This window comes from Dipodomys merriami, unplaced genomic scaffold (assembly GCF_024711535.1).
Source record: "Dipodomys merriami isolate MVZ:Mamm:240054 unplaced genomic scaffold, mDipMer1.0.p SCAF_968, whole genome shotgun sequence".
Classification (NCBI taxonomy): domain Eukaryota; kingdom Metazoa; phylum Chordata; class Mammalia; order Rodentia; family Heteromyidae; genus Dipodomys; species Dipodomys merriami.
The window spans coordinates 196998-269086 of NW_027206588.1; positions in this window are offsets into that span (position 1 = coordinate 196998).

Below are 72089 nucleotides of genomic sequence, written 5' to 3' on the forward strand. Positions count from 1 at the left end.
AAGCCAGACCCTGAAAAGCCTCACTCTCATTTTTCCACATTCCTGTCAGCCTCTTGCCTCCATTTCCTGCCCTGTCTGATGGGAAACCTCACCCTACATATCCCACAAGGGCTCACAGTGCTCTACCTGCACCCCTCCTCTAACTAACCTCCTCATTTGTAGCCTTGTTCTTTCTTCTCAAAGCTCTGCCCCAAACAGCCTCCTCCCCAGTGACCAGTCCTTCTTCCACTGAAAATCAGTCCACCTGGCAGGGCTCCACCAGAAACCCCACTCCTCTTTCATCCATGAAGGTCCAATCTAGTAACTTTTATTACAAATGTGATTTTATACTGGCCATACAATTCATACTAATCAATATGATAGGAAAGCAGTATTGCAAAAAGGCAACAACAATTGGATAGCTCTTAGATGCCTTAGTCTAGTTTGGGGTTCTGTTACCCGGCAGATACATATTGTGTGAAAATATGTGAAGGTGATTCCCCTTATTGGAAAGCATTATTTGAAATATCAGTAAGGTTTCATGAGTGATCATTTTATTTCTAGAAAATTCGTGCACATTTGTGCCCATTAACTCTAAAAAATATTAGTTATTTTAAATCCTCTGGTTTTGTTGAGGAAAGAGTATTAGTGTGTAAAAAGATGAGTTATAACTCATCTCTCTAATGAATGATTTTGGAGTTTCTTACCTTACTATGTACCAGAGATTTTAGTAACAAATTCTCTACCAGAATCCACTTTAAATTTCCTCCTTCGACTAAAGTGCCCTTTGGAAAAGTTTAAAGTGAGATTATACAGGTGAAAATGCCTGAAATAAAAACGTATTTGAGATCATAACAAAATTATGATGAAGACCTCTCCCAATATGCTTTTTTATTTTCTAACAAAAGGAACGTAACCCTATTTAACTGCAGACTTTCTGAAGACTAGAAGACAAAAATATAAGAAATGGCCTGTTATATCATGGTTCTGAAAACAAAACCAAAACAAAGATAACATAATGAGACAGAAGGGAATGAGGAACTTGTACATGAGATATATAGTGTAAAAAATACAGTGATTCAGGAAAAAAATAATTTTGGTTGCGGTGTCTTGTTGTTCAATGTATTTCATTGTAACTATTGTTCTTTGTTAAGCTGTGATTTAATATAGGTCTCAGCAGGTATCTGTCCAGGTAATTCTGTAGTTAGTCTATTTCATCATTTCAAGATCATCAGGATGAAAAACTCCACAAACCTTAAGACACACCTGCAACAGCACTAGACATACCCTCCTATTGGTCCAACAGTGTAAACCAGACCTGTGTTTTACCGAGCTTTGTATATGGTATGGTATGGTTTATTCAGGCTGAAGAGCTAAAGTAACTCCAATTTGAGATTAACCCCACTATCTTTTGCTAGGCTGCCCTCAGAGTAACCCCAAGAGAGAGACAAAAAACATAGGCTGCCACCAGCCCTGCCCACCCTTAAGAAAGCAGAGCAGTTGCCCAAGTGTTCGATGAACAAAACATACTAATAGTTCCGAAAAAGGGCAGAGTGGTTATTGTGGACTCACAATAATCATGTAACTATTTGTGTGGAAATTCCTTAAACTTGTTTGTTTAATACTATAAAAGCTGTGCTGATTTTGTGCTCGGGGACTCTTAGAATCACCGGTTTCCTGGTGTGTGGGGGACCAAGCTAAAGCTTGCAAATAAACGACTCTTTTGCTGTTCGCATTGGTAATGGTCTCCAGTGGTTTTTGGGGGTCCCAAGTCCATACAACATTTCTGGGGGCTCATCTGGAACCTGCCTCATAGGACCCTCTAGACGGCCCACCAAAGAATCCCAAAAAACCCAGCTCTTAAGTCAAGGCATTGCTGTTCTGTATATTTGGTTGCCAGCAAGTTCTGTATCTGTAGTTCTGGTTTCCCGAGGGGTCTATACACTGGTTGGCAAGGTGGCTTGGTAGACACACTATAAGACTGCCAATGGGGTCTGTGAGTAGACGTCCCCAGACCCCTCTGGGTAGATTGCTGTTTAGGACGGACATTTTTGGGAAACCATAAGTCTGTAGACTGGCACTTTTTGGTTGGCAATTTACAAAGCTGCAGTGTGCCTTTGTAAGTTGTGCCTTTGTGTTGAGTGCTCTGTTTGTCATTTGAGGTTTATCTTAGCCTTAGGCCTTGGCCCAGGGAGGTTGGAGTATAGGGGAGAATCTGCAAGTCCGAGGGGATGGCCTCTAGGGACTGATTTCCCTAGCCCCAAAGTGACTTGGACTTCTCTTCCCCCTTGGAAGGCCCCTGGGTCAACAAAGGTTGATGAGATGTCACCCCATTCACTGAGACCTTATTGTTTTCTGTTGTATGTTTCTGGAGATAGGGAAGTTCTGGTTGAGAGTGGTAGGCTCACTCAGCAGACTCTGGATTCAGGTTGCTGAGTGAGAATGACACAGAGTTCTGGTAGGGATAAACTCAGCCTTTGGTTATTGTCTTCTCTAGTTCTGTTTTAGAATTTGTACCAGTTTTAAATGTGGGTTTTTGGTTTTAGTGTTTTTGTTATTTATTTGAAAATCTCTGGGGAAATAAAAATTCCAGCCTCCAGCTGAGCTCAGTCACATAGAAAGATGTGTGCCTGTTTTGATTTTTCAGCTAGTCCTGAAAAGTGGATGAACAAGTTTACACACCCACCAACAATGCAGTAAGGTTCCCTTCTGTTCACATCCCCTCCAGCAGCTGTTGTTATTAGAGTTCTTGATTACAGCCATTCTTACTGGGGTGAGGCGCTATCTCAATGTTGTTTTGATTTGCATTTCTTTTATGGCTAGGGAGTTTGAGCATTTCTTCATGTGTCTTTTGGGCATCCTTCTTTCCTCTTCAAAGAAGTTTCTCTTTAAGTCTTTAGCAGAATTATTTATTGGGCAGTTGTTTCTTTGAAGGTTTGTTGTTGGGGAATTTAATCTTTTGAGTTCCAGGTATATTTTAGATATGAAACCCTTGTCTGTTTTAAGGCTAGTGAAGATCTTCTCCCAATACATGGGCTTTCTGTTGATCTTGCTAGCTATGTCCTTTGCCATACAGAAGCTCAGAAATTTTATGCAATCCCGTTTGTCCAACCTTTCTTTGATTTGTTGTGTTTCTAGATCTCTATTAAGAAAATTTCCTCCTGTACGAAGGAGACCTAGGGTTTTTCCTACATAATCCTATAATGATTTCAGAGTGTCTGCTTTGACTCCGAGGTCTTTGATCCATTTGGAGTTGATTCTACAAGTATTTAACCAATTTTGGCACCACCATTTACTGAAAAGGCTCTTTCTTCCATCTATTTTTTTAGCTCCCTTATTGAAGATTAGATGGCTAACGGTCTGTGGGTTCATTTCTGGGTTTTTGGTTCAATTCCATTGGTCCTGAGGTCTGTTCTTGTGCCAGTACCAAGCTGTGTTAATTACTATGGCTTTGTAGTAGAGTTTGGAACTTGGTATTGATATTCCTCCAGCACTGTTCTTTCTGTTGAGAATTGTTTTAGGTATTGAGGGTCTTTTATTGTTCCATATGAATTTTTTGATTGCCTCTTCTATTTCCTTGAAGAATGAGGTTGGAATGTTGATAGGTATCGCATTGAATTTGTAGATAGCCTTGGGAAGTATTGACATTTTCACGAGGTTGATCTGTCCAATCCAAGAACATGGGAGTTTTTGCCACTTTCTTAGTTCTGTTTTAAATTCCTTTTTCAGGTTTTAAAGTTTTCATCACAGAGGTCCTTCACTTTTTTGGTTTAGTTAATTCCTAGGTATCTTATTTTTTGTGGAGCTATTCTGAATGGAGTTTCTTTCCTAATTTCAGCCACACTTTTCTCATTGTTGGAATACAGAAAAGCCATTGATTTTTGAGCGTTAATTTTATACCCTGCTACTTCGCCAAAGTTTTGAACCAGCTTGAGCTCCCCTATGACCCAGCAATCCCACTTTTGGACATTTACCCAAATGTTCACAAACAAGACCACACTAAAGCTACCAGCATAACTACGTTTACTGCAGCATAATTTACCATAGCTAAGATATGGAACCAACCCAGATGCCCACCAGTAGATGAATGGATCAAGAAAATGTAGTATATACACACAATGGAATGCTAAGCCTCCATTAGAAAGAATGACATTGCCCCATTTGTTAGGAATAGGAAAGACTTGGAAAAAATTTTGTAAAGTGAAGTAAGCCAGGCCCAAAGAAACATAAGTCCAATGGTTTCACTTATTTGCACTAACAAGTATATGTCTGTGTCAAGCAGAAAAAGTCAGATAATTTGAATACATATTCAAATATTTTTTTTTCTTTCATGGGATTGTTTCTAACACATTTATAAGATTATTTCTTCATTGCTTTGTATGTCCCTCCCCCACGGTATAACCCCTGCTTTCACTGTATTTGATGTCAGTATTATTTGTGGAGGGCAAGGGAGAAAAACAAATCGTTTAAATAGGGATACAGGTGGACCTATTTGAATAATGAGATATATAAGTTGTTATGTCAAAAATGCACTTTACAACTTTGGTGGTGAGGGGGAGAGGGGGAGGAGGATTGGGTTGGGGGGTGGAGAGAGGATGGGAAGGGATGGGAAGGCGAATCCAAGGAGGAACCTACAATGCTTGATAAGAAATGTACTCATTATCTTGCCCATTTTAACTCCTCTGTACAGTACTTTCTCAATTAAAAAAAGCACATTAAGAAGAAAAATAAATAAATAAAAATAAAATTGGATAAAAAAGAAAACAGTTTAGTTTCAGGTGACCCCTCCACCCCCCGAGACTTCCTCCAACAGAAGTGAGTCAAAGATCAATTGGTGAAATGACTCACTAAACAATCAGGCCCTGAGAAAATGAAGCTCTACAAAATTACTTAGTTTAAAAGAAATATTGTCTTAAATTTTTGTTAGAAAACTTTAGAAAATATATGTAAAACTGATTTTGATTTTTGGGTGCTTAAAGATCTGAGTGTGTTTTGTATGTGTTTGTGAACATATTCATGATAGAAATTGTCAGCATGATGTAACAATTGGGTGAGATTAAGTTTAAAATTCAAAAGATTATGAGGTTTGGCCATTACTGAAACATTTTTAAAGCATCTTCACATGGTTTTAAATAGCTTTTTAAGGATATTTTAACTTTAAAATTAGAAAATCTGGTATTTCAGAATGCATAAGGCTGTTTATACTGTAATCCAGATATCTGGCTTAACAAAAAGGAGAAACTTAGAAGCTAACAAAAAACCTATCTTTAGGAGTGAACAGTGAACAGGCAGAAGTGCAGTTCAGCTGGTCATGCATGGTGGAACAGGCCATGGGAAGTCCACCCATGGTGAAAGAGGGCAACCTGGCTCAATAGCAGTTCATCTAACCCTAAAGAGTCGGATTGTGTGTGTGCACATTCCACAGGAAGGGCCAAGTGGCCCCTCTTTATTCTGTCCCTTTTCCCTTCACATAGACACCGGAAACATGATGGTAAAAATGAGTGATGTAAAGATCTGATTAGCATTGCTAAAACTGCCCCTTGGATGTGTTAAAATTAAAATTGAGAAGGCCTTAAAAAGATGGTTAAAATTTTATTTGTATAATGTGATTTGCTCTCAATAACATTCTGCCATTGTGTATGTTTTTTTAAAGACATAAAGGTGTTAAGTCTAGCTCCTTGGTACAGTGATGGTGATTGTAATTTTTGCATTAAGAAAAAATATTATTTGAGTTTAAAAGTTTTCATGTGTATCTGTTTTAAAACAAGCAGCCAAGAGGAAATTAGTGACACACTTAGCCTTGAAAGTTCAAAGGATTTTTCAAAATGTAACTAAAAACTAAAGTATAGAATATTAAAACAGAGATTAATAGGAGGCTTATAAATTAGGAATGGGTTTCTGTATATAAAGTTTAAATGTATAATAGTTCTAAACATTTCCTCAAAGTGCAGAAAGGAAAAATTAGGATTACCAAAATAATTGCTTAATTCCTATTTCAGTTTGATCTCATGGTTTTTTTGTAACAGTTCTCATCAGGCCCAAAAAAAGGAGTGAGGATTTTTGTCAGTTTGTCAGACGTAACTTTGGCTCTTAATATGTTTCAGGTAAGAATATACTTAAAACTACTTCTATGTTGATGCCCCCCCCCACCCCTGTTGCTTTTAATTGGAGTAAAGTGGCCTTTTATGAGACTCATTGATGTGTAACTGGTTTGAATCCAGCCCGGGCAGAAAAAGTCCGTGTGAGACTGTCACCTCTACTCAGCCACCAGAAGGCTGAAAGAGCAAGCAGACCTACTTTAGGATTCAATGTGACAGAGTGCTAGCCTTGATCTGTAGAGCTGAGGGACAGCACTCAGGCTCCGAGTTCAAGTCCAGCAACCAACTAAGAGAAATGCCAATGAGGCATTTTTCCCAGTGTGTAGAAGACACTACTTGGATGAAAGCAATTCAGGAGCATCTGCTGGGATGGCAGAAATAATGTCAGATCCTAGAATCATTTGTGTGTGGACCTTCAAAAATTGGTCAGAGTCAGGAGGTCATGGGAAGATAGGTTGTAAGCATGCATAATGTCTATGACTATCTACCTTGTAAGTGACAGGAACTTGTCAGTCATCTGTGATAGTACTAAAAGGCTAAGGTTGTAAAATGTGGAGGATAGTTTAGATCCCAACCCCTGTTACTGCCAAAAGCTCTAATTGGCAGTAACTTTTGAGCTGACACGAGCTTCATGAAATTCATCTGCTCAGGAAAAGTTTGTATCCCGGAGAGTTTTTTCTATTGATATATGTCTGAATGCCTGCATAAGTAACTCAGACATTGTTAGGATTACAAGAGATCACATTCCTAAGCCATCCTGAAAGATCTTTTTGCAAAGCAGAAGGCTAAATAAGCAGCACTGCTATAGCCAGAAAAAAAGGTCTGTGCATTTGTCAAAAGTTAAAATGTTGTTCTTAATGACATCTAACTTTGGTAACCTCTTTGTAAAATAGGCTAAGATTATAGGTTCCTGGTTAGGTAGGATCAGCACCCCTGAGTCAGCTTGAAGAAGTGACAAAAGATGAATCTTTGCCCATCATCCCCATTTAAGAACAAGGGACCAGAGTATCTTTTTCAAAAATGTGACAAAATAGACTGAATAGATAGAAGGAAAAGGCATGGGAAATAATAGTACAGGCCTGAGCCCTCTATATCTGCCTAGAAAATCCTAATCTTATTAAAATTACAATCTAGTTTAAAAAATTGTCATCTTGGTAAATTGTCTTGGGCTACTGTGTAAATAGTCTTAAAAAATTAGTTGAGTCATAGCCTGCCAAGCCTATGCAATGAATCATTAACCAGTATTTGTAGGAATTCGCAGCCCAAAACCAGGTGTGACAGTCCCTTGAAGCCACAGAGAGTCCCTGCTGCTGCTGCTGCTGCTGCACACACTAATGAGTAAATTTCAACGACAGCTTGACAGTCACCTGGAAGAAATCTACATCATCACCCAGACCATCTCCACTCTGGTAAAAGTAGACTGAACTCCTGCCTGATTCCATCACCTGAGAATGCTTCCTGGTTGAAAGCTGCTAAAACTAATATCATGTGGGACATTCTTTTGGTGATATCCAGTAACCTCTCTACTCCCACAGTGGATATTTGGGACAAGGATATCACTGCCTTGCCTTAGGCACTTCAGGGTCACAACCTATTTTGGCTCTGGTATGGTAATTATCTGCTTCCGCCTGGATGTGTTTGAAAGATAGAGGAGAGAATTTTTTTTTAAATATATGGTGGTAAGAGGAGGAATGAGACCCAGCCCTAATCTTAGCCTTAAAGTCTCGCAAGATTTTCATCCCACTGGTACTTTAAGGCTTTCTAAGATAACTTGGTTCCACAAATCAAAGGAAAAATTTACGGGTTTAAACTGTAGTCACAAAAGAGCTCAAGGAACTGTAAAGAATAGGAGTGTAGTAAAGAAAGTCTTAGGAAGGAATTGGGGAAAAATTGGTATCCTTTAGATAAGAAAGATTTAAAAATAAGGATGGTCTTAAAATGTTTGTAAAGAAGACAAACCTCAGAAAGTTTAAGTATGTAGCAAATTGTATGAGTATGTCTTAAAATTGGAGCTTACGAGTTCAGCTGGTATAAAGGTAAGTTAGCTGTGGTATACGGAGTCACATTGCTGGAAGAAAATGTAAGGTCCTTGGTACTGTTAATTTTTGTTACTCACAATTGGACCTTGTAGACCCTGTAGATCAGCACAGTCCATCTATTATTTCTGAGATCCCAATACCAAACTGTAAATATAGAAGACTGTGCCAATTAAGGGACCATGATTGGTCCCTGATGTTCTAGAAGAGGAGAGAATGAAGAGCCACAGTAACTCCAATTTGAGATTACCCCCACCAACTTGTGCTAGGCTGCCCTCAGAGTAACCCCAAGAGAGAGAAAAAAACCACAGGTTGCCTCCAACCCTGCCCAAACTTAAGAAAGCAGAACAGTTGCCCAAGTGTTCCAGGAACAGAACATACCAATAGTTCAGAAAAAGGGCAATGTGTTTACCGTGGACTCAAAACAATCATGTAAGTGCTTGTGTGGAAGTTTCCTAAACTTGTTTGTTCAATAATATAAAAGCTGTGCTGATTTTGTGCTCGGGGACTCTTAGTGTCACCGGTTACGCGATGTGCAAAGAATCAAGCTTAAGCTTGCAAATATATGACTCTTTTGCTGTTTGCAATGGTCATGGTCTCTGGTGGCCTTTCAGGGATTCCAAGTCCATACAATAGGGCTTGATACAAAATGTTTCTTCCCAGGGAATTAAATGATGGCATTTATAACTAAAATGATTTGGTGTCATTATTAACATCTAACACATGCTGAGGTTTTTATTTATACCTCTCATTCTCCCTCCCATTCTTTATTCCAACATTTCTTTCTTTTCTTTTCTTTTCCTTGCTTCCTTCCTTCCTTCCTTCCTTGCTTGCTTGCTTCCTTCCTTCCTTCCTTCCTTCCTTCCCTCCTTCCTATCTTCCTACCTTCCTTGCTTCCTTCCTTCCCTTCTCTCCTCCTCCTTCTCTACTCTCTTTTCTTTCTCTTTCTTTCCTCTTTCTTCCCCTTTTTCCTCTTTTAGGAAGTGAGTATGAATTTAGATATTTTGTTGGCTGAACAAGTATTCTACCATTAGAACAATCTTTTTTCAATTTAGTTATTTGCTCATAGACTTACCAGTTTTGCTGAGGGCTGAACAGAGGCTAAGTTCCTCGCCTCTGTCTGCCAAGTAACTCGATCACAAATGCATTGCAGAATGCCAGGCTTAGTATGATATGAGAATCTTATTACGTTCTTTGCACACTGGTTCTGAACTGTGATCTTCTCAAATTCTAGTTAGTGATGTGAGCTCCAATAGCATGCCCTCAGTATAGATTGTTTAAATGAATGGTTGAAGGCAATTTCATTTTAATCTTTTTTTTTTGCCAGTTCAGGGGCTGTTATAATTTTATTTCTAGACAATTTTTGCTTTAAAATGTTGCTTTACCGCCTTTTTTTCCCTTTTTACTTTTCTTGGTCATGGGGCTTGAACTCCAGAGTCCTTACATTTTCCACCTTACCTTACAAATAAAGAAAGAGTCAAATTCAGTTTGTTGGTATAAAGTCACAAATTGTTTCCTGCAGAAATAAAAATAAATTTCACCTCATGTCTCTAGAGTGTATGCCTTTTTAAGGTAACTACAGATATGTAAGTGGTATTATGTAAATTGTGTCATATGTTTACAGCTGTATTGAAGAACATACTCTTAATATATCATTGGAAAACAGGGTTATAGAATAGTGTCTATATGATAATGTTATTTGAACTAATCACACTAAGTTGAAAACTACATCTTAGTCCATCAAAATGTGCAAATTAACGATTTTATTTATAAGAAAATAATACCACCAGGAAAAATGAGTATAAATTAGAGAGACTGCGGGAATAACATTAGGGTTTTACTGTCTCTACCTGTTTAATATGGTTCTATTTTTTGATATTGAAACTCTCCTCTTGTTATTCATACTGTATGTAATCGAACGCTGTTTATTACCATGTATTCAATGTGGGAACTCTAGCTTCAAAAATGTGTAAAGTCTTTTCCTTTTCAATCACAATATTGTAATTATCAGGGTACACTGTTGTCATCATCATCTTCACCAAAATTATTACTAGCATCATAAGTGCTAAGTATTGAAAGTCTGATATGTATTTGTGATTTTGCAATTATTTGTCTGTTGATTAATAATTTTCATGTTACCACTGTGATGCATCCATATTAAAATTTAGAACAAAAAAAGAAATAAAAAACTAAACCATAACAGGTAGCTTGACTATATGCTTATAACAAATTGTAGAATAGATTTTTGAAGTATTGCAAATTCCTAACCAGTATGAATTAACTTCCTCTCTCCCTACCAACTACACAAAAATATTTAAGAGTTTGAACAGAATTATTTCAAGTAATAAACTGTAAATGCTACTACAATATCATGGGAATATTGAAAATTCCCTTAAAAATAATAAACTCTACATTCTATTTAAATATTAGTTATTTTATTCTAGGAAACTTTAGGAAAAATAGACTCCATATCTTTGAAATTAAAAAAGATCAAAAATAGTAGCATAAAGTTTTATAGGGAGTCTGTCTTCCGAAATATATATATATATATATATATATATATATATATATATATATATATATATATATAAAATATGTAGAAAGACATACATTTTTGGAGATTGTCATCAGAAATATATACATATATCCAAATTTTTGTGTAGAACGATGTACATTATAGTGAAAAAATCTTAAGACATAATTAAAATTAAATAAATACATCAAAACAAGTTCCAGTGACTCAAGCCTATAATTCGAGCTATTCTGTGTAATTAGATCTTAGAATTGTGTTCAAAACTAGTCCACACAGAAAAGTACTTGTTAGATTTTTATCTCCAATTAACCACTAAAAACAGGAATTAGCTCTGTTCCTCAAGTTGTATAGTGCTAGCTTTGATCATAAAAAGGCTTAGAGACAATGGTCAGGCCTTGCAAACAACAACAATATATATCACATTAATTTCACATTAATTTCACAAAAGCATCTTTTAACTGTTGTGAACATTTCTTAGAAACATGAATACATGCCCCGGAAAAATGTTAAGTAAAAATTATAGAATATTTACATCTATGTTAAAGACATGACTATTTAGATTGAGATATCTAGGTAATGATTAAAAATTAAGAAGAAGAAGAATATATTTGGACTGGCCTTTTATTCTACTTTATAATAGTAATAAAATGATATTTGTAATGATTATATAAAATTACTCTTGTTTGGTTTTTGAATTATAATAAGTGATAAACATTTTAAATGATTTCTATAGGAAATGATCATTTCCTCAATGGTATCAATTCTTTTGTGATTTCAAAACAATTAAGAAAATTATTCCAAGGCTGGTTTGCTTTAAGACTATATTTGTTTTCGTGTTCTAGTTTTCATATGTTAGTAGAAATTAAAACTCAAAAAAAAATCAATGTCTGTTGGCATTCAGGAACATCTTCATACATACTAACATTGGAGTTGCTTAACTGGAATTGTTTTATTTCATTTGTTATTTTCACAAATAAATCAACATGATTGTGTATTTTGTTTCTTTTCACTGCTGTTGGCTCTTATCTTGAGAATACTTTTTTCCTAGCAAAGTAGAGAAAAGCATTTGGATTGAGCAAGTAGCATATAGGTTTCATAAAATGCAAATACATAGATTTGTGTATTTTGTCATTTGCTAAAAGTTCCTTCCAGAAAAGGTTATCAATTACTTATAAGTGATGCATAATTCCTAGATATTCCAGTTATCACATGCACTTTTTGATTGAGTTATCTCTGCATAAACTCAAAAAAGTGGACCAAAAAAAACTCAAAATAAACAGAAATCACATCTTCATTGTAAAAGCTGTAGTTTACAAAGAATTTTTAGCTAACACCGAAAACATATTTTCAGGTATTCTGCAATTTGTGTGAAGTATTTTTAACAATGTTTTTTTTGCTGACATGAAATTCACATGCAATATATTATCTCCGTTTATTGTATACATTTTAGTGCTTTGTAAGTGAATTGTACAATCATAGGTTTTCCAAGCCTAAGTTTCACAAACTTACATTTCTTCAAATAGAAATGCTGTAAATTTTAGAACAGACATTAAAATAGATATAAAATTCAGTTACAGGAATTTGTCCAGCATATATCCTCTATAGTGTGTCTTTTCAAATTTGTTTTCAGGGATTATTTCCAGGGTCTCACACATACTATTCAAGTGCACTGTAAATGAACTACATTCTCTGTCCAAACATTTTTTTTTACTTCTCTTTAATACATACATAGAAGTGTAATGGCTGAATAATATACAATTCTCTTTAACCTTATGAAGACTGGAAAACTTGCTTGCTAAAATGATTGCGGTATTATACAAATCATTGTGCTATGTGGAATGTATCAATTTCTCCACAAATGCATTATTATATTTTGTGTCATCTTTTTATATTATGGTCATACTAGTGAATTTTCTTTTTTCTTTTTTCTTAGATACTAAATTATTTCATATGCTCCTCCTATTAACTACTAATTTACATATGTTCTTTAAGAAGTCTCCTGTTCAGGAAAAATTTTATATAGAATTAGAAGATATGAATTTACTTAAGACTCAGGATCATTGTAACATTAACATTGTAGCATTAACAAATATGTGTGCTCTATCTGTTGGATATGTTTTCATTACTTTCATAGAATTATGAAAGGTTATCATTTGATACTAACCAGTTAATTTTTGATTATCTTTAGCCTCTAATGCTTTACATGTCAAATTTTTAGAAACCTTTACTGAGCCAATGTCATGAATTTGTATATTTATGTTTTATAGGTTTTAACATCTCACATTTAGTTTGATAGTCATTTTTTATTTTAAATTTTTGTATAAGGTTTGAGGTAGTAGTCTAAGATCATTTTAAATCTAGAGAAGCAATGGTGCCAATACACCCATTTAAGATTCTATTTTTATTTCATGAAGTCGTGGCATCCTCTTCAAAATCTATTGACCATAAAACTAAGAATTTATTTTTGATAAATCTGTTCCATTCTTCTATGTGTCTGTTCTTTCACTACTACACATGGTAATAAGGTTCAAAACTAGTATGATGGCTCAAGCTACACCATTTTACAAAATTGTTCTGACTGACCTGTATTCCTTGAATTTGCATACGAGTTTATTGAACAGGTGGACCAATATTCTACAGAGATATCTAGATGTTTGATAGTCACTCACATTTTGCACCTTGTGAAAACACAAGACCCCAGATATTATATAGAGAAAAATGTCTTTAGAGAATGTTTAAAGCATCTAAAATAAATTTAGGAATGAGTTAAGATTTAGTGAACACTATAGCATAATAAAGTTGAATGATAACAACTTGAACTGTACTACAGAGTAGAGTCAGAGGGGATAGAATAGAATGATGAACTACATAGGAGATATATGTAATTGCTATTGTGTTTCTAAGTAGAGAAATACTTCAGAGAAGAGAAGGAGGAAAATAATCAAAGTATTCTAAATCAAGTTTCTTTTCATTCTACCTAATAGTGTGGACTAAGAGTCAAAGAAGTTGGGAAAAAAATAAAATAGAAAATAAAGCATTGTATAGACCTGTTACAATGTAAAGAAATTGTAATAGGAATATGATCACTAATTTCCAAAGAAATAAAAGAAAGAGTAGATAAACTCTAAAGGCAAAAAGAATGGAGAGAGAAAAGTAGCAAAGTAAAACCTTTATCAATAACAAACACAAGAGTTTGGAAGTAGAAAAGCAGTGGAAATATTCTAAAAAACAATAAAATAAGAATAAAAATTGTTATCGTGGATAGAATATGGATCACATTTTATCATATATAATTTTGAAAAAAACATACTAGGAATGAAAATTTAAAAGTCATAATTTAAAACAATACTTACATTATAACTAGACAGTATAGTTCAGTGGTAAAAACTTGGCCCAGCATATGTGAAACAATAGAGTGATCACCCAAGCATTACAAAGTACATACAAAGCACACACACACACAAACCACATAAACACTCACACACACACAACACATACACACCTTTGGAATATTGATATTATCATATTAACAGAGTAAATTATCGCAAATAGTAAAAGTAGGTTAATATATTGAATCATAGTATTGTTTGTACTATTTAAAATTTAGTAGAAATAAAATAGTCACGATATACTTGGATTCTTATAGATTAAGTAAATTGAAAATTAAGAAATAGAAGACATGAGAACCTTTGCAAAGAGTTTTAAACAATAAACATTTTGAAACATGTATCCTTTTATTTTTACAAAAGATTGATGTTATTGGAGTTTTAACTCAAGATTTAGAATATGAAAACCAGGTGCTCTATATTGCGCTAGGGATGGCTATATCTCTATTCATTTCACTCTGGATATTTTTTTTAATTCACTCTGGATATTTTTTTGTGGGTCCTGTTGTGGGGCCTGAACTCAGGGCCTTCGTGCTGTCCCTCAGCTCTTCAGCTCAAGGCTAGTGTTCTACCACTTGAGCCACAGCACCATTTCCAGCTTCTTTCTTTTTGCTTATGTGGTGTTGAGGAATCGATCCCAGGGCTTCATGCAAGGCAAGCACTCTACAACTGAGCCACCTTCCCAGCCCCACTCTGGATATTTTTGTACTAAGGTCTCATATTTTCTCAGGCTCTCCCTATTTATAAACCCTACTTGCAGTTCCTACCATAGCTAGAAAATGGAAGCCACAAATCACCATGCCCAGATTAAACGTTTTTTTTTTTAATTCAAGTACAAATATTTACAAAAAAGTGACCAGGTAATGAAGCCCTTCTTAATAAAGTTTGTCTTTCTTGAAAATACAGTATTTGTTAACTGGAAAATATGTTTAGTACCTTAAGAAAATAAATTTATTTAAATTTACCAACCATATAAAAATTAAGAAAATAATCTTAGAAATTCACGTGTTAAACATTTTTAAAGCAAAATATATATCTGAATAATTTACATGTGTAAAAATCATGAAAAATTAAATTAACTAATCCTACAACTCTGAAAAAATTACCTCAAAAAACAAAAGAAAATAATTAAGTTCAAAATTTGAAATTTAGAAAATAAAATGAAGTGTACTCTTTAGTTAAATTAAGTAACTGTAAAACCAGCGTATATCAATTTTGTAATAAAAAAAATGCATGAACAAAGAAAGCAAAAGTACCCATTGATCAATAGCAACAGCAAAATCATCAGTAGTTGTTTGAGTGTACAAAAAAAAAAAATCGATGGAGTGGATAACAATGTTCTTTCCATAAAAAATGTGCTCATTACCTCACTTATGTAACTGTAACCCCTCTGTACATAACCTTTACAATGAAATTAAATTGAAATTAAAAATAAATCAAATAATATACCAATTAAGAATTCTTAGAAGCCATCGGTTAAAAACCTTGTACAAAACTTCCCCAAGTACCTAGGAATATACTTTGATGATACTATTTGAATACTTAAACTTCAGCAGAGAAGCAAAAAGTTTAAAAACTGTTACAAAGTAAAGTAATAAATCAGAATATATTACTATAATAATCATTAGATGAATTTTTCGTGGTAGTCAAATATGTAAGGAATGAGGCAATTTGCCATTTGTTTTCACTTAATACGTGAGAAAGAATTTTCTAGGTCTTTTTAAATATATCATAAGTAAGTGAAGAAACTACTCTGTCACATCATATGATAATCGGATAAAGATTATATTACAGCAAAGAACAGATTGTACTATGTTTTTGGATGTTAATGTATATATCTATTTTGGTTGTGGGCAATTATGGGGATTTCAACTTGGGGTATGGTTCTTGCAAGGCTGGCGTCATATCAGTGGTTAATTTTGGGATAGGGGTTCCCTTTCCACAAGAATATGCACCTGATCTGTCCTTTTAGCCTTCCCATCATCAATGGCATCAGAGTTGCACACCAACTTTCTAGCTTCCGACCATGGCTGGCCTTGATCCTGCAGTCCTTCCAATCTTAGTCTCTAGATAGTGCAGGATGGTGGAAATGATCCAATACACCCAGCTATAGATTGAGAAGGAAGTCCACTAAAATTTGGCCTGGTTTCTGTTCTCAAGCCTCCTAAGTAGTTAAGAGTATAGATTGGAGTCCCTTCTGCCAAGCAGTAATAGTATTTTTAAAGCAATTAGACATATTATGACTTTGGCTTGTGATTACCTCAGGAAAGAATAAAAGAGCAATGAATCATAGAGGACAAGAAGAATTTAACTAGCTACTCAGAGGCTGAATCAGCTAGCTAACTACTCAGGAGGCTGAGATCTGAAGACACCTCTGTTCAAAGTGGTAGACCACTATCCTTTGGCACAGAAGCTTAGGGATAGTGCCCAGGCACTATCAAGCCTCAGGAATGATGAATGCATGCAGGAGCACATGCACATGCACGTGTGTGTACAGGCACGTGTACACACACACACATATATACAAATGAGTATTTCAATGCAAAGTTCTTTATATTTTTACCTTGCTGTAGTTTTCCTGTATTATTTCACCAATTGACAAAAACAGCTAAGCACCTATTTACATGGTGTTTCTCTAAAGTCTACTCTCTTTTTGGAAGCCTGATTTTATTTGACTCAAAAGTAAATTATGCAGGAGGTCAGTTCATCTCCCTCAAATCGGTAGTGTTAGGAGATGGTTTAGGTTCTTCCTAGCAATATGATTTTGTGAAATCCTGCATCAAGCAGCATATTTCTTTCACGAGAAGGAATTCTCTATCAAACAATTAGTAATAGTTTTTTCTCCTCCTGGCAAGCATCTGTAGCTTTATTATCTTCATATAATTCATGATCTGTCTGTGTATGCCAAAGATGGCTGAGAAAATAAAAAGACCCTTGTCAGCGCTTAGCATTCATATACCATTCATAGATATGAAGCTGTTTAAATATTACTTAAATTGCTTTGGACTAAATAATGTTCACCTTGACTATCTTGAGAAAGAAGAATTGGTTTCTCAGCACTTTACTTAAGAACGTGAGTGAAAGAAAAGGAAAAGTGAGGAATAAGTCAACACATATATTCAAATGAAACAAAAGAACCCAAGAAAACACAAATTAATTCAGCATTCAAGAACCTGCAGGAAATGCAACGATTTTTTAAAAATCAGGTATGGTAAGCTTATAAAAATCCTGACTATATGGGAGTCTACTGTTGTGAGGCTAGTAGATAAAGCCCAGACTGGACAGAAAGATCTATACACTATCCCAGGTACCAGTTATTCTAATTTCCAGGAAGAATAACATCAAATGGATAGCGCCTGAGATCATACACAAGTAGGAAACCAGATTCTATCTGAAAATTAATCAGGATAATTTAGGGCTGGGGGCATGTGGCACTGTGGCTCAAGTGGTAGAGCGCAAACCTTGAGCTGAAGAGCTGAGGGACAGTGCCCAGGCCCACAGTTCAAGCCCCACGACTTTACCCCCCACCCCCCAAAAAAAGGTGATGGCTTTTCAAGTACTTATATATCAACTGAGTTACCTTTGTGGAGCTAATGGATTCAATATAAGCCTTGCTTAAGAGCTACTTCTAAATTTTTGCAGTTTAAAATTTCCCAAATGAGGTCTTATTGTCACAAATGTCTACCTGACCCTTTACCCTTCTTCCATGTATGAACAGACCAACCAGAATATCTTACCCTGACAGCATAGATTGTCTTACTGGAACAAAACTAAAATGTTACAAGGGATCATAGAGAGATGAACAGTTAAGACAGAACTGTTCAGACTAGAAGGTATTTTATCAAAATCTAATTGTTTATTATACCTACTATTTCAAAGTAGCTAAAGTCAAGAAGATGAAAAAATTGTTCATATGCATGATTACCTAGTGTCCTGGCCTGTCTACCATCCAACCAGGCAGTAACTCACACTACTGACTTTCTATCACCAAATATTTCCATTGCTCCAGGAGAAGTCCATATGTTTCTCCTCGATATTAGGCCTTAAATTGGTAATGTTTCATCACAGTGTTTCCTCTTGTTTCTAGGCTGTACAACTACAAAGGGTAAAGCATTAGGTCTAACTCTACCAAACACTGAGGTAGAGATAATGAAATAATACTTTAAAACAGAGTTGCTTTTGATACCCTAACCATAACAGAAGAATGCAAAACATTTTCTCATATTATATATAGTTATATATTTTAAATTTATATTTATAAATATATATATTTTATATTGTATATTTCACACAGTGAATCTTACTAAAATTAATTGATAATTTGACAAATAAATTGATATTTATGCCAATAAATAGATTGGAATATAAATAAATAGGTTTAGAATATATATTAGGATATAAAAAGTATCAATTCAATGTCTTCGGTATAAACTTGTGATACGTTCTACGTGTACTTGGTCTTTTGAATTCACATGGTAAAAAAATGTGTTGTTTTCCTCTAATCTATAAGGGATTTTACTCTGTTGCTATCTTTATTGTTTTAACTCGCTGGTCTCAAACTGTTTCTCTCCATATTTCTGAAGCATTCCTACTGATTATACCCTAATTTTGCTGATATGATGTCTAAAAGGTATTATTCTTCTGCAGGACCCACAGGTCTTAGGATCCCAGGTCCCAGTTATCCGCATCATCAGATAACAAGGGCAAGACTTCTCACCTAAGCCCATGCAACATGCCAACAAAAAGTAATTGAAAACTCATCTCAATTTCTCATTTCCTATAATATTTCAGGGCCCCAATTCCTTAAGACACAGAAAGTAGCGGTAAGCAATTGTGAAGTGCAAGGCATGTTAAAATGAAAGATGATATCACAAAATCTGAGAAAATAAACAGTAATTCAAAATTTCAATTTACAAATGACCAGCCCATATGAGTGAACAAGATTACAAATGTCACAAGAGTATTTTTAATATCCCTCCCCTAATGATTAATGAAAAATTTCAGTACAAAGTAGGCCAAAAAATATTTCCTGGAACGATAGATTCATAATTGGTCTACCAAAGCTAGATAAACGACTTAGAAGTCAAATACAATTCAGTAAAACATTAATTGAGAAGATCATTAGTGCTTCAAAACATTGGTACTTCAGTAAAACTTGGTTCTGTAGTATAAAAATGTTGTCATTCTCAAACCAATGATAACCTACATTTAATCTCCTGAAAGTATATTACTTTTCAAATAAACATTTTAAAATCATTCACCAAAATAACATTTGACAAGTAAGTGATACTTAATGACATTACAAGTTTTTAATGTGTAGGGAGCAAATTACAATAGAGTTGATTTATTTACCCAGCACAAATGCCAAACAGGTTCAACCGTTCATTGAAGTGTAGAAATAATACCCCCCACCATTTGTCTTGTTCAGTAGATGCCTTCCAGAAATGTGTTAAATAGAGCAGCCACTCATATTTCAAACCAAACATTAGTTAATAAAATAAATGTCATCACGTAAGGTACATTTCAAAAAGTCAAAAATAGTTGCCTTATCATACATTGTTTTTTATGTTTCCCTATCTGTCTAACATATGTTTGCCTATCTAAGAAATGTGATTTTTTCAGTCTTGAAGATGGGTACTCATCAGAGATGTGACGAACATAAAATCTGTCTTCTATTTCCATCATATTCCTCTATAGTAGTAAATTATAGTTTTCTTCTTTTTGCAAAACCTGTAGGTAGTAGAAAATATTATCCCATGTAAAATTAAATAATCGCAAACCATTGTACAAAGCCATTTTAAAAAACCTGGTAGTTAAGAATACATTCTATGTGAAGTCTTTTGAGGAACCTCCATACTGCTTTCCAAAGAGGGGATGTGGACAGAAAGGAACCTTACTTCATTGTTGGTGGGAATGTAAACTTGTTCAACCACTTTGGAAAGCAGTATGGAGGTTCCTCAAAAGACTTCACATAGATCTCCCCTATGATCCAGCAATCCCACTTTTGGGCATTTACCCAAATGTTTACAAACAAGACCACACTAAAGCTATCAGCACAACTATGTTTATTGCAGCATTATTTACCATAGCTAAGATATGGAACCAACCCAGATGCCCCTCAGTAGATGAATGGATCAAGAAAATGTGGTATATATACACAATGGAATTCTATGCCTCCATCAGAAAGAATGACATTGCCCCATTTGTTAGGAAATGGAAAGGTTTGGAAAAAATTATATTAAGTGAAGTAAGCCAGGCCCAAAAAAGCATAGGTCCCATGGTTTCCCTTATTTGCAATATCTAGTATAGGTATGAGTCAAGCGGAAAAGGTCAGATAATGTGATGTTAGGAAAATGAACCCTTAAATATGTATTTTAATGTTTTCGTTTCTTTCATGCATGTGTTTCTAACGCATTTATAAGATTATTTCTTTGTTGCTTTGTATGTCCCTCCCCCACAGTGTAACCCCCGCTTTCACTATATTTGATGTCAGTATAACATGTGGAGGAGATGGGGACAAACAAGTCGTTTAAGGATTCAGGTGGACCTGTTGCAACAATGAGAAGTACAAAATGTCATGTCAAAACCAGCTTTACAATGTCGGTGTGGGGGGGAGGGGGGTATAATTGGGTGGGGGGAGGGGGAAGGCGGGGAAGGGAGGTGAAGGGTAAACAAAGGAGGAGGCTGCAATGCTTGGTAAGAAATGTATGCATTATCCTGCCCATGTAATTGTAGCCCCTCTGTACAGTATGTTCTCAAATAAAATAAAATTAAATTAAAAAAAAAGAATACATTCTAAGCCATTTTTAAACTTTCTTTTTGACTAAAGATTAATCTTCCAAATGGATGAGAATAAAATCATGTCTAGGTGCTTCACGTCTCCAGTCTTGCAAATTGTTATTGCAGATGAATGAATTATGAAAATATAAGTGGACATCAGTTCAAGTATATGCAGGATTGAAACTTCATGGAATGTATATAAACCTTTCAAAATATTAACAGACACTTTAACAGAATGACTATCAGGAAGTTGAAACCAGGGAGGAATAATTGCAAAGATATAGACTAAATGAAAAATGGAACAAGAGGCAAGTCAAGCTAGAATACTCAATGTACACATATAATAAAGGAAGTAGTAAATCTGAAATAAATCTTGGAGAAGGAGTTGGTTGAGAATGATCGAAGGAATTATTCTGATCCAGGAGCATTGGACAATTAGATGGACATATTTAATTGTAACACACTTGCACAAACTTCTGAAATTCAGTAAAAAAAAAAACACAACAAACAAAACACACAAAAATCACAACCAAACAGCAATCTCTAGAGAGTATGAATATGATCTCTCAAAATTTTAAATAGTTAATGAAGGGCAGTAGTGGGAAAGACAAAGCTGTTCAAAAGGCAGTTTGGGGTTTGGGGAGAATTTTGATCAGATTTAAATAGATTTTCTAAGGTTAAAAATCACCTATATCTGCTGCAAGTATTTTCTTCTGTGTTTTCTTTGTCTGAACTGGATACTCCAGACCTGAGACACAATTGATAGCTTGTGAAGATAGAATGCAAGAAACAAGATCAAGAACCCATTACCCCACTGGAGACAAAAGAGTTCTCTATGTTTTCTCTCATCTCTCTGCACTACTCTTTTTTCATACTTTTAAATCAAGTGATTTTGAATTATATCTCTCCTTTTTTCTGGCAAATAATTGGTCAAAGTAATTCACTAAATATTATTTGCCATTTTGTTTTCTATCATGCTGTTTACGTGTCCAAGCAAGTCCATTAAACTTCAACCTTGTGTTTGGTTGCCACAAAAACCCAACATCTAGGTTAATGAGGACAAACTTTAATGTAAAACTTTGTCTCCGAAAACCCAGTCCAAGAGGCTATGATCACAAATATTTAGCTATTCATTTTTCTTTTTTCTTTTACCTTTAAAGTCTTCCTGTGTCTAAAGTGCCCACAAAAATAAGTACTCCACCAATTTTTTGTTCAATCTCTTCTAAACTCAAAGATATATTTTGCTAACAAGATGCTTAGAGGAAACCGAAGGATACTCCACGTTTATCTTCTCCCTTAATACTCTCCTTAGATACAATATCAGAAACAGTGAAGTTATTCTTTGTAAAATTATTTCAATTGATTATTTTTCTCTTGGTCTTGCATTTGCTCAACAAGGTGCATGAAGACCAGACTTAAATCACCCATACCTTGAATGACAGTGTCTCTTACAACGGACAATACTTCTTTGTCCTACTTCGATGTCCTCCTCTTAGCTCTTGCCTGATTTCCAATTAATCACAGCTTCTTGACTTCAAGTCTGGTGAAGCTGAAAGACTATAAGGCCTACCCCACTGCTACATCTTCATGGTTTCTCTTTTTAAACTCTTTTATTTGGATGTGGAATTCATTTTCATGTCTTCATTCAGTATTTTCTGAATTGTAGTGAGCCAAATGGGTTCTGTAAAATCACTTTAGGTACCAAAAATGTTAACACAGTCTATATCAAAAAGTTTTGGCCTCCCTCCACTGCTTAACTTGGGCTTCTAAGAACGCCTTTTTTTACCTTTTCAATTTGCTCAATTATTTTCTTTTCTTTTGGGAGTGGGGTCTAGTCGTAGGGCCTGAACTCTGGGCCTGGGCACAGTCCCTCAGCTCTTCAGCTCAAGGCTAGCATTCTAGCCACAGCACCACTTCCAGCTTTTTTTCTTTTTGCTTATGTGGTGCTGAGGAATCGAACCGAGGGCCTGATGCATGCAAGGCAAGCACTCTAACACTGAGTCACCTTCCCAGCCCTGTTCAATTCTTCTTCTGATCCCAAAACTTTTTGGCTTATGTAATAAGGGAAGTCTTCACTATATCATGTTAATAAGGATATTATATATATATATATATTTGGGGGGGGGGCCTGAACTCTGGGCCTGGGCGCTGTCCCTCAGCTCTTCAGCTCAAGGCTAGAGCTCTACCACTTGAGCCACAGCGCCACTTCTGGCTTTTTTCTTTTTGCTTATGTGGTGCTGAGGAATCGAACCCAGGGCCTCAGGCATGCAAGGCAAGCGCTTTACCACTGAGCGACCTTCCCAGCCCGAAGGATATTATATTTTGTGAGCTACTTAGATATGTGAAATCATTGGTTTGAAGTATCCAATCTGATGTTTTTCTGTGTTTCACTGCTTCACGTGTAAAGACATTGTGGAAAGTATTGCAAACAGAAAAGTGTAAACCCAATAACTTCTTTCATTGTGGAGGGCATTTTCTCCCTAAATATTTTGACCCAAATTATCTTTTTCAGAGAATTACTATTTGGTAATCAAAGGTCAATTCACAAATTTTGATGTCTTTTTTTTTAAAGAACTTTGCATTTAAATTCCACTAGAAACTTGTTTGAAACAGTGAGAGTATATTTCCTGGGTAAGGACAATTCTCAAGGGAACCTACAGTATTTATAGCAAGGTTTTTGAGGTTTGTTTGTTTAGAGTGAAAATGAGCCATCTTCACCCACATTGCTCCCTCTCAGCTAAGTCTCCATGGATTTCTTTGCATGAAAGCCTATTTTCCCAGGCAATTTTAAATTTTCTTAATAGGCTAAGCTATTAAAAAGTTTGAACAATTACACTTTACCTGTCATAATTTTTTTCTTCTTTTTTCTTTCGAAAATACTGTACAGAGGGGTTACAATTACTTGAGCAAGATAATGAATACATTTCTTATCAAGCATTGTAGCCTCCTCCTTTGTTTCCCCTTCCCATCCCTTCCTATCCTTCCCCTGCCCCCCTCAGCAAATCCTCCCCGCTCCCCCTCCCGCCACACCAAAGTTGTAAAGTTCCTTTTCGACATAACGACTTGTACATCTCATTTTTGCAATGGCTCCAGCTGTATCCCTATTTAAATGATTTGTTTTTTCCCTTCCCCTCCACAAATTATACCGACATCAAATACAGTGAAAGCAGGGGTTATCCTGTTGGGGAAGGACATAAAAAGCAACAAAGAAATAATCTCATAAATGTGTTAAAAACAATCGCATGAAAGAACAAAAAGCATTTGAATACATATCTTAGGGTTCATTTCCCTAACATCACCTTATGGGACCTTTTCTGCTTGACTCAGACTTATACTAGATATTGCAAATAAGGGAAACCATGGGAGCTATGTTTCTTTGGGCCTGGCTTACTTCACTTAATATAATTTTTTCCAAGTCTTTCCATTTCCTAACCAATGGGGCAATGTCATTCTTCCTGATGGAGGCAAAGAATGCCATTGTGTATATATACAACATTTTCTTGATCCATTCATCTAATGGGGGCATCAGGGTTGGTTCCATATCTTAGCTATAGTAAATAGTGCTGCAATAAACATAGTCGTGCTAGTAGCTTTAGTGTGGTCTTGTTTGTAAACATTTGGTAAATGACCAAGAGTGGGATTGCTGGATCATAAGGGAGCTCTGTGTGGAGTCTTTTGAGGAACTTCCATACTACTTTCCAAAGTGGTTGAACAAGTTTACAACCTGTCATAATTTTTAAACTCTTTTGAAATTTCTTTATCAGAATCGCAAATTCATCAATACTAATTCCACCTTTACCATCAAAAACAGTTAACATGTTGTTTTCATGATATTGTGTCCACGAAACTATTATTTTCCAATGACTTTCTTATGCATACATATGACCATATAAGCTGATGCTGAGCAAAATGAACTCCAAGATATGGAAACAGAGATTTTTATTTGTGATCGTTGTTTTTTCATGTACTATGTGATTTCTGTTTTCTTTGGGCTTTTCCCCTATGGTTTATCCCGTGCTGTATTTGAATTTGGTACCCTGTTTATTGTGTATACATTTACCTAAATTGGGGAAGGGAAAGGGAACAACAAATTGACGAGACAAAGGACAAAGAGCAAACCAATGCAATAGCAATACTCACCAGACAATATGTTGGAAATGTACATTACAACTTGTGAGGTTATTAGGGTGAAGAAAAACTGTGAGAAAAATGAGGGAGGGGGTAACAAGTTTGAAAAGTTATTTATTCACTAATTTACAATTACTGAGACCCCACTGTACATCACTTCGACAATAAAATTAAACTTAAAAAATAAGTTGCATAAAATATAGCTTATCTCTATTTTGAAAAAAATACTAAACCGCTGCTAATGTGATGCCCTCCTTTTTCTGGAACGAACACCACAATAAACTGGGTTGCATGAATTTTCCCCCCACTGGTATTCTTGAGATCAGAATACTTGCAAATATTGCTTATATTTATACTTTTTTAACTATCATAGATATTCAGGATGCTAAGATTAGAAGATTATAGTTCAAAACCCACCCAGGCAGGAAGGTTCCTTAGAGTCTTATCTCCAATAAACTTCTCAGAAAAAGCCAGACACAAGTGGCACTGAGGTTGAAGTGGTAGGCCATGAGCCTTTAGCAAAAACAGGCTCACAGACAGCTTCCAGGCTCAAAGTTCAAGCCCTAGGACAAACCAATAAAACAAAACAAAAATAAAAACAAACCCCAAACCTAACATTTTTCTCATTGCATACAGAGGCATGTAATTAAGGAAATTGCTTCTTGTGTTACATATAGGTAGAAGAAAGAAGATCTCACAGAATCATTCTCTTCATACCATGTTAAACCAAAGCCTCAAAAAATTGCTCTTTTTCTAAATTTATGAATTAATACCATCCATTTGTTTGCAACTCAATCTAGAGTATTCACATTATCATTTTATACATGAACTATTGGAATTATATATTAACTAATTTCTAATTATAACTCTTGAAAGAATATTCTGGGCAAATAGAATGCCAAAATCATTTGTGAATTTGTCAATTAAACCATCTACATAAAAACAATTTTGTACTATCCTATAGAATATGAAATTACAAACAAAACCAAAATATTTATTTTAAATCTAAATTCTAATTTAGCAATATCTTCAAAGTCTTACAGACAAAATTTGCTATTTCTCCAGGTTTAACCTTTTGTAATCCTTCATCATTTCTTTGGAATCCAACAGAATGATGATTATTTAGTTTTTCAAATTTTGGATGGGAATCATGAGCCATTTTGCATCTAGGAATGTTCGGTAATGAAGAGAGCATTTAAAACTCAACTGGGGATTATATATGAGTTGCATTGCAATAGGAAACTTGACTTCTCAAAACATAATAACAAAATTAGCCCAATCTTCCAACTGTGTATTCCTTTCTTGAATGGTTTCTTTTATTAAGACAAAATTATACTACCTGGTCCAGGGAAGCTATCACTATGTAATTGCACTCTCTAATCTCCTGTCTTAGTCTGAGTGCTAGAATTCTAGCCTTGTATCACATTGCCCTGCCATAGTTTCTTGGTTTATTTAATCTACATACAGACTAGCAATTCTGAACTACTCCAGTGATATTATCCACTAGAATGACTGTTCAGACTGTTTATCTACTATTTTCAAAGATGTTCTAACATTCCACACAAGATATGAACATTTTCAGATGCACCTGCAGGGGTCTCTGATTCATTCCTCCATAGATCTGATCCCTTTAATAATGATTACTTGATTCTCTTACTATCTCTGGTACCTACCTATGTAATAGTCTCAAATTTTTGAAGGTAATTCACTTGAGGACTTTCTAATTTTAAAAATTATCACTTTATTCTAGTATTACGCAGGACATATTTTCTACTGTTTTCTAACTTTTCTACATATTGTGAGAGTTGTTTCATTTGTGTATTCATGTGTGCACATGTAAGTATCTCTGTGTGTATGTGTATCTTTGTATGTATGTATGCAAAAGCCCCAAGCTCTTATCCATCAGTCTTGCTCATGACTAGTATACCATCACCTGAGCCATTCTTCCAATCCAGCTTTTGGCTGGTTAATTATAGGTAGTGTCACAAAGAGTGTTCTGCCCAGGCTGGATGCAAACTGAACTTCCCAGACTCCTTTACATTCTTAGGTTATATTTATCCAGTAGTACCAACTTTTAAACTACAAACATTTTTGTGAGTGTAAAGTCTAAGCTGTATACCAGATTTTTTATTCAAGAATTCATATAAAGATAGATGAACATACAAATTGCATATTCTGAGTGTACACTGTTAGAAATGTGATCTTAAACCAGGAGGCGATTAGATCTGAGGATTGGGTTTCAAAGCCAGCCCAGGTAGGAAAGTCCAGGAGATGCTCTCCAGTTAACTACTAGAAAACTGGAAGTGGCACTGTGGTTCAAGTGGTAGAGCATTAGCCTTGAGCTGAATAACAGAGGGAAAGTGCCCAGGCCCAGAGTTCAAGACCACCACCACCAACAAAAAATATATATACGTAAAGAAAAAGAAATGTAATCTTAGCCAACAGTTCATTGCTAGTATAATGCCTGCTCTCTCAAGATGGACTTTTTCCCCAGTTAAGTACATGCTCTTATAGCTGGCTTGCATTGGAAAAAGAATTATTCTTCCATTCTACTTTTAATAAATTTGCATGATTAGCAAATGTGATTTAGAAAGGGAATGGCCTCATACTTCGTGTTCCACATAGGAGTAATGTTTTCTGTATATCACTCCCATAAATCTACATACTGAACTTGGCTTTATTGTTTCATTGTTGTCTTATGTGTAGAGTCTTCTATACTGTATTGAACCCTTATACTTAAAAACAGAACTTTTCTTTCTCCTATTATTGCTATTGTTTCTCTCACTAACTCCTGTACACTTGAGAAATAATGTGCAGCACATACACTCACAAAAAGAAGGACCTGAGAAACTTCTTCCCATTAAAAATTTGCCTTAATTTACAGAGAACTTACAAAGTTTGAACTCAAGGTACTCATTGATAATGTATTTATAAGCAACATAAATTTCATATTTTCTCTTTACTAAGTTGTCTCTGAAACACGTGTTACCTCAGGTCCAACGGTGTCCTTGTGTTATTTCAGTGAACCCAGAAAACTTTCATCATACCTCAGGCAGCCCCATCGATTGTTACTGGAAATAACTGCTACTGGATGTGGAAACTCCCAGGAGAAGAAATGAACATAGAGGAATGACAAAGTTCATGTTAACTTGTGCTTTCCTTTTTACTGTACAAGAAAGAATCCCAAGGTTTGAAGGAAACTCTGTTCCTGAATTTTTCGAGTGTGTTCTATACTCATATAAAATTTTTCTGAAAACTTCTAGTTGAGAGTATTACAAAAAGAAATAATGTACCATTTGAAGGCCAGCATAGAACAAAAGGAAATAACATTGCTTTAAAAGTGTTCTACAGAAAAGAAACAAAGACATGGAGGTTGTAAAGTGTCTTATGGATGGATATTTCACCCCTGAGATGATTCTCTTGTTGCAGGATGGGACAGTTATCAATTCCTTTAGTCTGGTCCTGAGTTCTCCAGAGCAATAAGGATTCTGAAAAAGCAGGATCCAGTGAGTAGGATCAGCAAAAGGAGCCTCTTCTCAGACCAGTACTCCATTAAGGATGGTCCCAAAGAAATATGTGGGGTTATTTTTGTTTCCTTGTTTGTTTGTTTAGTTTGTGTTGGTTCTGGGGCTTGAATCCAGAGGCTATACTCCGTCTCTGAACAGTTGTCTTTCCTGCCCACCTGCCTCCAAAGCTAGTACTCTACTGCTTGAGCCAAACTGCACCTACGGATTTTTGGTGTTTAATTACAGATAAGAGTTTGACAGACTCCCCTGCCTGGGTTGGCTTTGAACTAAGATAGTAAGAAAGCTAAGTGACATCAACTGTATGGACTTATCTTTTGAAAAAAGAAATATTACTTGAGGGCTGGAAAGGTGGCTCAGTGGTAGAGTGTTTGCCTTGCATGCATGAGGCCCTGGGTTCGATTCTTCAGCACCACATAAGCAAAAAGAAAGGAAAAAAAAGCCGGAAGTGGCACTGTGGCTCAAGTGGTAGAGTGCTAGCTTGAGCTGAAGAGCTGAGGGACAGCGCCCAGGCCCAGAGTTCAGGACCCACAACTGGACCCCCCCCAAAAAAGAAAAAAATTAGTTGTAATTTATTGTCAAACTAATATTTTACTATTTTTTTTGGGTCCGGTTGTGGGTCCTGAGCCACCTTCCCAACCCATATTTGACAATTTTTAAAAGAAGAGTATATGTCCATCAAAGAAGACATAACTTAAATTTTAACTCAGCAAAAGTAGGTACACTGAATCATTTTGGAATTATTTCTTCTGCTTGGGAAGATTATGACCTTGTCATTCCTTTTGAGGAAACTTAAAGTCATATTTCACTTTTTTTGTTGGTCTTGGGGCTTAAACTCTGATTCTGGGCACTGTCCCTCAGCAGTTCAGTTCAAGTTGAGTGCTCTACCACTTTAGCACAACTTCTGGGTTTCTGGTGGTTAATTGAAGAGTCTTATGGATTTTCCTGACCAGGCTGGCTTTGAAAAACAATCCTCGGGTATCAACCTCTTGAATAGCTAGGATTACAGGTGTGAACCACTAGCACCCATCTCACATTTGCATTTATGTGCAAATATGCAGACAAAGAATGGAAATTTGAACCAAATGATGACATTCCAGCTTTTCAGAAAATTTGAGTTAACAATAAATATGTCCTCCTTTTCCATGTTGTTACATTAATGACTAATGAGCTATGGAACCCTTCCATTAGTATCTTATGCCATCTGTATATGTGTAGTATCAGGAAATGTTCATAGAGAAATACAGAAAGACTGAGATTTTTAGAAAGCAAAGGAGATCAGGTATGAAAGAACAGCATAGAAGGATATACATTTATCACACAGAGCTTAAGAGCTAGCGTAAGAGATTTGGAATGCTATAGGCAATGAGGAACAATCCTAATTGATAACTAATTCTTCAATAATCAAAAATGGTTCCCTAGAACAGCTTCTGTTATACCTTAGCTATCATTTTATTCCTTCCATCTGGAGTTATTCCTTCTCTTCTGTCACAACTGTTAATTAGCCTCTGCCTTTTTGGTGCCATGACTGACCAAAAAGATTTCCAAATCACACTTTGACTACCGTTCTCTTTGTGATTAGCAATGACCACACAAAGCCTGGAATCATTGACTTTCCAGAATTAATCTTCACCTGACATCTAAGCACATTCCTGGCATTAATTGCTGTGACCTAATAAACAAAACTTTTTATTTCAACACAGTATCCTAATATGAGTATTGCACATGAATTAGGGCCTATTTTCAGGTGTCAGTATGGAAGGAGCAATTATATATTCCAAGTGTGGGTTCTTCATTTTGAATGTACTAACTAAATGTTTTTTGTTTTGTTTTGTTTTGTTTTTGCCAATCCAGGGGATTAAACTCAAGGATAGGGAAATATTCCCCAGCTTCTTTTTTTTTCTCAAGGTAAGTACTCTACCACTTGAGGCACAGCACCACTTCCAGTTTTTTTCTTTTTATGGGGTACTGAGAAATTGAACCCAGGGTTTCATGAATGCTAGGTAATCACCGTACCATGAAACCACATTCCCAGTGCCCTAAATGACTGTCTTAATATGGCATTACATTTTCATTCCATAACTATGTATCATAATTTTGGCCAGGTGCTACAAAATGATGCTGAAAACAATACTAAGTCCAGTAAGGCTGGATGAAAAATGAATAACCATCACGGTCTAACCAGGGCAGAGAGAGGCTTACCTCATGGAACTGTTTCATCAGGCTGAGTGAGACAGCTCCTGACCCAAAGCCCACCACAAGAATGAAAGGGCCACCTTGGGTTCCAGCCACATGGGGATGCTGGGCCACCTCCTCCAGCACCCATTCAACCAGTTCCTGTGTGTGAAGGAGAGAAAGCAAGTCAGAATTACACTTAAGTCTGTGCTGGTGGCTCAGAACTCTAATACTAACTAGACAGGAGGCTGAGAGTTGAGAATCATGGTTCATAGCCATCCCTGGCAGGAAAGACTGTGAGGCTCTTATCTCCAAAGAAACACGAGAAAACTGGAAGTGACGTTGTGGGTTCAAGTGGTAGAGTGCTAGCCTTGAGCTGAGGAGCTTGAGAACAGCTCTTAGGCCTAGAGTTCAAGCACCACGATGGACAAGAAGTGGACTTTCGACCACAAGAAGTGGGCTGAATAGCACCCATTGTCCTAGAGAGCATGGCAGAGAAGTCAGGCTGAGCTTCCTGTGAACTTGAGGTCATAAGTAGGTCACCTGGCTTCTCTATGCCTTCCTTTCCCCAGCTGCAAAACTCAACACAGTGAAGGATCTCTTTCATCATGAGGATAGGGTAATGATGAAAGAAAGCCATGTTTTGTTTCATAATCCCAGACCTGTTGCATGAATAATAACAGGCCCCACCTTAGCCCTTTGCTGGTATCTTCCTGTCATATACTCCCAGAATTGTCAAGAACCTTGTCTGAAGGCCACTCCCTCTGTGCCTAGCCATGCTCGAGATCCCTCTGCATAAATCCCTTATTTTGTCACAACTATTCTGTGAGGAGACTGAGGTCCTATTGTTGAGGCCCTACACAGAGATTCACCTGTGGTCAAAAATTGGCTGCTGTGGAGTAAGAGTATGGGGTAATCCATCTAAACTGATGACTGAGCATGGCACTACATGCCTTACCATCCTAACTACAGAGGACCAGGCCTGGTGGAGCATACCTGTCACAGATAGGAGTACCATGATTCAGCCCAGCCTGAGTATATTGAGTCTCTATCTCAGAAATTCCCAAGACAGAAAGGTGGCTCCCCAGAGCTGGGGAGAGGAAACAAGCAGGGGATCATAGTGCCCCTAGATGGGTGTCTGAACCGGGTTAGGGTTGGTGTTGGGGTGGCCATACACCTGTGCTGCTGGGAGAAGCTGTTGGTGGCTGCTCCAGGTGGGGTAGCAGCAATGGCAGCAGCATTGCAGACACATGGGCACAGAGCAGAGGACCTGGGGCAGGGACCAGGTGGGGGCCTTAGGCTAGCTGGCAGCAAGCCATTGCCTGAGGTATGAAACCCAGCACTGCGGGAAAGCAGGGGAGGGAGCCAGGGCATGGGCTGGTGTATCAATATCCTACTGTACTCAAATTCTCTTGAGCACTCAGCGACCTCTGCCTTCCTCAACTGCTGGTAGTGGTGTCAACCAACAGAATGAATCCCTGTGCTACCTGGCAGCATAGAATGTGGGCATGGCCACCATTCTTGTATCCCATTGTTCAGAAAGAAACATGAAAGAATGTGGGTGTGGCCGGAATTCTGTAATGCAAGCAGCATGGGTGGAGTAAAGATGACGGCGGCTCCCCCAGCCCTTTTCCCAGAGAACTCTGTCCAATTCAGCTGGGTATAAGAGGGTGACCTGCTTTAGCCAGATAGCCAGCTGCACAGATTGTTGTGTATGTCTGTCTGTTTACAGTCCCAGACCTTGAACTCAGGATTGGACAGTCTGTCATCTCCTTTTGCTCAAGGCTGGCCCTCCACACTGGAGCCACAAGGCTTCTGGCTTTGTTGGCAATGAAGCTGGACAGGGGTCTCAAGGACCTTCTTACCTAGGGTGACTATGATTCTCCTGTCACAGCCTGGTAAGTATCTAGGAGGACTGCTGAGAGCCACAGGTGCCTGCCTCATCATTGGTCTTGCTGATGTTCTTGTACAGACTGGTGAGTTCCCTATCCATGGGTTGAAGTCGTGGCAGCTGTAGCCCACAGTTTGAATCCTGGTCCTGCCACCTCCAAATGGCAGGAGATCCTAAGAAACTTGTTCCTATCCATATGATTACCAATGGAATGTGATATATGTCATGATTGCATGAGCAGATCTTGAATGATTCTAGCATAAAATTATTCACAATTATATTGTAGGACACTGATCAATTTTAGTTAATAATTTATTAAGCATTTAAACAATCATATACATATAATGGAGGCATAATGAAATTCTTAAGAATTGAGCAGTACATACTATAATGGTTCCATTTTTCTGCCAGGACTGGGATTTGAACTCATGGTCTGGGTAACTCTGTTGCACTGTGTGGGAAAAGAAAGCTGGCTTCCTTGAAGTCAAGAAATTCAAGTCTGATCATTAGGCCTGAAATAGATCACCACCAATAGAAAACATCCTATCCATGTACAACTTACATATATGATTTTTATTTACATACATATGTTGACTCCATATTGTGTTGTTTTATTCATGTATTGACCGTTTATGTCATTGGCTATTATGGCACATAGAACATTGATTACATTGATTAAATAGGATATAGTTCTATATATGTATTCTACTTCATACCTGACACCGAGGATATTCACAGAAAAGGAAAACATGTGTCACCATCAGCGTCTTACTCCACGATTCATTGTTTGGGAGTGCTGGCATCTGAACTCATGGCCTACAAGGCCAAACTCATGAATGGGTAAATGTTATCACGCTATCCTGGGGCAAATTGAGCTGACAGGCTGTTTCCAGGATCTGAGTTCGAGCCCAAGGTGTTAACAAAATAAGAACAGATTGACATGCAGATGGCATTATGCTAATAAATATATATTTTTATAGAGTGCCAGATACATCTATACATTTTTCAGTTATACAGATTACATTCCTACCAATTCCTGGGTATTTATTATGGATCCATATAATTAATGTTACTGTTTTCATCCTTAAAATGTTAATGAAATCAATTAGTGTCCTGAACTTATTGCATTCCTGTAAGTAATCATATTCTTTTAATGCTTCATAAATATTAAATAAAATTAATCAACCTCCTGAAATGATGCTGTCTAATTTTATAGGAGCATCATTCATGATCAACATATTCAACCATGACATTGACACCATTCCATTGTTATTCCTATTGATGGGAATCAGTTTCTTAATATCTCCTGCCATTGGTTGGTGTCAGAATGGGGATTCAAAATCAGGGCCTATGTTGCCGGGTAGCCCTATGGCTTCCCCAATAGTCTGGCAGCCTTCAGCAATGCAAGGTGAAGTACCCTTTGCAACAGAGTCATTCAGACCCAGGAGGGTCACCATGCAAAGTAAGAAAATATAAAAATGCCACATTTTTTTCTGTGCATTTTTTCCAGGTAAGGCCTGGGAGTTTAGGATGCCAGGAGCAGCTATGGGGCCAGGGGGTGCACCCCAGCCTAGGGTTATCAGAGCTGAGGCAGAGTTACCACGACCTGAGTTCAAGCACTGTGCTGAGAAAAAAAATTAAAAATTAAAAATTAAAAAATTAGCTACTTGGTTTGCAATTCCCGCTATTCATTCTTCCAGGCTTTGGATTTGAACACAGGATCTGGGTAAATCTGCAGCAATGTGGATGAAGGGGAAGATTACCGTATTTGAAGTTAAGAAAGTCAGGTCTGTTCACTAGGCCTGAATTCAAACCCCAATCCTGGAAAACATACTATTTATAGTCATTGTAAAGATAGGATTTATACTTACCTATAGATGTTCAGTCCATACATGTTTGATGTGGTTGTTCCTTGTATTTTTTGTTTTATTCATTTATTTAACATCAATTGTACTATGATGAAACCCATTCTGTTTATTACATTGATGGCATCCTATCACAGAGAATCTAGATTTGTAGAAACGTTCTCCATCATGCCTGACACCCAGGATTCTCAGAGAAAAGATAAACAAATTTCACACTCGGCTTCTTACTCCATGATCCACTTGTTGGTAGTGCTGGGGTCTGAACTCAGGGCCTAGCAGGACCAATTGGAGAATAAGTCAAGGTGAACACACCAACCTGTGAGCAACTAAGGAGCTCGGACATTCTCAGGTTCTGACAATGATCCCCAGAGTGGTCCACTATAGTCATAAATTCATTACTTAAACATAGAATCTATATTGACATACATGTGTGGACACTATCTTGTGTTTGGTGCACTTCTTCTTATTTTGTCTCTAATTCTTGGAGGTATTACATATTTTACTAAGTATGGTGACAGGTATAACTGTTCTAAAATGGATGACAACCTGTTCCCATGGTTATAGGGTTGCCTATACATTCTACATCCTAGTTGAGACCCAGGACATTCACAGCAGAGGAAAACATGTGCAACAACTGGCTTCTGATATCAGCATGAATGTTTTGTCAGTGCTGGGATTGGAACGCTGGTCTGGGCAGCTCTGGTGCACTGGGTGAGAAGGGGAAGCTCACCATCCTTGAGGAATAGAATTTCAGGCCTGGTCCAAGGCCTGATTGGAAGTCCCAGCACAGCAAGCCCACCTTTTTTAAACATAAGATCTTTCTTTACCTACAGGTGTGGTATGCATCTTGCATTCAGTGTAGTTATTCTTTTCATTTTGTGTCTTATTCAAGGATGTATTGTATATTTTATTGAGTATGGTGACAGATATAACTGCTGATGTGGATGACAACCTATTGCCATGGCTATAGAGTTGTCTATATAGCATTCTCCATCCTCAATGGGACCTAGGACATTCACAGGACAGGAAAACATGTGTAACCATTGGCGTCTTACATCAGAATGAAACTTTTGGCAGTGCTGGAATTTGAACTCAAGGCTTAGCAGACCCACTTGGTGTATGGGTCATGATGAACACACCAGCCTGTGAGCCACTAAGGAGCTAGGTCATTCCAGGGAACTGAGATAGAGCCCTGATGGGGAGCAATATAGTCATAAATTCATAATTAAACAGAGTATCTATATTTCCAAACATTGGTGGCCTCATCTTGCATTTGGTGTAATCACTCTCTTTATTTTGTGTCTCATGCATTGATGTATTTTGTATTTTCTTGAGTATAGGAAGACAGATATAACTGTGGTGAACTGGATTACAACCTATTCCAATGAGTATAGAGTTGTCTATGCATTCTCCATCCTAGCTGAGACCCAGAACTTGCACAACACATCAAAACAGGTGCAACAACTGACTTCTCACATCAAGGTGAATTTTTGGTAGAGCTGGAATTTGAACTCAGGGCCTAGGAGGCCCAACTGCACAATGGGTCCAGGTGAGCACACCAGCCTGTGAGCCACTAAGGAGCTGGAACTGAGATTGAGCCCCAGGGAGGCCAAAATAGTCTACAAATGCATCATTGAAACATGAGATATATATTCAAATCTGTATGTGGACTGCATCGTGCATTGAGTGTAGTTACTCTCTTTCTTCTGTATGCTATTCATGGATGTATTGTGTATTTTCTTGAGTATATGATGAGAGGTATAACTGGGTTGACATGGGTAATAACTTATTCCCATGGCAACAGGGTGACCCATGAATTCTCCATCCGAGCTGAGGCCCACGACTTGCACAGGAAAGGACAACAAGTGCAATGATTGGCTTCTGACATCAAGATGAATCTTTTGGCAGGGCTGGGATCTGAACTCAGGGCCTAGCAGTCCCAATTGGAAATTTGGTCCACATGAGTACACCAGCCTGTGAGCCATGAAGGAGCTAGGCCATTCCCACGACCTGAGATTGAAAGCCCCCCCGTGGGGAGGGGGAGAGTGGGGAGAACAATAGTCATCCATTCATAAGCTGAAGTAGAATGCAAATAAGTACATATTTGTATAGGGTAGGAGAAATTGTGTCCTGTGATGGAATCCAATCTACCATGGAACTACCGATTCTTGGATCTTTCCTGATGCCTCCATTTCATGAATGTGATGATTATTGCCAGCTTCATCAACTCTTCTTTACAATTAATTGATACTCCATGAGTCTTGCATATCATTTCCTACTCACATCATGTACGAACTACTCATTCAAGGATGAGATCGATAGCATATCATGACTCTTCCTAGGTCCAGAACAGAGTAGCTCATGATCTCCCGCCATTCCCTCCTCGTAGTGGGGGCTGAATTCAAGATTCAGGCCTGGAAAAGATACACCTAATATACATTTTAAAAGTAGGATTTATACTTCCATATAGATGTTCAGTCAAAATTGTGTTTGGCGTGGTTATTCATTTTATTTCTTGTTTTATTCATTTATTTACCATTTATTTTATTGACTCTGATGACACCTATACCATTTATTAAATTGTTTACATCCTATCATATAGCATCTAGATTTTAGATGTGTTCTCCATCATGCCTGGTAATGCTGGAGTTGGAAATCAGGGCCTAGCAGACCCAATTCATGAATGGGTGAGTTTGAGCATGGCAGCTTCTTGCCAATGAAGATGTGAGGGGGTTCCCACATGCTGAGATTGACCCCCATGTTTGGCCAAAACAGCGATACATAGATAGGCAGATGGTGGTATACAAATAAATATATATTAGTAAAGAGTGACAGAGCCATCTATCTATGATTGAATGACAAATACGTTCCTACCAACTCGTAGGTATATATTATACTGCCGGTGAATGAATATTATTTGTTTCATGCTTAAAAAACTATTAATTAAGATCAATCAGCATTCTAGGATTATTGCATCCAATTTTAGACTAGACCAAGGCATGAGCTACTCTTTCAACCAGTATTCCTATGCATAGGAATGAGTCTCTTGTGATTTTCTGTCATTGGTATCAGGACTGAGATTTGAAGTTAGGGTCTGTTGACAGGTTGGCCAATGGCTTCACTGAGAGCCCACCAGCCAACAGCAATAGCAGGTCAGGTCCACTTTATAGCCGTGTCATTCAGACCCAGGATGGTCACTGTGTAAAGAAAAAAAATCATAAAAACCCAGGCCTCTGCAGCTCGCCACTTTTTGTGTTTTCCAGCTTTTTCTTTTCTTCCTGACAGCCCCCTGGGCCTAGGATCTCAGGATCGGCTATGGATCCAGAGACTGAATCCCAGCCTAGGGAGATCCAAGCGGAGGCAGTTTCCACGACCTGATTTCAAGCCCCATGGTTGGCCAAAAAATAAATAAATGAAGAAAGAAAGAAAGAAAGAAAGAAAGAAAGAAAGAAAGAAAGAAAGAAAGAAAGAAAGAAAGAAAGAAAGAAAGAAAGAAAGAAAGAAAGAAAGAAAGAAAGAAAGAAAGGAAGGAAGAAAGGAAGGAAGGAAGAAAGAAAGAAAGAAAGAAAGAAAGAAAGAAAGGAAGGAAGGAAGAAAGAAAGAAAGAAAGAAAGAAAGAAAGAAAGAAAGAAAGAAAGAAAGAAAGAAAGAAAGAAAGCATTCAACAAAAATAAAAAAAATAAAGTTCCTTGGTTTGGAATTTCTGCCAGTTTTCTTTCCTCGCCTGGGATTTGAACTCGGGTTCTTGGTAAATTTGTAGCAATGTGAAGGAAGAGTTGCCACTACTTGAGTTCAAAACCCATGCCAACCAAAATTGAAAAAAGTCACTGACCTAGGCAGGCAGAGATAGTTTTCAAGATGGGAGGGAAGAGATGGTAACGGGAATACAAAGGAGGAGGCAACAATGCTCAATAGGAAATGTACTCATTACCTTGCTCATGTAACTGTGAACCCTCTGTACAACATTTTTACAATAAAAAACATACAAAAAAAAAGAAACATATTAGTTTTCAGAAAAGCACTTTGGGGGTAAGGGAAGGAAATCTGAATAGCTGTACAAAATTCTACGCTGCCTTTTTTTTTTTTTTTGGTCCAGTTGTGGGGCCTGAACTCTGGGCCTGAGCACTGTCCCTCAGCTCTTCAGCTCAAGGCTAGTGCCCTACCACTTGAGCCACAGCGCCACTTCTGTTTTTTTTTCTTTTTGCTTATGTGGTGCTGAGGAATCGAACCCAGGGCCTCAGGCATGCAAGGCAAGCTCTACCACTGAGCCAACTTCCCAGCCCTACGCTGCCTAATTTTAATGTTCAGTATGGAACTGAATAAAAATAACTGCTTCTATTAAAAAAATTAAGTCACTTTCATGGAACTGGGGCCAGTATTTCTGCAATTGCTAGGATTTGAGCTCACCATCAAGGTAACTCTTTTGCAACATGGGTGAAGGTGAAGCCCACTGTCCTTGAGGAAAATAATTCAGGCTAGAGTTCCCAGGGCCTGAATGAAGGCCCTGCAATGGAAAAAAATATTTCTGTACATGTGTACTGAATGTATGATATATACTTACATATCTATGTTAATTTCATATTATGATTTTTATTATTGATTTTGTATTTTATTTTTATTTGATTCATTTATTTATTGATTATTGTATTTAATATTATTATACATATAATATGTATTGTATTTTGCACATCTATTATAAAATTATACACAATAACTTAGGACATTGACTAATTTTCCTTAATATTTTATTAAGTGTTGAAACATAATACATAATTAAATGGAGCCATTTGTCACAGTTTTCACATGTTTAGAGTCTCTCCCAAGTATGAGCTTTTTCTTTTTTTTCTTTTTTCTTTTTTTTCTTTTTCTTTTTATTGTGAAAATACTGTAGAGAAGGGTTACAATTACATGGGCAAGATAATGAGTATATATCTTATCAAGCATTATAGCCTCCTCCTTTGTTTCCCCTTCCCATCCCTTCCCATCCTCCCTGAGTTTTTGCTTATCTTTGGACATCTTCCTATAGAGATTCCTTTAGATGATTTATACTCAGAAGCCTTTTCCTGAGGATAGGCAAATTGAGGGATAAAATTTTAAGGGTGGAGCTAGAAATGTGGCTTAGTGGTAAAGAGCTCGCTCCCTCAGCATGCATGAATGCCAGGATTTGAATCCTCAGTGACACATACTCAGGAAAAGCCAGAAGCTGTAGAGTGGTTCAAGTGGCTAACCTTGAGAAAAAAAAGCACAGAGATAGTACCAAGGCCCTAAGATCAAGCCCCAGGACTGACAAAAACAATAGGCCAGATGCCAGTGCTCACACCTGGAACGCTAGCTTCTCAGGAGGCTGAGAGCTGAAGACTACAGTTCAAAGAGAGCCTAGGCAAGGAAAGCTCCAGTGAACCACCAAAAGACCCCACCTGGCACTGCGGCTCTAGTGGTAGAGTGTTCACCTTGAATTGAAGGGCTCAGGGAGAGTGCCAAGGTTTGAGTTCAAGACACACAACTGGAAAAAAAAATGAGGGTTAATCTAAGTACTTTCCTATTTGCTAATTAGGAGAACATTCTCTGGAAAATGAACACTGATGTACACCAGAATTGGAGTCAGAGCTCTAGGTTCAAATGTAGCAGATTTACATTCCCAGCCTCTTAGACTCTAGCATTGAACCTTGTGTCCTACATGGTTCTTAAAGGTCCATTGTTGAAAGGCTTAATATGCTTCCCGAGCCTTATGTGATAAGCAGTTGACTTGTATTGTCAATGTCATTACATTTCTGAACCTAGCAGAGCACCAGTAGCTCATGCCCAACACCCTAGATCATGAGGCTGAGGTCTCAGGATCACAGGGTAAAGCCAGCCAGGGCAGAAAGGTCTATGACACTCTGACTTCCACTTCTGAAAGGTCAGATGTTCAAGAGCTTCCTGTGTTTCCCTTGGTGATGAGAAGTTAGTTGCACTCTAATGTTCTTAGAGTTCTCGAGCTATAGAAGCAGGAAAGAAACATTATTGAACCATCCTGGGTTCAAATGAAGTTCTCAGTATCCAAGCCCTAGCACTCTTTGCAGAAAAACTCCAGTGTAACACGGTAATTGAAGGACAGAAAATGGTTGCAAAAGCCAGGCTAGGTGCAGAGACCTAGGCCTGCAGGATTAGGAAGCAGAATGTACACACTCAACAGGGAAGTCAGCTGCAAAAGCCAGCAATGGGGGGAACCCTGAAACATTTGTTAGAGTTACAGCAGGGTCAGACTTTTCTCACCCTCTTCAAACAATGACTAATTAACCTTCCTCTCTCAGGTGAAGGCAGCCTCAGGCTATATCTAGGGTAACAATAGAGAGCCAGTTTAGTGGGGGAGAGGGGAGGAACAGAGAAGAAAAACCCTGCTCTGTGGTCTTAAGGAGTGGGGTTTTGACTCTCCATCTGTCATATTTAAAGACCATTCTTCTACCTCCGCCAGTCCATTCTCCTTCCTTCATTCTGAACATCATTAATGCAAATTCCCAGTCCAAGGAGAAGCAGGGTCCTTTCTCTTCTGTCTCCAAGCACCTGAGTTAAAACCTGGCTCTGCCCTCTTGGCTCTGGGGCATTTGGCTGCCTGAGAACTGGGAAAGAGACAGTATTCCTGCTCTGTGGTTGTGTGAAGGTGAAGTTGGTGACCGGAACACTGCAGAAGGCATCATGATTGGGAGTTGTTCCCTTCATTCCTCCTGACATCCAAGACCAGGTTAATATATCATGTTTCTTTCTATCTATCTATTTATCTATCTATTTTTCTTTCTATTTATCTATCTTTTTTCTATCTATCTATTTTCTATGTATTATGTATGTATGTATGTATGTATGTATGTATGTATGTATCTATCTATCTATCTATCTATCTTTCTCTCTCTCTCTCTCTCTCTCTCTCTATCTATCTATCTATCTATCTATCTATCTATCTACCTACCTACCTACCTAGTTAGCTAGCTACCTACCTACGTAGGTTTCTGTTTGCCAGGTCTAGCCACAGCACCAATTCTGGCTTTTTCTGTGTATGTGATACTGAGTAATCATACCCAGTGGTTCTTGCATGCTTGGCAAGCACTCTTTCAGTAATCCAAGTCCACAGCCCCATCTTTTTCTTCATGGTAGATTTTACATAAGTATACTACCATTTTACATCCCCAAATTTAATTTTCTGAATACTAGTTATTTCTAAAAAACCTTTTCTTCTGTTCCCCTGCCTGATTTGTGTCTGTTCCTGCATGGGCCTCATAATAAAATGTAAATAAAAACTGCTGAGAGCTTAAGTGTGTATCATATAAGGACACAGGCCTGGAACCCTGGAAGAGAAAAGCCATGGGCCTGAAATGAAGAGAATGGTGCAGTATGTGCAACGGGCACATCTGAAAAATGAACCAGTAAATAAAAGGAGAAGCATTGCATATGGTCTGTTTGCACTCAGGGAGGTACTATACACACATAAGTAGTTAGTGCACTGATACATAATCCTTGCCTTCTCTTTTTGAAAAGAGAAGCCATCCCAGTGCTTAAACACAGGGCCCAATGCATTCCTCAGCTGTTTCGTACAAGGCTGAGGCTTTACCACCACCACAGCTCCACTTCCAGCCATCTGGTTGTTAATTGGACATAAGTACCTCCCAGGCTTTCTTGCCTGGTCTGGCCTGTGTCTCCTGCTCGGCTTTCTCTCTGAAAGCTGTAGCTTTACCCTCTGGGACACTGTTCCACTTCTGGTTTTCTGGTGGTTTATTGGTGATAAGAATCTCACAGACTTTCTTGCTCAGGATGACTTTGAATTGTGATCTCCCCAGGAGAATGCAAGCAGCTTTCTCAGGGATACACTGAGAAACCCCTCCACACAAAACCTTAGTCTAAATCTCAGGATGTACTAGAGAAAAACAGAAACATGCAGATGCTTCTAATGTGTTCTAGATAATTAATACTGGAGACACACAACATTCATAATTATTAGATCATTTTATAGGAAAAAGGAGCAATGCAGACAGTATGAGGATTGCTCCAGCTTTCGGTTCTCTCATCCTTAGACAGTAAATTCACTGCAGCTCAATGCTAAGTGCCAGAACTGGCATGTAATGTGGACATTAGCTGCCAAATCCTGTGATACTCATTTCTCACTTTTGGCTTCAAACCTGTGACCAGAAGAGAAGATGAGGAGAGAAAATACTTCTCAGAGAAAGCAGCTATAAATGACATTGGAATTGCTTACTTATAAATTCAAACCACTGGAAGGACCCTGTTAAGAAGTCAGATTGTACAGATTAAAAAATGAAGAAGAAAAGAAAGGCAAGAGCCAGTGGAGGCTGACTATAATCCCAGCTCCTCAGGAAGCTGAGATGTATAGAATCTGAGTTTAAATCCAGCCAGCATAGGAAAATCCATGACACTTTTATTTCTAAGACATCACAGAAAAACCCAGAAGTGGGGCTGTGATTCAAGGTTAATGCAATACCCTTGAGTAAAAGGAGCTCAGGGATAATGCTTAGGTTCATAGTTCAACCCCAGGTCCTGCCCCCTCGAAAAGAACCTGTACCTCCATGTCTCTGTGTATATGGACGTATTCCTATAGGTGAATCTCCAGAGTAGCTATTATGAATTGCACCAATCTAGAAAATTTGTTTTCAATTCAATGATTTCATAACACAGAGAGTGCTTTCATGACAGTGCATGTTCTGGGACTCACCTCACTGTTCCCAGTGTAACCTGAGGGTTTTTCTGCATCCCAGGCCTCCTGGAAGAAGTCTCTCTCATTGTTTCTCTGCATCCCAGGCCCGCTGGAAGAAGTCTCTCTCATTATCTGGATATGCAGACAAATGGCCTAAGTCCTGTTCAGCTGTTTAACAAACAACTCCATCTGCATCAGTTAGTGATGATGAGTGTGGGCAGGCTTTGAAGGCCAGGAGAAAAAGGCCTCTTTGTATCCCAAGCGATCTCTCTCCCCAGTGCCCTGTTTTGACAGGAAGCCTTCATTTGTGCCACTTCCCATGGCAGGCCAAGTCCTGTGCACTCATCCTGCCTTTGTTAGACTATATTCCGGTGTTCAGATACAGTGCTCAATATAATTCAGGAGACCTTCTGGCAGACAACTAGGGCACTGAACCTAATGAAATATTTCATTGTTGGAGATGATGGGCCTATGATTCCTCTCCTAGGTTTCTTGAAGCTTAGGAAATCCAAGCACATGTCAGAAATCTCAAAGCTTCCTGTCATCTAGGGCTGGTGAAGCTCATCAGATATTGAAACTTTTGACCTCTCCTAGTTAGGCCCTGGGTGGCTAGGTTTGGGGGTTGAACACAGGGCCTGGGTGCTACCAAGAGCTCGGTGCAGAAGCCCAAGGCTTTACCATTTTGTGTCACAACTTCACTTCTGGTCTGTGTGTGTGTGTGATCGTGTGTGTGTGTGTGTGTGTGTCTCTGTGTGTGTGTGTGTGTGTGTGTGTGTCTGTGTGTCTGTGTGAGTGCGCATACACCAGTCCTGGAGCTGGAACTCAGCACTGTACCTAGTTTCTCTTGTACAAGGATAGCCCTCTCCCGATTGAGCCACAGAGCCACTGCAGCCTTTTTCTAGTGTTCTGGTCCTGAGAAATAAAGTTCAGGGTTTCATAATTGCAAATCACTCCACCCCTAAGGCACATTCCCACCCCTTTACTTCAGGTTTGTTAGTTTGTTTCTGCCTTTTTTGTTGTTGTTGGTTGTAGGAGTTGAAGTCTGGGCCTGGGTGCTGTCCCTGAGCTCTTCAGCTCAAGTCTTGTGCCCTACCACTTGAGCCAAAGCACCACTTCATGTTTTCTGGTGGTCCATTGGGGCTAAGTATCTTAAAGACTTTCCTCCCCAGGCTAGCTTTGAACCATGATACTCAGATCTTATCCTCCTGAGAAGCTAGTATGACAGGTATGAGCGACCAGCACCCAGCTTCAACTTCAGGTTTCTTAGTGGTGAATTGGAGATAGTAGTCTCATGGGACCTTTTGTTTCTGGGATAGTTTGAAACCCAGATCCTCAGATCTCAGCTTCTTGAGAAGGCGGGGTGACAGTCCTCAGCTATCGACCCCTAGGTGGCACTCTCCTGAAAGGGGGTCCTCGGCTCCACGGGTTGGAGTGCTAGCCATGTACCCAAGAGGTAAGGGTCAGTGGCTAGGCCCCAAGTTCAAGGTTCATGACTGTGAAAAAAAAAGAAAGAAAAAAAAAACAATTTTCTGCAGGAGACAACTCACTAGTCTTACATAATACATAATTTTGTCCCTGACATGGGGATGTATCTGAGCCTCAATATTCTTGTCTGCATAATCATCTCAGTTGTGGAGCTCTTACATGGACCTGATGAAAGAATGCACCTGTGAAAGACACAGCACATGGCACTCTTTGCATGACTCAACACACAGCATCCTGTGAAAGACCCAGCACACAGCACCCAATGCAGGACTCAGCACACTGCACCCTGTGAAGGATTCAGTACATAGCATCATGTGCAGGACTTAGCACAGAGCACCTTATGAAGGACTCAGCACATAGCTCTATTCCACAAGCTGTTATTTGAATTAGGGTGCTTTCATCACTATCACCATTCTTTGAGGAACATTTCACAAACCACACAAGTTCACATCTAATGGTTTATTGTGGTGGTTTTTTTTTTGGGGGGTAGGCATATGGCTTGAACTCAAAACATGGAGATTATACTCTAATAACATTTGCTCAAGGCTAGAGCTCTATCACTTGGAGCCACATTTTAAAGAGTCTCACAGAATTCCTGCTAGGACTGGGTTTTAAAGCCCCTGAGCAGCTAGGATGATCTGGGTAAGTCAGTTGTGTCTGGTTCCATGGAGCTAGGTTGCAGTGTTTACATCTGGCTAAGTCAGGTTAGGTGGCAGCTGTCAGCACCAGACTCCTAGCTTGCTCTGTGATGAGGTATCGTTGCAGTTGTCTTTGTATAGTTGCAGTTAGAACAATCTACCTTTTTGTGGAAGCAGTCCTATGGCTTGAGTAAGGGCTTAGACACTGTACCTAAGCATTTGTACTCCAGGCTAGCACTCAATTGATTGAAAGACCTCAGAACTTCCAGGTATTCTGTTCATGTGGCACTGAAGAATCGAACCAAGGGCTTGGTGCTTGCTAGGTGAACACTCAACAACTGAAACCAGGAGTGAACAAGGTATACTTAGAGATTGCTGTATATAAATATTATATACACAGAGAGATGTCTGTATATTATTTAATTATAGATAATATTACTAACAATTGTAGGTATTAAATTATGTCTCCATTTAATGATAATGTTCCAGTTGAACAATTAATAAATCATTAATCAATAATTACTCAATGTCCTGTTGTTGTTTATCATATGTACATACATCCATACATAAAATTACATATTTTATAGAATGAGATAGATGTCTATATATAGTTAAATTATGTATCATGTGTTACTTTCAATTATTAGGTATTTAATTATATCTCCATGTAATTTTTATTCTGTTAATGCTTAATAAAATATTAATTAAACTTAATGCACCTCCTAAATTGTTTCATCTAATTTTATCCCAGAATGATTCACTACTAATTCAATCTGTTTTTCATTCATTTTAGTGACAATTATTCCACCTATGACATTTCTTACCTTTATGACATCCTATTACATAGTACATAGATTTGCACCCGAATTATACATCCTATCTGAGCATTTTCAAAGAAAAGGAAAACATGGGTCCCGCTCAGCTTCTTACTCCAAGATTATATTTTTGGCATTGCTAGGATCTTGACTCAGAGCCTAGAAGGCTCAGTTCATGAATGGGTGGCTGTCAGCATAGCAGCCTCTAGCCAATTCATCTGCCAGGCAGTTGCCAGGCCCTGAGATTGAGCCCTGTATGTTGACTCAATATTCCACTTATTGTAGTTATTCATTTAATTTTTTGTTTTATTCATTTAGTTACCATTTATTTTATTGACTTATTGCACATGGAATATTTACTACATTTATTACATAGGATATAGATTTGCCTATGTATGAAACTTCACAATTGACACCCAGGACGTTCACAGAAAAGGAAAACATGTGTTACCCTGGGCTTCTTACCCCCTGCTTCAATTTTTGTGGGTGCTGGCATCTGAACTCACAGCCTACAAGGCCCAATTTATGAATGGATGAGTGTCAGCTCGGCCAGCATGGGGCAGATGGAGCTGACAAGCAGTTCCCAGCACTGAGATTGAGCCCCAGGGGTTGACAAAATAAGAACAGATTGACATGCAGATGGTAGTACACAAAGCAGTATGGAGGTTCCTCAAAATACTCCACATAAAACTCCCCTATGACCCAGCAATCCTACTTTCGGGCATTTACCCAAATGGTCACAAACAAGACCATACTGAAGCTACCAGCACAACTATGTTTATTGCATCATTATTTACCATAGCTAAGATATGGAATCAACCTAGATGCCCCTCAGTAGATGAATGGATCAAGAAAATGTGGTATATATACACAATGGAATTCTATGCCTCCATCAGAAAGAATGACATTGCCCCATTTGTTAGGAAATGGAAAGACTTGGAAAAAAATATATTAAGTGAAGTAAGCCATGCCCAAAGAAACATAGGTACCATGGTTTCCTGTATATGCAATAACTGGTATATGTCTGAGTCAAGCAGAAAAGGTCAGATAAGTTGATGTTAGGGGAATGAACCCCAAGATAAGTATGAAATTTTTTTGTTTTTTTTTGCCTTTCATGCAATTGTTTCTAACATATTTATAAGATGATTTCTATATTGCATTTTTTGTCCCTTCCCCACGGTATAACCCCTGTTTTCACTTTATTTGATGTTGGTATAATTTTTGGAGGGGAAGGGATACAGGTGGACCCATTGCAACAATGAGATGTACAATTTGTTATGTCGAAAAATGAAATTTACAACTTTGGTGGGGAGGGGGGGAGGACCTGGTGGAGGGAAGGGAGTAGTATGGGAAGGGATGGGAAGGGAAAAAAAGAGGAGGCAACAATGCTTGATACGAAATGTACTCCTTATCTTGACCATCTAATTGTAACTTCTCTGTACGGTATTCTCACAAAAAAAAAAAAAAGCCCTGAAAAAAAAACCAAATAAATATAGATCTTTATAGAGTGCCAGAGGTTTCCATACATTCTTCAGTTATATAGACTACATTCTTACCAACACTTGGGTATTTATTATGCCTAAATGTAATTAATATGACTGTTTCCATCCTTAATGAATTTTTAATTGAATCAACCACTGTCCGGAAACTATTACATCCATGGAATTAAAATTATTCTTTTAATGTGTCAGAAAATATTCATTAAAATCCATTGGCCTCCTAAAATCACTCTGTTTAATTTTATAGTGGTATCTTTCAGGAACAACTAATTCAACCTTGACATTCATAACCTTCCATCAGTATTCCTATGAATAGGGATGAGACTCTTAGGATTTCCCTCCATTGGTAGGAGACAGGAATGGGCTTCTAACACAGGGCTTATGTTGCCGAGTTGGCCTATGGCTTCCCTGGTAGCCCGCCAACCTTCAGAAATGCCAGGTTACAAACAATTTTCAGCCATCATACAAATCCAGAATGGTTACCTTGCAAAGAAAGTAAATGTAAAACCGGAGCCATCTGCAAGTTGCCGGATTTTTATCTGTCTTTTCATTTTTTTTTTCCTGTCAGTCTTTGGGGCCCAGGAACTCAGGTTCAGCTGTGGGTACAGTGACTGCACCCCAGCCTAGACTGATAAAAGCAGAGGCAGAGTTGCCACTACCTGAATTCAAGACCTGTGCTTGACAAAACAAAAATAAATAAATAAATAAATAAATAAATAAATAAATAAATAAATAAATAAATAAATAAATAAATATATTAAAATATTTTAAAAATTGTGAGGCTCCTTGGCTTGGAATTCATGCCATTTTTTCTGCCAGGCCTGGGATTTGAACTCAGGGTCTGGGTAAATCTGCAGCATTGTGGGGGAACGGGAAGCTCACCGTGCTGGAGGACAAGAAAGTCAAGCCTGTTCTCAGGGCCTGAATTCAAGTCCTAGCACTTGAAAAAAAATAATATTCGTATACATTTTAAATACATGATTTATATTTACATGCACGTTTACTGCATATTGTGGTTAGTGTAGTTATTCATTTTATTTTGTGTTTTATTTATTTTAATCTATTTAATGAGTATGATTACACATATAACATTTTTTACATCCTATTACATAGGACATAGATTTGTCAATGTATTATACATCATTCCTGAAACCCAGGACTTTGGCCGATAAGGAAAACAAGTGAGACAATTGGCTTCTGCCACCAGGATTAAGTTTTTGGCAGTTCTGTAATTTGAACTCCAGGCCTAGAAGGCCCACTTCACGAATGGGTTAATGTTAGCACAACAGTCTGATGCAAGTGAAGTTGGTGAGCAAATTTCAGGACCTGAGATCAAGGCCTAGGAGTGGCCAATACATAAACAGATATATGTGTAGATCGCTGTGTGTGTGTATTTACATATGTATATTCATCTATAAATAAATGTATATATAGAGAGACAGACATGTATGTAGATTCTAGTGTATAACTCTATATAATGTGATGTCTGTCTATATCTTATTTTTATATATTCTATTACTACCAATTATTAGTTCTAAAACTATGCCTCCATTAATTACTCATGGTAGAAGACTTAATAAGGTACTAATTAAATTAATCAATGACTTATATTTATTGCATACAATCTTATAATAGACTAGCTAATTAGTAATTAAATTAGTATATGTCAAACATTCTATTAGTGTTCCTATAGATAGGAACGAATCTCCTAGGATCTTCAGCTGTGAGTAGGTGGCAGTCCCAGGATCATGGAACTCAGGTCCTAGGTGTCTCTGTTGGGCTCAGGCTTCACTGACAGCCCAGAAGCCTTAGGCCATGCAAGGTGACATACAATTTTCCAGCAGAGTCATTGAGACCCAGGATGGTCACAGTGCCAAGAAAAAGAGGTAAAATGGTTGTGTAAAACTTCTTGGATTTTTCTTCCTCCGTTTCTTTTTTTTTTTGGTTTGATGTATTTTTGCCAGTGCTGTGAGTTGAACTCGGGTCCTAGGATCCCCGGATCATCTGTGGGTGTAAATGCTGTACCCCAGCCTAGGGTAAACATGGTTTAAGACAATAAAGTGCTTCCTTCAGCAAAAGGAGCACAGGGACAATGTCTAGGCTCACAGTTCAAGCCTCAAAAAAAAGCCATTACAAAAAGCCATTAAAAAGCCACAAAAAAGAGCCATTAACTCCATGTGTCTGTGTGTGTATGTATGTATTTCTATCAGTGAACATCCAAGGTCGCTATGAAGAAAGGCACACAGCTAGGAAATTTGCTTTGAATAGAATGATTTCATAGCACAAACGGTGTTTTCAAGACAGTGCCTATTTCGGGGCTCCCCTCACTGTTCCCAGGGTATCCTGAGGGTTTCTGCACACCCCAGGCTGCTGGAGGAAGTCTGCCTCACTGTTGGAACAGGCAGACAAAAAGTTTCACTCCTGTACAGCTGTGTAACAAACAATTTATCGGGGGCAATTAGTGAGGATGAGTGTGGATGGGCTCTGAAGGCCAGGAGAAAAAGGCCTCTTTGTACCCCAAGCTAACTCTCTCCCCAGTGCTCTGTTTTGACAGGAAGCCTTCAATTGTGCCACCTCCTGTGGCAGGCCAAGTTCCCTGGACTTGTCCTGTCTTTGTGAGATTATGTTCCAATGTTGAAACAAACTGCTTCAATTAATTCGAGTCCTTCTGGCAGACAACTAGGGAGCTGAACCTAATGAAAAGATTCCTAATTGGCAATGGTGGTGCCTCCCTAAGATTCTGGAAGTTTGCTAACTCTAAGCACTTGTGCAAAATCACAATGCTTCCTGTCATCTAGATCTGGTGAAGCTTATCAGGTTTTGAAACCTTTGTCCTCTCCTAGTCAGGCCTTGGGTGGCTAGGTTTTGGGGTTGAACACAGGGCCAGGGTGATGAGAATGAGGTCAGAGGAGAATCCAGGTGCTTTACCATTTTGTGTCACAACTTTACTTATGCTCTGTGTTTGTGTGTGTGTGTGTGTGTGTGTGTGTGTGTGTGTGTGTGTGTGTGTGTGTGTGTGTATACCCTAGTCCTGGAGCTTGAACTCAGGACATGAACATTGTATCTGTTTCACCTGTTCAAGTATACCACTTGTGCTTGAGCCAGAGATCCAATTCAGAGTTTTTTTCTAGGGATGTGGTACTTAGGATTCAAACCCAGGGTTTCATACATGCAAAGCACTCTACCCCTAACACAAGTTCCCAGCACTCCACTTCAGGTTTCCTTCTTTTTTGTAAGTTGGAGGAGTTCAAGTCTGGGCCTCAGTGCTGTCTCTGAGCTCTTAGCTCAAGTCTAGCTCTACCACTTGAGCTACAGCGCCCCTTCAGGCTTTCTGGTGGTTCATTGGAGATAATCATCTCAAGGAATCTCCTGCCCAGGCTGGATTTGCACCATGATCCTCATGTCTCAGCCTCCTGATTAGCTAGGATGACAGGCATGAGCCACCGATGCCCAGCTTCCTCTTCAAGTTTCTAAGTGGTGAATATATGATAATAGTATCATGGGACATTTTGTCAAGTTAGATGGCAGCTGTCAGCACCAGACTCCCTACTTGCTCTGTGATGAGGTATTTGTAGTCCCATACTTGTAATGAGGTATTTGTAGTACTATACTTACATTGTTGCAGTCAGAACATTCTATCTTTTTTTTTTTTTTTTTTGGTGCCAGTCCTGGCTCTTGAGTAAGGGTCTAGACACAGTCCCTAAATTTTTGTGCTCAAAGCTAGTGCTTGACTGCTTGGGTAACAGCATGACTTCTGGAATTTTGTGTACACAGTAGTGAGGAATCGAATGCAGAGCTTTGTACTTATTAGGCAAACATTCTATCATTAAACCCCAGGAGTGACAATTGTATGAACAGATAAATGTATAGATTGGTAGATAGACAAATAGATGTATATGTATAAAACAAGAGAGAGATGTCTGTATATTATGAAATTGCATAAACAATATTAATACCGATTATTGGCAATTAAATTATTCCTTCCATTTTTGACTATCATGAATGAATACATAATGAAGTATTAATTGAAAACTAGTCAATATTGTATAATTGTGTATAATTTTATAATATCGTATACTAACTACTAATTTGTTAATTTTATAACATTCCATTCATATGGATATATATGGGAATAGGTTTCTGAGAATCTCCATTCATTAGTGGCAGTCCTGGGATTCGACCTCCAGGCCTAAGTTGCTGGTTTTGGCTATGGCTTCCTTAATACCCCACCAAACATCAGCAATGCAAGATAATGTATGCTTTCTGGGCCTTGTCATTTAGACACAGGATGGTCACAATACAAAGGGAATAAAAAGGAAAACTACCTCCTTGAACTTCTCAGTTTTAGGCTTCTCCTTTACAGTTTTTTATTTCTTTTTCCACCTCGAGATTTGAACTCGGGTCCTAGGATGCCACCACCAACTGTGGCAGAAATGCCAAGACCCGAGTTCAAGCCCCGTGCTTAGGCAAAATAATCATCATCATCTTCATGATAATAATAGTAATAATAATAGTAATAAGGCACTGGTTTGGAATTTGCACCATATTTATATTTATACATATATATATACTTATATATGTATGTATACATTGATAAATATGTAGATTGAAGTAGATAGAGAGATAGACATAAACATATACAAATATATACATATACAGAGAGTGGGAATGTGAGGATATTAAATTATATATGTTATTACCAATTATTAGTTAATAAATTTTGCCTCCATTTAATGAAGTATCCAGGTTGAATACTTATAAAAGTATTAATTAAAAATTAATCAATACCCTTAATTATACCATGGTGTTAGAATGGAAAACATAAACCCAATAATTTTTGTGTGGCATTCTAAAATGGGGTTATGAATCTAATGCACATTTATTGTTACATTAACAACACTCTATAAGCATTCACATGAACAGGAATAAGTTTGTCAGGCTCTCCTTCCTTTTGTGGGTTGCAGTCCTAGCATTCAAACTCCAGGCCTGGGTCATTTAATTATAATGCAAACCATTGGAGTGACACCGTGAAGACTTCAGATTGTTGCCATTAAAAAAAAAGAAAAAAGAAGAAAAGTAAGCAAGGTGCCAGTGGCTCTTGCCTGTAATCCTAGCTCCTCAGGAGGCCAAGATGTAGAGAATGCCAATTTGAATTCATCCAAGATGGGAAAGTCCATGACATTCTTCTTTCTAAGAGATCACAGGGGAAACAAAACCATACATGGGGCTGTGGCTCAAGGGCAGAGCACTACTCTCGAGCAAAAGGTGCTCAGGGACAGAGCCTAGGCTCATAGTACAACCCTGGACCTGCCAAAAATAAAAAAAAAAAAAAAAACGAGGCAATAATTCCATGTATCTGTGTATGGACAATGGGCATTCAGCAGGTTGCCCATGCCCAGCCCCCCAACCTGGGCAAGCTGGGACAAGCCCTCAGAGAGTACAAAGTCTGAGCAGGCAACATGAACAAAGAATCCTTCTCTGCCATTTAAGAACTGAAGCCTTATGTTCTGGCCGAGGTGTCCCATCGGGACACCATGAAGCCAGCCACTGCCTCCAGGGAAAGCACAGTTCCTAGGCTCTAGGAGTTGTCAAAGGTTCTGGCTCCATATTCTTTATCCTTCTGTAGGATGACAGGCTAGACTTCTGGGGCCTGTGGCTATCACTCATTTATCATGCCTCATTGCCGAGTCACAAGCTGGTCCCAAATCATGGCAAAGATATGAAATAGAGATTTCTACACCAAAGGGGGTAAGCCAATAAACCCCACCCTCATAACTCCCTTTAGAAGGGAGCTTTGGGATGAGATTGTGGCTTAGTGCTAGAGTGCTTACCTAGCCCGCATGCACAAACCCTGGGTTTGATTGCTCAGTACCACAGAAACAGAAAAAGCCAAAAGTGGTACTGTGGCTTAAGTGATAGAAAGATAGCCATGAGCAAATGAAGCTCAGGGGTATGCCGAGACTCTGAGGTCAATCCCCAAGACTGTCAAAAAGAAAAAATTCATCCTGGTGTGATATTTTGCTCTGGAACTCAGACGAGGGCTGAAGTTATAGATATGAGGTAGAGTAGAGGACAGGTGCTGGTGGCTCACCCCTGTAATCTTAGCTACTCAGAAGGCTGAGATCTGATGATACCAATTGCAAGCAATAAAGTCTATATGAGACACTTTTCTCTAATTAAACACCCAAAAAGCCAGACATAGAGCTGTGGTTCAAGTAGTAGAGTAGAGTGCTAGCCTTGAGCACAAAAGCTCAGGGATATGATAGCATCCAGGCCATGAATTCAAACCCCAGGACTGGCACACACATGCACACACACACACACACACACACACACACACACACACACACACACACACACACACACAAACCAAGATAGAGCATTTGCCAGTCAGCCTGCACAAGTTCCATCTCTAGAAACTCAATATTAAAAAAAAAAAAAAAGGAGGGAGAAGGGAAGGAAAGACTTGCTCTACTAGGTGATATAACCAATGCCAAAATTCCACAGGAGTTCCAAGATGTGGATTCAGGACAGAGGGCCTCAGGCAGAAGGTACAGCATGGGCAAAGGTCCTGAGGTGTGCTTTAGAGCAGATGTTATGGGTGGAATGAAGGTTCTGTGGCTTCAGACAAGTCTGGTAGGACATTCAAGGCTGGGTCAAGGTTTATATGTGAGTCACAGGTAGGACAGAGGCTGGAGTCCCAGAATGGGGCCCAGGAGGAAGATTAGTTGGCTTTTTACCAGAGACCCCAGCCATTTCCTGTGGCTGGAAGCTAATTTTTCAGAGCTCCTGACCCTCAGACCTCCTTTGTATGGAGGAGTTAGGGCAAACTCAGGGCAGAACACTTGCTTAAGAAAAGCTTCTATCCCAATGCCACCAGTGGCTCAACCCCTGTAAATCCTAGCTACTCAGGAGACTGAGATAGAGATCGTGGGTCAAGCCAGCTCAGGGGAGGAAAGCAAGTGAGACTCTTCTTGCCGATGAACTACCAAAAGCCAGAAATGGAGCTTTGGCTCAAGTGGCAGAGTGCTAACTTCGAGGGAAAAAATTAAGGGACCAGAGCCTAACCCCTGAGTTCAAGCCCCAGTACTTGCACCTAAAAAAATAAAGAAAGGCTTTCAGAAGCTCCTAGTCTACTGTGGTGAAAGGCCAGATCAGCCGGGCACCGGTGGCTCACACCTGTCCTCCTAGCTCCTCAGGAGGCTGAGATGTGAGGATCACGGTTCAAAGCCAGCCTAGGCAGGAAAGTCTGGGAGACTCTGATCTCCAAGGAACCTCCAGAAAACCAGAATTGGTGTTGTGCCTCAAGTGGCAAGCCAAACAGCTTGGGGACAGGCCCCAGGCCCAGAGTTCAAGTCCCATGACCAACACCTGGCCTGCTTGGACCTCACTCTGTGGATCTAGGCAGAGTAATTTCAAGTGGGCCACTGAGGGTCTCCCAATGACTAGGTGTGCTACAAGTCTTGAGAGCAGCCTCTTTGGAGGCCTTTGCCTACAGAGCAGGCCACAGTATCAGAGAAGGTTGGAGCCTTGAGCATGGAGGTCATTAATCTGTTCATCAGAATGGCATCTGTCATGGCTGACCAAGGTTCTGGGCCAGCAGGGGCAGGAGCTGCAAGATGGCACAGCAGGTAATGCCCACTCACTCGAGTATCACAAGAGTGTGAATCTGTCAGGCACACATTGGGCGGGTGTTGAGTTGGGCTCAGGAAAGACTTGTAGTCTCAGGTATCCACAGCCAGCAGGCTGCTGCTGGTAGCAGTCTCTATCCCAGGAGTCACAGGGTTCGGACCCTTACTTTGCTTACCAGTGCTCGGGGCAATTGTGGGCCGACTACAAATGAGCATCCATAATGCCTTCCCTTGGTCCTGTGGCCCCGTGCATGGATAGAAAGGCAGGTTCTATGGAACTTACTGGCATGACCCAGACCCCTCAGCCCAAGAATGACTTAGGGAAAAACCACTTGATCTGCTTTGAGAGTTTACTATGACTATGCCTCAGGAGTGCCCCCAGTTTTCTAGCTGAGCTCATCATTACCACCTTCTTCTGTGTGTGTGTGTGTCTGTGTGTGTATGTATGCCTGCACACACTTGCACACATCTTGGTACTAGGGCTTGAACTCAGGGCCTGGACTCTGTGCCTCACCTTTTTCATTCAGGGCTAGCACTCTACCACTTGAGCCACAGCTTTTCTTCCAGCTTTTCAGTGGCTAGTTGCAGAGGAGAGTCTCACCGACTTTTCAAGCTGGGCTGCCTCTGAATGGCAATCCTCAGATCTCAGACTCCTGAGGAGCTTGGACTAGGAGGGCATGAGCTATTAGCATCTGGCCACACTTTCCTTCTTGGCTGAAACAGACTACCTATCCCCCAGCCCAGCGCCCATCTACAGCTACCCTCCTTCCCCAGGCTACAGAAGAAACATACCCTCCCATGAGTACAAAGAAATGGGATCAGGTTAGAGGTTTATGTTCTCCACACAGTCCCGGGATGCTGGGAGCTGAAGTGGAGGTCAGAGATCTAGGCCAGGGGAAGTAGACAGCTGTTAGAACAGAAGAGCGTATGAAAAGACATTCTTGCAACTGGGTGCCAGTGGCTCATGCCTATAATCCTAGCTACTCAAGGCTGACACCTGAGGATCAATCAAGATTCAAAGCTAGCCAGAGCAGACTCTTCTCTCCAATGAATCACCAAAAGCTGGGAAGCAGAGATACCTTAGTTCAAGTGGTACAGCACCAACCTTGTGCAAACAAGCTAAAGGATAACACCTAGGCTCTGAGTTCAAGTCCTGGTAAATACACACACACACACACACACACACACATACACACTCATGCACACACGCATGCATGCATGCACACAAACAGGCATGCAAGCACATGCATCCACTATCATCCTTAACTGGAGCCAATTGTTCATACCAGCAATTCCAGCGACTCAAGAGGCTGAGCTCTTAGAATGGCAGCTTGAAGCCAGCCCAAGCAGGAAAGTCTGTGAGACTCATCTCTCCACTAACTACTAAAAAAGGTGAAAAGTGATCTATGATTCAAGTGGTAGAGTGTTAGCTCAGGGACAGTGCCTAGGCCCTGAGTTCCAGCTCTGAGATTTTTTTTTTAATATACACCCTTTGCCTTCCCCACCCCCACAGACCATAAATCCAGATTTTGGTCGTACTAGATCTCACTTTTGCTACTGCCACTTCCATATCACTGCCACAAATGGCCGGTGTGTGGCCAGCCACGGGTTAAGAAGTGAACTTACGCAAGGAAGGCATAACCAGGTGAAGGCTAATGCCCCAGAACACTGCGCTACTGGCCATACCAGTCTCTCATCCCCCAGTTCCCTGGTCCTGGAATCTTAAGTCTGTGCCTCTGTATTCTGGGTATCCAGAATTGTCTAGAAGGACCTGAGAGGCCAAGCTGGGGCTGGGAGATAGACTTGGCTGCAATAATGTTCATTGACATTTCCTAGACAACAACAGATACTTCCAAGCCACCTGGGCCTCACCTCTATGCAGCCCAAGATCCTTCTTGCTTGGGCAGCCTTCAGTCAGCTATCAAGCTCAAGTTGGTCAGAGCCACTGGCAACCACCCTTCCCCCACTCCACTGCCAGCCTGCTGGGAGGGACACGCAGCCAGAGGCCCAGCTGAGGAAAAGGACAAGACATCCCATGACTGAACCCCACCCCTCCAGAGGTAAGGGAGAACCTATGCCAGCTGGCCCTGCGGACACAGAATCCCCTGGAAGTGGCCAAAGATATGGACAGCCAGACTTGGGCCCCAATGAAAACCTGGACTATGCAGGTCTCTGGCAATTTAAGACTCATTGTAGACCCTGACGGGGCAAAAGGCAAGGTTGTAATGGAAGAGGGGCAACATCCCTGGTCAGGAAGAGGAAGACAGGAACCCAGGAAGGGGACAGAGAAAGATGAGGAAACACACACACACACACACACACACACACACACACACACACACACACACACACACAGGGGTAGCCCAAGGCCTCATCAGTCCCTGAGCACCCGAACATGCCAAACCCCGAGTAGATGGCACTACCGTCCTCAGACCAACTGTAGACAAATCTCAGCCTCTCACACGTCTGGAATGGCTCATAACACAGAATGGCATTTCCTACTGTACATAACTCTATGCAGAAAACTCATTCACCTTATTTTTGGTTGTCGGTCATGGGGTTTGAACTATGGGCCTGCACGCAGTCCCTCAGCTCTTCAGCTGAAAGTGTGTGCTCTACCACTGGAGCCACAGCACTACCTCTGGTTTTCTGGTGGTTCATTGGAGATAAAAATCTTACAGACTTTCCTGCCCAAGCTGGCTTTGTACTGCAAGCCTCAAATCTCAGCCTCCTGAGTAGCTAGGATGACAGTTGTGAGACACTGGCAGCACCCGGCTTCAGTTACCTTCTTATAGCCAGATGAAACCCAACTTGTCAGGCTACAAACCACATGCAACCCTTCACTTCAGACTTTGACACCAGCATCCAAAACTATATTTCCATGGATGGAGGGAATATAATTGACACTACCCTCCCATCCCTGCTCCCATTAGCCCACTCTCTGCCTAAGACAGGCCACGACTTCTGGAGTTGTTGGTAAGCAACGCCCACCCTGCTGTGACTTCACACTGGGGCAAACCTGGAGAGTTTTTAGAAATTTCTGTACACTTAGGCTAGCATCTGGTCTCCCAATGACAGGAACCCCATTGCTTCACCAACACTTGCAAGCAAGAGTGTATTTCTGTTTTTGTTGTTGTTGTTGTTGTTGTTGTTGTTGAAGGGCTTGAACTCAGGGCTTGGGAACTGTCCCTGATGATGATTTTTGCTCAAGGCCAGTTCTGTATCTTTTGAGCCATGGTGCCATTTCTGTTTGGAGATGGGGGATGACACTCTCATGGGACTTTCCTGCCACGCCTACTCCGGTGGAGTCTGCTTAGCATGGGAAACCTGCTTTCAGACCTGAGAATGGGGCTTCACAGAGACCTATCTCTGAGAATGGGACTTCACCGAAATCTACCTCAGAGAATGGGGCTTCAAAGAGGCCTACCTCCTGGAAAGGCTGGCAAGCCCCTGGGAAAGATGTGTTTCTGTCCCTGCTTTTCTTTTCTTCACTGTATAAGAGTGCCTATTAATCTTTTACTGTTTCTGCTGCTCATTGTACTTACTCATGCTCAATGTTCCCTTATTTAAAGCTCTTTCTTAAGAGTGTTGACGACTCCAACATCTGATGAGTGTCTTAAAAATATGACTAACTCACCAGAAAGCCCCTCTTATGGACGCTAGTAGACAAGTCATAAGTAAATATAAAAGTATTGGGGGTTTCACGACAGCAGAAGGAATTGTTTGTAAGAGATTTACAAGAAGCTGTAGGCCGGCTAGAACAGAAAGAATGTATGGCAATTGCTGGGAGAACTACTTAGGAGAAAGAATTTCCTGTTACTCTCTTTCATTTACTAAGAGACTTGCTAGATCTAGGCCTCCTTGGTGCTTACTATTAAAGAAGGAACAGGAAAGATCTTATGGGACAGTTAAGGCCTCTATAGAAAAAGGTAATGGTTAATTGGTGATAAACATGGAAACCCATTGTATTTCTTAAAAATAGAGATAAGCCAGAAAGAAGTGCCTATCAGGCGACCAGCTGGTAACCACCCAAGAATGAAGCCCTGCAGCAAGATTGTGTAACCTTTTGCCCTTTCTCCTGGAGACTTTTGCTATAAAAGTTTGTTATCCTCTGCATTAAATCGCACTCATCATCCATTCCTCTTGTGTATGAGTTGTCTGTTTGCCATCTCCCCACCTATTCCAGTTTCTCCACTAGGTGTCCTCCATCATCCCGACAGAGCCGGTCCTTGGCACTTTCCTGCCTGGGCTGGGAAATGAGATCCTCTGAATCTCAGCCTCCCAAGTAGCCAGGATAACTGGTGTGAGCCACCAGCACAAGGCTTACTGTGTCTCAGTCTTTAGAATTTCCATGTAGTCCTCCTCTATACACTACCACCTAGACACTCCTCTATCTCCCCCACAGAAAGCAAAGAAAGGCTTGGAATTTGGTTAGGGCCATGGGCATTAAAGAGCTCCCTCCACATCTCTACCCTTCTCTAAGCTCCCATCTGCCTTCTCTGGATGGACTGGTCCTCTGGGACAGGTCAGACCCACTAGGACTTCTGGGGTTTGCCCTGTATCCCCCCAACCCCATCCAACTTGTACCTGAGGATTTCTGGGGCCATTTCCCCGGTGGAAGATGTTGGGAGGGTTGCTGATAACTACCTCCAGAGGTGTCCAGGGCAGAAGGAATATCCAGCTCTCCTCTGTCAAAGAAGGAGACACTAAGCATGGATGGATTTACTAAGAGCTACAGGGCATAGCCAACCACCTGTCACCAAGGTCCATCTGAGTGCTATTTTATTTTCACAGTCCTGGGGCTTGACCTCAGGGCCTGGGCACTGTCTAGGAGCTTCTTCTGAGGCAAGCACTCTTCCACCTGAGGCATTGTGCCGCTTCTGGCTTTTTCTGTGTATGCAGGACCTAGGAATTGAACCCAGGGTTTCCTATGTGCTAGGCAAGCCCACTACTGCTAAGACACAATCCCAACCCTGGATAGCTGTTCCTCTGTGAACCCTCGGGCCTGTCTCGGGATAGTCTTTCACATCAATACTGAGTTTCTCACCAGCAGCCCTGGCTGTAAATAAACATGCTTAACTATGTTGTAATTTATCTACAGCATCTTTGCTCTCTGTGCTTCCTGTCAGATCCTCTTTGTTAAGAAAAACCCCCTTTCAAGTGCTGCCTCTAAAAAGCCTGCTCCAATCGCCCTGACAGAGCAAGATCTTCTTTGCTCTGCAGGCTGCCTGCCTTGTCACGCTCTGCCTTCCAGCTGGTGTGGGTTTAGAGCACATGAAGGAGTAGGCCTGGCTTCCACCACCCAATTTCTGAAGGCTCTGATACACTACCTAGGACCAGTGTTGTATCACACTCTGTGAGAAGGCACTCAAGGCCCAGGCAGTCTGTGGGCAAAAAGATGGGGCCATTTTTGTGTGTGGACTTGAACTCATGTTCTGGGAGTGGTCTCTCTGAGTTTTCATGCTCAAAGCAGTGCTCCACAAATTGAGCCACAGCTCCACTTCTAACTTTTTGGTGGTTCCATGGAGAGTAGATTCTCACCAGCTTTCCAGCTTATGGCTAGCTTTGATCTTTGATCCTCAGATATTTGCCTCCTAAGTAGCCAGGGTGTCAGACGTGTACCTGAGCCAGAGGTAATGGGCCCCAGACCCTTTCTTTGTTTATTTCATGCCAACAAGCAAGCCGTAGTTAAAATAGTCATTTACGAGGGATCAAGTTCCTCTTAGGTCAGTTAATACAAGGAGATAATTTGCCTTTGGAAAAGGCTAGTCTGAGTTGGCCTAGGTGAGTGTGTGTGTGTGTGTGTGTGTGTGTGTGTGTGTGTGTGTGTGTGTGTGTGTATGTGTGTGTGTGTGTGCATGTGTGTGTGAGTTTCGGGGATACCTACCCCCATCTCTGCAGTGCCTCATCTTCCCAGTGGTGAGTACATCCAGAATCCCCACCCCAAGGAAAGTGGGTAGGAGAGGGTATATAAGGTCACATTGAGTGGGATGATCTGAATTCTATCCTGAAACTGAAGCCTAGAGAGCTAATGGAGAGAAAGGGAGGTTTAGAGGAGCATCAAAGAAGCCCCTTACTTTTGGCTACAAGTACCAAAGAGAAGACTGAATCCATTTTTTTTAGTAGTAAGATAACAGGTGCCTACTATTCATTTATTTTATCATTTTTTTCTGAGCCCTAGGACTTGGATTCAGGGCCTCGGTGTCGTCCCTGAGCTTCTTTCATTCAAGGCTGAGGCACTACCACTTGAGCCACAGCACCACATCTGGCTTTTTTTCTGGTGGGGGGAAGTGGTTTTGGGGAGATAAGAATATCACAGACTTTGCTGCCTGTGCTGCCTCTTAGTCATGACCATCAGACCTCAGCCTCCCAAATAGCCAGGATGATGGATGGGAGCCACCAGCACCTGAACGCCACCATCCATTTATATTCCTCTAGGGCCAGTGCCGGACACCTGCACTGCACCCCCCCTTATTGTGAGTGGGAAGTAATCATGAGTGGGTTTGATACTTCAACAGCCTGCCTACTTACCTTTGAGCATTGTATCTGATCAGTTTGATGGCAGCTACTTCCTTATCCACAGCAATAACTTGGCGGCTCTATCACAAGAACAAAGGTACCACAAGAGCTGCCAGGTCTGGAGTCTTTCCTCTGTACCCCGCCCCCCTACCTGAAATGACACACCCCAGCAAAGCGAAGTAGCCATAGAGTGAATTCATTTTCTTATAACCGGGGTCTGGCCAGATAGATGACAGTGAGGATCAGAGGCCCAGGATCATGCAAGGCTGTTGGACAACACAATGCCTCCTCATCCACTTTCCTTTAACTGACTTAGCAGAGGGTAGTGGGGAAGTATTCAGAGGATGGATGGACAATGAATAACCATCACGTTCTAGCCCGGGCACAGAGTGGCTGACCTCAGGGAGCTATTTCAACAGGCTGAGCAAGACAGCTCCTGACCCACAGCCCACCTCCAGAATGAGAGGGTTACCATGGGTCCCAGCCACATGGAGACGCTGAGCCACCTGCTCCAGGACACATTCAACCAGTTTCTGAAAGAGAGAGGGGGGGAGAGAGAGAGAGACAGACAGACAGACAGACAGACAGATAGAAAGAGACAGACAGAGACAGAGACAGAGACAGACAGACAGAGACAGAGACAGAGACAGAGACGGAGAGGGAGAGAGAAAGAGAAAAGAAAGAAAGAAAGAAAGAAAGAAAGAAAGAAAGAAAGAAAGAAAGAAAGAAAGAAAGAAAGAAAGAAAGAAAGAAAGAAAGAAAGAGAAAGAAAGAAAGAAAGAAAAAAAGAAAGAAAGAAAGAAAAAGAAAGAAAGAAAGAAAGAAAGAAAGAAAGAAAGAAAGAAAGAAAGAAAGAAAGGAAGAAAGAAAGGAAGAAAGAAAGAAAGAAAGAAAGAAAGAAAGAAAGAAAGAAAGAAAGAAAGGAAGAAAGGAAGAAAGAAAGAAAGAAAGAAAGGAAGGAAGAAAGAAAGAAAGAAAGAAAGAAAGAAAGAAAGAAAGAAAGAAAGAAAGAAAGAAAGAAAATCAAAATTGGACTTATGCCTGATGCCAGTGGCACAGGCATAATGCTATACAGGAAGCTGACATATGAGGATCATGGATTTTAGCCAACGCAGGCAGAAATGTTATGTGAGACTCTTATCTCCAAAGAACTACCAGAAATCCAGAAGTGGTGCTGAGGGCTCAAGTGGTAGAGCACCTGCCTCGAACTGAGGAGCTTGGGGACAGCACCCAGGCCCAGAGTTCAAGCCTCAGGACTGACAAGAAGTGGACTATCCACCACAATAAGTGGACTGAATAGCAGCCCTTGTCATAGGGAGCATGGCAGAGAAGTCAGGCTGAGCTTCCTGTAAACTGGGGTTCATGAATAGGTCACCCAGCTTCTTTGTGCCTCATTTTCCCCAGCTGCAAAACTGAACACAGTGAAGGATCCCCTTCCACATGGGGATAGGGTAAGGATGAAAGAGAGCCATGTTTTGTTTCATAATCCCATACCTGTTGCATGATAAATAACAGGCCCCATCTGAGCCATTGCAGGGTACCTTCCTCTCATATGCTCACAGAATTTCCAAGAACCATATCTGGCATCCGCTCATTCTATGCCTGGCCCTGCCCCAGTGATCCCCCTATATTGATCCCTTGTTTCCTCACAACTGTCCCAGGAGGATACTGAGGTCCGATGATAAGGCCCAGAGCTTCAACTGTGGTCAAGAATCAGCTGCTGTGGACTAAGAGTTTGTGACAATCCATCTAAACTGATAACTAAACGTGGTGCTACCTGTCTAGCATCCCGATACAGAGAACCAGTCATGGTGGCCAACACCTGTCACAGGAGGATCATGAACCAGCCCAGCCTGAGCATATATTTAGTCTTTATCTTGGAAATGCCCAAGACAGAAAGGCTTGGCTTTCATGGTAGAATACCTGACTGGCAAGCCTAAGGCCTTGAGTTCAAACCTTAATATACCAAAAAGAATCAGAGGCCAGGTGCCAGAGGTTCATGCCTATAATCCTAGCTACTCAGGAGGCTGAGATCTGAAGATCATAGCTCAAGATTTAAAATAGGGTTGGCCTCACCAATCAGACCTCATGATGAGAAGACCCAGAGTTTGACCCATCCAGTATGCTCCATAATAACAGAGCTGGCATCCAGACTAAGTGCTGGCCATGCTCTCTGTCCCTCTGGGGAGCCACCTCCTGCAGGCCCCACCCCCAGGTCCTCCCAAGCTCCCTCTGCCACCATCCAGGGACAAGGAAGTAGACAGCTCCAGGGAACACAGATCCCTTGGTCTTATAATTTAAGCTTTTCACCCTTCCAGGCCCCCAAACCTCAGACACAATATCCATGCACCCACCCAAAGATAGCAGTTAGAAGTTACCAAAGGGTCTAGCGCTCCTTGTTACAACCCACTTCTACACACACACACACACACACACACACACACACACACACACACACACACACACACACACACACACACACAAATCTCCACTTCTACACACACACACACACACACACACACACACACACACAAATCTGGCACAGGTGGTTCATGTCTGTCATCCTACCTACTCAGGAGGCTGTGGTCTGAGGATCACAGTTCAAAGCCAGCCGATGCAGGAAAGGCTCTGAGGCTCTTATCCTCAGTGAACTACCAAATAGATAGAGATGGACCTGTGGCTTAAGTGTCAGAGCACTAGCTTTGAGCTCAGAAGGTCAGGAACAATACCTATGCCCTGAGTTCAAGGCCCAGTTCTTCTACCTCCAAACAAACACAGACACAGACACAGACACAGACCCACACAGACACACAGACACAAACATAGACACACAGACTCACACACACACACACACACACACACACACACACACACACACACACACACACACAGGGACAGCTCAATGCTTCAGCAGTCCCTGAGAACAGAACCATGAACTCATTCCATTAGGATAACATCCCACCCACAAGAATGTGGCACTACCGACATCAGACCCACTGTAGACAAAACATTGAGCCTCTCACACATCTGGAATGTCTCATAGACCAGCATGGCATTTCATACCATACACACTGCTGTGCAGAAAACTTAGCCACCTCTTTTTTTGTTGTTGCTCATGGGGTTTGAACTCTGGGCCAGGTCACTGTCCCTCAGCTTTTCAGCTGAAGGTGAGCACTCTCCCACTTAAGCCACAGCACCACTTCCTATTCTCTGGTGGTCCATTGGATATCAAGTCTCACAGACTTTTCTGCCCAAGCTGGCTCTGAACCATGGTCTTCTGAGTAGCTAGGATGACAGTTGTGAGCCACTGATGACTTCCAGTTTCAGCCACCTTACATACCCAGAGGAAAACCATCTCATAAGGCCACAAACTCCTTGCAACCCTTCACTTCAGACTTTGTCACCAAGAATCCAAATCCATCCTTTACTGGAGAAAAAACAGACACAGCAATCCCAGCCCTGCACCCATTCACCCACTCACTGCCTGACACAAGCCATGTCCTCTTGAAGCTGTGGCTTCAAGCTGGGGTAAACTTGGGGAGTTCTTAGAAATGTCTGTACAGTGGGGTGAGCACCTGGTCTCCAAACCACAGCACCCCCCTTTTCATCCCTTGCACACCTGGACCATCCTTTGCAGGCAAATATGTTTTACTTTCTTTCTTTTTTCAGTTGTGGGGCTTGAACCGTAGGCCTGGGTGCTGTCCCTGAGCATTTCAGCTCAAGGCAAGCACTCTACTACTTAAGCCACAACACAACACCACTTCTGCTTTTCTGGCAGTTGGTTGGAGATAAGAGCTTCAGGGTTTTTCCTGCCCAGGCTGGCTTTGACCCCTGATCCTCAGATCTCACCTGCTGAGTACCTAGGATGAGAGTCATGAGCTAGTGCCACCTGGCCAAAGATACTTTTCCATGCCTGTCATCCTATCCCCTCAGGAGACTGAGATCTGAGGACTGCAGTTGGATGCCATCCTTGGCAACAAAGTCCATGAGAACTCTTTATCTCCAATTATAAACACCTAAACAAGTTGGAAGTGGAGTTGTGGCTCAAATGGTAGACTGCTAGCTTTGAGTATAAATGACAAGGGATAGGACCCAGTCCCTAGTTTCAAGCTTTTTCTAGCAAAGACCCACCCAAGAAAGGGAAGCAGGTGGGCATACGGGAGCTGAAAGCTCACACATAATACTCAAGACTCCCAGAACAGACCCCATCCTGATCTGATTCTCTAGATTCTATGTCCTACATCATGGTAAACTTAGATGGAACTTACCATGCACTGTCAGTATGTTCAAGTATAATCACATATTCAGGATCCCCTGACCTTATCAAAGACTCAAGATCTCTCACTGTCCTGCCTCTACACTGGGTAGGGAGGTGAGGTCTAGTTATCTAACCACAGGATGTGGGAATGAAAGGATTTTTCGGTCAAGGGACACAGACTCAAGGGCTCCAGGTCCCTCTCTCTCAGGAAGGAGAAAAGGGCTGATCTATCCCAGGAATATTCCTGGGTTGTGAGTATCCTCAAAGAAACAACCTTGCTCAGAGACCAGTGCCTCTGGTTTTCCCACCAGCCTCTATCCAAACCTGCCCCACCTTCAGTCTGCCCTCTCTGAATCCCAGATCTGCATCTAGACTAAAGGCTGAGCCTGCAAAGAGAACCATCTCTGCCTCTGAGAATGGCAATCATGGGGTCCTCGCGCCCCCTAGAGGAAGTCTGGGGCAACAAGGGTCCTTACTCCCATCCTCATTCCCTGGCTGTCCTGTGCTAGTGGCCAGCTTACTTCTGTCTCTGGTGGAGGAAAGAACGTGTGTGTGGGGGGGAGGTGTCAACTTCAGATTGAGACCTGGAAAGTCCCAGTCCCCAAGGATGTACTGCACAGGCATTCTGCAGTGGACTATAGCCAGGTGGTCAATGGTGACCCAATGTGCCAGGACTCTTAATAGCAGTGTGGCTAGGTCAAAGGCTGTATCACTTTTGGTATAAGTTGCCAGGTGAAGTCATGGCTACAATGTCCTGACACTCTCTTCCCTCTTCATCTTCCTGCTTATTCCTTGCACACACCCCCCCCCCGACACTCCCTCACAACAATACCTCCCTTGCCCTTGGACAGCTTGTTCTAATCTGACCAGAAAATAAACTCATTGGCATCAGGGATGATTGAAACCTGGTGACCCGCCCTGAGTCCTAGTGTCTACCTGAGGCTGCTTCCCTCTGCAGTCGGCTACCACACAGCTCCTGGATATCAGAAAGTTGCTGAGGTGTCAGTAGCTTTGTCCTACATACTGGCTTTAGGCTCTGAAATTGTCCCCACATAGATTGTGAATAGTTGGCTCCCTTGTTCCAGGGACTCCAAACCAAGTCTCACATGTTCTCCCTTCTTCCTTCCTTTCCTCTTTTTCTCCATCTGGACTTCCCTCCTCTTTCTCTCTTTCCTTCCTTTCTCTCACTCTTGGACCTTGAACTCAGAGCCTAGGTGCTGTCCCTGAGCCATTTTACTCAAGGCCAACAGACTATGGCTTGAGCCACACATCCACTTCTGGTGTTTTCTTTTTGGTAGTTAGTTGGAGATAAGAGTTTTACAGGCTTTCCTGCTTGGGCCTCAAGCATCCATCCTCCCATCACAGCCTCCTATGTAGCCAGAATGACAGGCATGAAGCACTGGCATCCAGCTCAAACCAAGGTTTCTTCATGTGCTGTGGAACCAGCACTGGAAACTCTCATTGTCTATGACCCCTCCAGAGCCTGGCACACACTGTAACTCTTTGTGGATAAATAAATGAGCATCTGTCTACAAAAATACTACAGAAAAGTCCCATCCCGTTCAGGTAAGCATCTTGTTGGGTGGGGCAAAGCCTGATGTAGCTCTCCCACAGTTCTCTCTTCTCCTTCTTCCCACCCTCCTTGTGCCACTGAACTTAATTGTTTTGGCTCTGCAGACATGATCCACGGTGTGCTCACTGGATTCTGGGGCCTCTGGGATGCCTATCTTCTCAAAGATCTCTGGCCAGCAGCTGACCGCTCTGTGGTACTCAATTCCCCACTCAGGAGTGTATGAGGTTGCCATGAGCTGAAGGCCAGGCTCAAGGGGCCTACTCTCCTACCCCTAGGGCCAGCCAGGATGGACCACCACATCTGGCCCCCAAGTTTCATGTTGCAGAGAAAGGATCCTCAAGGCATCTTGGGTGTATGAATCTCCCAGAGTCCAGTGCAGGTGCTGAGAATCCTCTCTACTCATAGCTGGCAGGCTAGGGATGGTGAGGTCACAATCTCTGCTCCCCATGACATCCTCAATGTTATGTCTAGGTCTCAGGACCCCACCAAGAAGACCACCAAGAATCAGACTCTAGAGCTGTTTTATTTAAACGGGCTGCAGCTTGGGCCTCGTCCTACACTCTGACACAGCAGAGCCCAGGAGGAGAGCCCCGAGCTAAGGATTTACAGGTCTTATGAAGGCACACAACCAGGTGGTTTAGCACCATGTGTTGCTCTGCTCTGAAACAAGCAACAAGTGGGCACTGCCTCAAGTACTTTAACCCTTCACTCAACTGTGGTGGTCACACTAGAGAGTCAGAGGAGAATCAACAGCTGCCCCATAAAAGCAATCAAGGCACGACGTTCATAGCAGGAGACCATCTGGCTTGGAAATTCTGCTTGTGATACTTTGAATGTCATTGATTGTTGGCTGAAATGGTTCATCTAATTTGAGCCATAATCCCAGGCATTAGTGGAAATTGCCAGCTTCAAGAAAATACCCTGGAAAAGGTGTCATTTCAGTTGTCCCAATCAAACTTAAAGGGTTCCAAAGTTAGCGGTCCCCTTTTCTTTCCAGACAGCCTACAGCAGGTTACAGAAACTGGCATTCAGCAAGCCCTAGCTAACTGCCATGGCCTGATACCGAGCAGGCTCCAACAGCGGGAATGCACTTGCCTACCACTGCCCAGCAGGAAACAGCACAGGCAGGACATAGATTAGAGTCTGCAGGATTCCAGGGAGGACATCCCACCAGAGCACTCCCCCGGGAGGGAATCCATGCCACCAGTGGGAGCCCAGAGCCCACTGCCCAGATGCCCATGGACACCATCAATGCCCTGGGTAAGGTTGCCCTCTCATCCTTGGTAGTGGTGAACTATCTGCAATGTCACACTGTTCACCACTTCCCAGACCCTCCGAGCTTCACAGCCCCTGCCCTACTCTCCCCCCTCCATCTTGTTCCCTAATTACATTTGGCAGACACATTCCCAACCCTTGAATTAGCTCCAACTATACAAATGAGAACAGACAGTCTGGCTGGAAGAGTGTGGCTGTGGTCACACTCGTCTCACAAGCCTTCAGGCTTAAGACAGAAGGTGTCCACTTTGGTCTGTGGTTCACACAGGCCTCCTAGGCGAGACCCACACAGGCCCAGCAGCTACTGTGGGCTATGGGAAAGGGGGAAGAGAGAGGTGGAAAGGAATGTCTACTGAAATCTTCCCCAAAGGAGCCATGAAACAGTGAAGGTGAAAACAAAAATTGTACTTGGCATTGCTGAAAAAAGAACAACAAATACACACACACACACACACACACACACACACACACACACACATCAAGAACAGTGACTGTAGACTCATCCATGCAGCACCTACAATTTGCCAACTGATCACTCACCTGAGCACAGTCAGTTGCTCTCTCTCTCTCTCTCTCTCTCTCTCTCTCTCTCTCTCTCTCTCTCTCTTTCATGCACGCATGCACACACACACACACACACACACACACACACACACACACACACACACAGACTCAGAGTAGTGCCCTGAGTTTGTTGGTTCCTCATCTGGGACAATCTACAAGCTGGAGCATGGGAGTTCCCTTGTCAGAACCAGGGGCTCGACCCAAGGAAGCACTGCTCTAATAATGCTGAACCACCCTGCCTCTTCCTTTCTCCAGGACCAGACACTTTCCCTTGGGAATAACCAGCCTTGACTCCCCATTCACCAAAACCCTAGGCCAGGACTCTGGGTGAAGGAGTACTGAGACAGGTGGCTCTTCAGAACCTGGACTGAAAACAAGCAGGAAGTCATAGTGCCCCCAGAGAAGTGTCTGACCCAGGGTGGGGGCAGTGTTGGGGAAATGGATGAGGTCCTAAAGGCTACATACATGGATGAACTTCCTACTCCAGCCTAGATGCTTCTGGGTGACTTGGTGGATTCTTGGGGAGGATGAGGAAACCAGATGGGCCTGGAGCACCAGCAGATGGTGGCAGAGCTGGGAAATGTGATCACCCTGTGAGTGTTGTTGACAGCTGGAGTGGGGGGGACCAGCAGGGTGTATGTGTGTTGGAGGGGCATGTTCTTCCCAGACATTCACCTTGTATCTAACCCCCAGTGCCCTCATCTCCCTAGTGGGCTCTTCTGGGACCCTCCTCAGGGGAAAGGGTGACCGAGCACAAAAGACAAGGGCTCATAGAGAAGGGGGGGCTATCTTCTGCATCCAACACCACCCCACCACCAGAAAAAAGGAAAACTCCCAAGAAGGAAGGTGTGGAGGTGCTGCTCCCCACCTCTGACTAAAGCCACCGAGTTCCCCCAGGGAGAGAAAGGGTGAAGATGCATGGCTCTGTGGCTCCCACTGCTCTAGGCCAGGATCTCACCCATCCCTGCATCTGCCTTTTTCCTGGGACACTGGCCACTAGGGATGGGGGTGGGATCCCCGGATCAACATCCACTCCCCCACCCCCCACTCCTGGGGCGCATTTGTGGCAGTCAGGGCTGGCCTGCCTGGTGCTAGGGATGCATGTTTGGGACACAAGAGGGGAGGCAGGAGTCACGGGTCTGGGTCCGGGTCCATGGGGGGGGGTGTAGGGTAGGGGGAGGTCATGAGGTGCAGACCCGAGGGGCTTCCACTGGGGACCAGGACCGGGTCAGGGCCGCAAGAAGGCCAGGGATGCACCATCTCTGGATGACTCCAAGAGGCACCACGGGTCCAAGCTGGCAGCAACCTGTTTCAAACGAGGTGCCACGGGGAGGGCAGGAGAAGGGGCCGGGGCAACGGTGGGCAGGTGGCAGGGCTGAGCTCACCCCCTCCACAGCTGAGCTCCTGGTGCAGGGGCCTTGGACTCAGAGCCTACCTGGCCTCTGAGCCTCCCTGGAGCTGAGAGGGATATGCCTGCTGTGCTGGCTTTGTGTCCTCTGTGCTCCTGGCCCAGACCTGTGCTCCTACAGCAGCGGAGGCCAGTCATGGTTGCTGACACCCCTGGTGCATGTGCCTGCTCTCTGCTCACTCTCTGCCCCCACTTTTCATGCAGGCTGCCCAGCCCCTGCTGCACAAGTATGCCAGCTCCCGTGTGCCCCTGGCTGCAGCAACTATGTGCCCCTTCAGCCACACCCTGTCCTCCCCTCAGTCACACTCCCTCCCCACCTTGGCCATGCCCCCGCCCCTGGCTTTGTGCTGCCCTGACTCTGCCCTAAGACTACCAGGCCATGGCAGAAGCAGCCTCACCTCAGCTCAGGGCTTCCCCCTAACCCCAGCAGCTGCCTGGGGGAATTGAAGATACCCTCAGCCCAATCACTTGGGGAGACTCTTCTCCATCCACACCACACACCAAGCAGGTGCAAGATAATGCTCCGAGTTTGTGTGTGTATGTGTGTGTGTGGGGGGGGGTGGGTGGGTGTTGTGTGATTGTCCTCTCGAGGACTCAGAACATTGAATCTTTTGGGATGACAACACATAGCACACTTTAAAAAAAAGCACTAAGAACTCTGTGTAATGGATTTAGCACAATGTGCCTTTTGAAGGACTCAGCATATAGCAACTTTTGGGATCCTCATGGTAATTTAATTACCAATAATATTAGACATGCCATTTTGACATCACTAAACTTAAATATCATAATATTATGGCATTATATGTCATAGTGACATTAGAGACATATGTGAATTCCTATTCTGTGATTTCATTCTATTACAAGCTAACAATATTGGTGGATATCAGAAATCTATTGTGACCTCAAAGCCATTGTGACATGAAAATCCCTTTGTGACATCACAGTGCCAATGTGATATCATTAGCCTGTTCTGACATCACAAACCTGTCTTGTCCATTGTGAGCTCATCACCAATGTGACATCACAAAGCCATTGTGATATCACATTGCTGTTGTGACATTACAATCACCTTGATACCTCCCAAACCCATTATGACATCTTTCGCATCTTTGAAAAAACACATGGCCTTTGTGACATCACAGTCCCTCTGTGTATCCGTATCCTCATTGTGAAATATCAATTGAGATCAGATATGTCATTGTAATATAACAAAGCATTTACAATATAATCATTGGTGTGACATCACATTGTCTTTTTGACAGTATCAGGTCATTGTGACATCACAAATCTGTAATGACATCATACCACTATGACACCACATTGTCATTGTGACAACATATATACAT